The following is a 68,894-nucleotide window of genomic DNA, read 5'->3' on the forward strand; positions in this document are numbered from 1 at the left end:
TCATGTTGCTGATTTCAAATTCATTGAAAAAACATATTTTGTTACCAATAAATATTTTTAACAAGTACATTGTAAAGAAAATTCAAAATTCAAATAGAACAAAATTTAGTTACAAAATTGGTTCTCAATAAAATAAATATTATTATATATTTTGAAAATCTAATCGTTGAATTGAATGTTGTTTACGCTCTTAATACAAATGTCAAATTTGATGTCAATCATATATTTTTTGCTATATGACTTATAAACTTCTATTTTATGCATAATTTTAAACTATAAAAGTTTGCAATTTAAACAATTTGTTGATGACATAGTTATAAATCTTTATTTTTCTAGAAATTTTGTAAGCATATATAGAGGATATAAAAAGATGTAATCCAATGGTGAATTTTCAAAATTCACTTTCAATAAAAAGATATTGAGTAAAGTTGTAATCTTAAACTATAATCAATATTGTAGCTAAATTTTGCATTTTCAAATACACATACAAAAAATATATATACACTTTCATGCATCGAGTGAATTTGCGACTAGTATATAGTAAACACTAGGATTCATTTTTTTTTTTTTTCACGACTTTACAAATTTATGCTAATTATTAATAAGTAAATAATAAAATGATTTTCGTTTGAGTAATTAATATGTCATGAACTTATTCACATTTCTATTATTTGCTCAGGTTCTTAGTTGGTGAGGTTTTTCAAAAGTTTTTAAGGCATTAAGTAATGCCTGAAATTCTTTCTATATTTGATTTGGAATCACTTGATAATTGCAGTTAGTAAAGGGTTCGAAGAAATTTCGCATTGTGACAAAATGAACCAATTTATTTTTTTTGTTAGTTTACGTAGCCCTCTGCCTGTGTTAATACCTCCCTTTTTATGAATCATGCTATTGATTTTTGGAATTGGGATCTCCAAGCCGGGTTTTTATGCCTGATATACATAAAGCTAATTCAAGGCCTCTTTCTCAGCAAAGTTTATTCCGGAAAAATGAAGATTGTTTGTTCTTAAAGGTTTTTACGAATTCCAGCGACATGTTCTTAAGCAGGGAAAATTCTTATATGAGATGGTCTCATAAGACCTATGTCTCATACAATACTTACAAAATTTCGGCTAAATAAACCCAGTTTTTGAATTCTTGTTTTTTAAAATAGCTTTTTGAAAATATATAACCTAGCACATTTTAACCTAGAAAAGAGTTTAAGAGGACAAAGCCGCTAGCACAACTGCAAGAAACCTAGAGGCTAAAACATCCTATAGGGGAAAGGGGGATCCTTTCCTTTCCCGAAAATCGCAAAGGACAAAGCCACCGGGGCTTTGATAGTTTGATACTATTTTTTTTTTTTTGATGAAAGTTTGATACTAATTTATAACATGTGTACCATATTAAATATTTGAAGAGTAGCCCCCCATACGGGCCAGACCACAGTTCCTATGGACTATTGTACAACAGGAGATTCCAAATATAAATTAACAAAACTATTACTACTTTACTAAAAAGAAAAAAAATTAAAATGTTAATAAATCAAATAAATTGGATTTTAAATTAAACCCTACCATATACACATGTTAAATAAATCAATTGTGCCAACTGCCAAAAGCTTAACCTATTTAGATATGGTAAATTTAATTAATTAACTACATATTTTTAACAATACTTAATTGATTTATTTTTTTTAAATAAATTTTTTTTATTACATACTGTATACATGTTTCTAAAATTGTGAAATTACATTTTTAAAATATGATTTCAGTTTAGTGATAGTGTATGTACGGAATGTGTGAGTATTTCATTACTTAAGAAACTTAAAAAAAAAAAAAAAAAAATCTTGCAGGCCAAGCACAAATTGGAAATAGAACAAAAAAAGAAAAAAGAAATCAACATATATTTTTTCTATCGTTTGTCTCAAAAAAAAAAAAAAAAAAAAAGGTGATTGGCAAAGGTATATAGAGAGGGAAAACACAAAAAGATTTTTATGACAAAATAGATAGATAGATGATAGAATCATTTAAGAAACGGAGAGCAACGTTACTCCGTTAAGTCTCCAATGCAATGCCCGCCTCCAAGGCCAAAAACCTAAGCTCACTATTCCGCACTGCCGTCAAAACCACCACCACCACTACCGCCGCCGCCACCGCCACCGCCACCGCCACTTCTTCTTCTTCTTTTTCTACACCCGCCCAAGACGCTACTCTGAAACACTTCGTCTCATCGCTCGACACCTCGTCGTCTCCCACCGCCTCCATTTCCAACTTCATCAAACGACGCTACGCCAAAGTCAAGTCCCCCAAATCCTCCTCCTCTCTCTCAACCAATACCTCCTTCTCCTCCTCTCTTCCCATCCTCAACCTTGACCCTCTCTCTGATTCTGGTACTTTTAAAAAAAAAAAAAAATCTTTTGTAATTATGTTTACCGTTACTTTTTGTTTGGTTACTGAGAATTACGAAATGGGAAGTGAAAAGAAATTTCGTGATTTGCTGTCTGAGTTTTTATGTTTGTTGTCGTGTTTGAATGCAGAGGACTCGGAGAAGCAGTTGTCCAGGGAGATATCTTCTATATTGTCCGGTATGTGTTTGTGAAATTTACTCTCAGAGTTTTAAATTGTTTAAAGTTTTAAAATTTTTGGGGGTCCTTGATTTTGAGATAACGGATTACTTTGAAAGTGGAAGTTTGAATTTTTATAAGGATTTCGTGACCTGGGTAGTTGTACACTTGTACTCTGTTGTAGCTATGCTATTTTATTTGAGAAATTCACTTACTCAGCTATGGCTCAAATAGTCAAATGATACTTCTTTCGTTTAAATAAGTTGTGGGTTTAAGACCCATTGGGTGTCTGTGTAACTTAAAAGTGTTAGTAAGAATGTCCATTTTCTAGGGAAACAAGGTGAGCTTATTATGAATTCTCTTTTGGGTACTAGTTTCATTAGGTTGACAACGTGAAAGAATGTAGGAGAGTTAATTTTTTTCCATGTGATTGTGATATATTTCTAAATTACTTCCCTGAAAATTACGGGAGCTAGAAGAAGATAAGAATTTGGTAATTTTGTTATGACTGCCATCCTATTTGGGTGGATTGGCTGCATTTAATGTTTTCCTTTAGATGTCGTCATCTGCTCGGGTGTTACATGTCAGTAAAACATCTTGACGATTGTATTGCATTTATTGAAATTGTGAATAGTCTTACATTCATATTCAGCTTTTCTTTGACTTGGATTTTGATTGTTAATGGCTGGGGACACCTTTTTCTTTTTGTGTAATTTGCTTTTGCAGGTGGTGAATCGGTAAGTTCACCTGATTTGCAGGGAGCTGATGATGGAGAAGATATTGTGGAAAAAGTGCTGAATATACCATGGTTTTCTAACCTGTCTCACAATCATATATCACTACATCGGAAAGAAGTATCTCGTGAACGGAAACAAAAATGGGTTTACAAAAGTTCCCAGGGGAATCGTTTTAACCGTTTAATTTCAATGTGTGGGCAGAAACTGGGAACAGAGACTACCATACAGGTATTTGGTAAATTGGGACGAGAAACTGGTGTCAAAGAATATAATGCATTAATAGGACTATGCGTACAGAGGGTCAGGAGAAGCGATGATGAAGATGCTGCATTAGAACAGATACACATGGCTTTTCGACTTTTTGAATCAATGAGAGAACAAGGTTTCCAAATAGAAGAGGATACTTATGGCCAATTTCTTCTGTATTTAATTGAGATGGGTATGGAACAAGAATTTCATTTTTTCTGTGGAGTTATTGGAAAAGATAATCCACGTTCGCTTCCAAGATTAGGCTACTATGAGATGCTGCTGTGGATCAGAGTCAACAATGAAGAAAAGATTCAAGAGCTTTGTAAATACATTGCAGTTGATAATGGGGGAGACAATTCCACTTTACGAGGTATAGGGTCCCACGTGACAACCCATTTTTAAGCTTAACTCTCATTAAAAAATGAGGGTTATACTAAGGCCTTTTCTTATTTTACCATTCTAACTCTTAGATAATTGCTAGGAAATATGAAAGAAGTAATTTGAAAGTTATTGTTTCATTGCACCATGGCGTTCTTGCAAAGTAAGAACTTTCGTGATTGCCATTATATTTATTACAGGTGGAATAGATTCACCTTTTTTATTTTTTATTACAATATAAAAATTCTATTCTAGCCTAATCTAAGTATATATGCATGTGAAGTTCCCTGGAAACTTGATCCCTAGCCTTTGCCCCCCCACCCACGAATCCCACGAGGACTTTGTACTTGTGGTGTGACCATCATGCCAAAGGTGTGCGGCGGTAACAGATTCACCTTTTATATGGTCTTTGATGCTGTATCTTGGCCATGTAGAATCCTTTTTGCATACAACCATGTTAAGTTTACTATCCAAATGATGTCTATGGACTTGAATGGTGTCTTTTTTAATTATGGTGCACCCACCTTTTGAAATCCTAGGATGTTACATTGTTTGGACAGGGTTAAGAGAGGTAAAAGTTACTAAACAGTGCAGATAACTTTACAAGTTTTGAAATTGCTAATTATGTTTACCTCTGTAGCCCACATCAAATTTGGCCTCTGTAATCTTGGTGGGAATTCACGTTTGACGTCTATGGATGACACATTTGAAACACAAAGTTAGATTCTGTGTAGAATGCTGTGTCTGGCTTTGGTTGTTAAAAACAGTGCATATGTTAGTATAATAAACGGATCTTTTGTGCAGTTTAACTTAAGATCCTTTTATGACAAAGTAACTTCTTTCTGTTGGTATTATTCAACCTCATCAGCTTCAACTCATGTTGCAGAGAATTATTTGTTAGCTCTTTGTGAAAGTGACCGGAAGAAGGAGCTTTTGCAGCTGCTGGAAATTGTTGACATGATGAAACTTTCACCACCAAATTCTGCAAATATATTTAGATCATTAGGAAGGCTATCATTGGAGTCTTCCGCTGAGAACTTCCTTATGGCATTCAAAAACTGCAGTACGTTCATTAAACATTGTTATTATTTTTCTAGGGACTCTGATATTAGTTTTGTTATTCAAGGGCTTTTTGGATGGGATAACAAATAGAAACTGAGTATTCTTAAGGGAGACAAGCCAAGTTATTCATATATTGTATTTTTGCAAATATTTTTCATGTTTAAAAGTAAGTTTTTATTTATTTATTTACAAATTAGAGTTTCTAGGATTTGGCAATATATCTATAAAACCTGATGTGGTTATCTTAATAAATGCAGATTATGAAGCAGAAAATATCTCAAACTTCATCTCTAGTTATGTTGTTAGCATTCCAAATTTAGCGGTGAGGAACTTCTCATGAATGCTACTGGTAATGTCCTTGTGGCCATAATTTCTGAGGCAATTTCTGCTTCACATGCAGTGTGCTTCTTTGTAAAAAATTCATTTTGTTCTTGCTAATGCGTTACTTGAAACTTGACCAGCATTATTTTCTTTTAAATATTAAATTAGTGTAAGAACATATCTTTGTACTTTGAATACACAAGAGCTTGTTTAGACCTCAAATTTAAAAATTACGGTTAGATTGCTTTTACTCTAACTTATCTAAGTGCGGAACAAAATTAAATGAAACACAATAAACCGAAAACTACTCTACTGTAAGCCATATTCATCAAATAATAACAACATAATGAAAGCTAAAAGAGTAGGGAAGAAGGATGCAAATACAAGATAATACCGAGACGTGTTATCGAAGAGGAAACCGAAAAACCTCTTCGCTACCCTCCAAGCGGTAAATCGACTCACTAGACAATTAGTCGGGATATATGAATATCAAGAGATCCTCCAAGCCTAATCTACCCAATGCACCTAAGCTTTCCAAGCTTCTACTCCAACAAGGCTTCTTGGAACCGTGTCTTGTCTAGTTTTTCCAGATTCTGCAATTTAGCCCGATTGCATCCGCCAATGCTTGATTTCTTCTAATACTTTCTAGTAGCACCAAAACCTCACTTTACACTCTGATTGGGTGTGGTAAGTGTTTGAGCTATCAACCTCTCAAGGATATGGATATGAATATAGAGAGGTAAGAGTAGAGGAAAACCACAAAGGATTGTGTAGAGGATTGTGGGTATGACAATCTTTAACTCTCAAGGATAATTTCTAGGGTTATTTATTTATTTTTTTTCTAAAAAACACTACTTACAATATATGGGTAATGAGGGTATAAATAGTGTGTGAAAACATGGTGGGGCAGATATGCCAAAATAGCAAAACAGAATGTTTTGTGGGTATTTCGCGAGAAGGCTTTACCCGCAAATTACTCACGAAAACCAGTTTTCATGACTCTTCGCATTCCAGTCATGTGCTCTGCACGTGGCTCACTTCGCGGGATAGCTTCTTGCGAATCTTCTCGCGAAATCCACTTGGTCTTCAATAAGAACTTGAGTTTTCACACTCTTTCTCACACACAACCTTTACAATAAAATCCCACCTAAAATACACGGTAAACATGATTGAACATAATTACAATTAAATTTGATACGGAATTAAAGCCAACACAAAATAGTTGTAAATAACAACTTTACAGTACACAATGGTAATTAATAGGAAAATGGGAGAAGATTGAAGAAAGGTTTTCTTTAAAACTATATTTGGGAGTTTGGAGGGAGAGGATAGAAAAGGATACAAGGATGAGCAAAAGGAGAAGAGAGGAGAGGATATAAGTTAATTCTTCTTCTTCTTTTTTGGATGCTTTATTGATATTCCTACCCTTGTTTGGTTGTAGAATGTAAAGCAAAGGAAGGCTTAAATATCAAGTAAACTGACAATAGAGAGAGATAAATGATAAGCATTAGTATCTATAAAAAAAAAAAAATTATAAGCATTGGCAGGGTCCAACTGTGGAAGAGGTAGTACAAATTTTTGAACCTGATATTCACCTTGTTCAAATTCCTCTAAATTGAAAGAATTAAAGCAAACAGGTATTTCATATCCTCTCTTCCTGCCCCCAAAAATACATCCAAACTGCGGGAAGAGGAACCACCCTCCTATTCCCTTGTGGTCTTCTCCGTGGACAAGAGGATGGATATCTTGACTACTTCTCAAAATTGGTTGATGGTGAATTCAGTATAACTTTTAATCATGGAAAGTTTGTACCTCAGGCACAAGGTGAGATGAAAATCCTATTTGGGGTTGGTAGTAACCTGATTGCATATTATTAAAAATAAATAAATAAAAAATGAGCAAGAGTGATGTGGCCCTTTATAGTATTGGTGGTCTCTTCATTCCTTTGTTCCCTTTTTTTGTTGGTACAGACTTTAGAAATGGCATTTTACTCAACTTCACAGGACCTGTTGTAGTTCAGGAGCTCATGTAAAAATTAAAATTATTCTTTTGTTTACATCAGGGGTGGAAGGCATACATGCTCACAAGTCATGTACAAAATAAACTTCTTTTGTTTACATCTGGAATGGAAGGCAGACACACTGACAACTTATGTAAAAAACAGACAAATTCTTTTGTTGGCATGCTAGAAATTTATGTAGGTTTATTAGTAACTTTGCTTCTTGATTCTCTTTGAGGCAATGCTTTGACCACTAAACTACACTAAGGGATGACCCTAAAATCATTGCAGTGTTTCTTAAGTGAGGTACCTACTAGGCCTTAAAATATTAGTTAAATCTAATGACTTACATGGTTACATTTGCTTAATTATTGACCAACAGCATTGGAGATGATCTTTCTAAAGTATTATTATCAATATTTTTTATTCTTCTTCCTCCTTAGACCATAATGAATAGTTAAGTGTGTGCTGGACAAGAATGGTTGGATGGTTGTAGAGGCTTTCTAACTACTGACTTCTCAGTTCTCACCATGATCTTTTGAAGCTATGATGCTGGTTTGGGCAAAGTTACCTGGATAATAATTTGTTTTGCTAAACAAGTAGGTGAATGAGAATATGATTTTAGGTAGGACAGAATGGTGGAAAGGAAAAAACAAAAACATGATGCCTTGATTTGTTGAAAATGGATCTATGGAGCCTCCCCCAATTTAATTAAGATGAAGGTTTAGTTGAGATGAAGCTTATACAAAGACTGAAGAGTATGCCTTCCATGTCAATGAAGTTAGGATGTCTAATCCCTTTAAAGTTGTTGCAAGCTAATGTCTATAATCCACATTAGAACCCTAACTCCGATATGCTTTATAGGAGAAAATGTAGACAAAGGTTTTCCATGGCTCATTGCTTTTTGTTTGAAGCATAACAAGGACCAAACAACCCATTAGCATACCTGTACCCTGTATGTTTTCAAAAAATAGGGATTTGGAATTGTAAATTCAACAGATTAATGGTACGTAATTCTTTCCTTCCTCTTTAAAATTGGAAACTTTATTTAAAAATAATCCTAATGAGAAAAGGGTGGTCTGTCTACTCATTGTCTTTCTGCATGTGATGCCCTGGCAAAGGGATAATTTGTGATTTCTGAAACTGAGCATAGCCTCTGGACAGAGCTGAATGGGTAAAAGGATTCTTGTAGCCAAAACTATACAGTTGGAATTAGGCTTTATTTAGCTGAAGATGAACCTCAAGGAAATACATCTTTAATTGTCTTCTCTTTAATGAATAATGCTGACTCCTTTTTTGTATGGATCTATGGAAGTTGTAGCTGGTTGACAATGAAGATAAAGAAAAAATGAAAACATAAAAACTTAAGAGAATTGGTGATTTCAATGAAGTGTTTATATCTTGCCATATTGTTATAAAACAAAATATATGCCTTGCTAGGTGTCAGATTTCCTTGATCCCCACATCACTTGAACTACACATGAAAGCCAAAATAATGTGCATTCTGTTGAAATATCTTTTGGCCTATTTTCAAACATATAATTGCTTTATGACTCCAATCAGCTTCTATTTTTCTATTAAAATTTTCAACTAAATGAGCACTTTCTTCCATATTGTTATGCATAATCATTATTTCCAATAAATCTCAATTGTTTATCATTGTTTCTCATTTTGACTTTTGTTTTCTCACTTGTTTGATTGAATATTGAAGGTTGAGGATGTCATTTCAAAATTTAAAAACTTCCATGCAAAATTGGAAGTGACACCTTCGTCCTCATCCTATGCAGAGCTCATTGCATATTGTTGTGATTCACTGAAGGTATGATTGGTCTGTTGACTAAAAGGAGAAAAAATAAGTTGAACTCCTAATTTGTTTCTTGTCCATATACTATCTTTTTCTATGAGTCCTCTTGTTTTCAGGTTGGTATACTTCACTAGATAATTTTGTGTTTTTTAGACCATTTTTTGTTTGGACTATGTTTGAAATTTGGTATATGTTTATTTATTACAATTTTTCAGGTGCATGCTGCTCTTGATTTAGTTGACGAAATGTGTGAAGTGGGGTTGACCTTATCAATTGAGGTGTTACACTCCATTTTACATGCTACCGAAGAGAGCTGTGAGTTTAATTTGGTATGTTTTATCATTTCATTTATCTCCCCCATTTCATATGGTATTTGTTGTGCTTTCTTCTCAACTTGCTGATACTAACAATTTAAACTTAGAATTTATATTAATTTGATGAGTCAATTTTAACTTAAAATTTATTACTTTTATGAATGGTGAAGAGATTTCTTAATCCAAACTGGCTGAATAAAAACAAAATTTAATGCTGGCATTATGTTGTGCCTGCCTCTTTGTAATTGTTGAACCTTTTGACATCTATTATCCAAGGACTGGGGGAAGTTAAGTTTGCAAGTAGTTAATTAGGATATGTGTTGCATCTCCCAGATAAAATGAATGTTTGATTCCATTCTAAACATATGTAGAATACATAATGGTGACATTAATTATAATTTCTTTACCAGGAAGAGGGCCAAAAAATAACTTTATTACTAATAGTGATAATTATGGACAAGAATCATAAGATGAACATAGACTTAAAACTATTTTCTCTTGAAATTTTCTGTTTCTACTTTATACTTCATTGTCATCTATTGCACCTATAATTTTTGGGTGTTCTATGTTATTTGGATTTATGTCTTTTTAGCATTAAGATTTAGATTATGAAGTTTCAAAGATTTCTTTCCTCTTTTGATTTGTTTTGCATGTCAATCACGTTAGAAGTTTAATATTTTCCTTTCTAGTGATTATCAGATGTTGATTATATGTTCAGAAAGATCTTTTATGTTATCATCTATTAACGTGCTTTTGCTATTAACCTTCACTGTTGTTTTGACTCTGTTTTACTGTATGTCAGTACTAATATGTTTTCTGTTTTTCTCTTCCGCCTGGCAAATTACATCAATCTCAAGGTTCGTCGAATCTATTCAGTGATTTGTCGCCAGGATATGACGCCAAACAATGAAACCTTCAGGAGTATGATAAGTTTATGCGTGAGAATGAAAGATGTAAGTTTTTGCTTGGTTTTTTTTTTTGTTTGTTTGTTTGTTTTTATTTATTGTGCATGCACACTGATGCATTGATTTTCCCTTTGTTGCATTTTTCCAAACTAATGTTTATACTTGGATATGTTACATAGTTTGATGGTAGTATCACACCACAAATTTCTGTTATTTTTTCTTTCCAATGCAGTTTGAGGGTGCATATGGCATGCTTGAGGACTTGGAGAAAATGAATTTGACACCTACAGCCAACATGTACAATGCTATAATGGCTGGATATTTTCGAGAGGTAAGTTTCTTAGTTTAATGAGATGCTCTTGGTTTTTTTTTTTTTTTTTTTTTTTTTTTCAAAATTTTTTTTAATGATATTTTGATTTCCAAAACATCATTGGGGTTCTCTATTATAAGTCAGTATGGTTTCTGCTTATTAGTTTCTCTTCTGTTGGTAAATTTTGATTAGTTGAAAATTATTGCCAAGTATGCATTTGTAGAACCTCTAGCAAGTAACTGTTTGAACAATCAGTGCACACACAATTGACGTATGCACATACATTAGTACATATGCAAGGAATAGAGAGGCAAAGCTTGGACATTTTCGGTGTCCTTGAGCTAAGCTTGGACATTTTTACAAATACCATCTTTGATCTTGTTCTTTCCAGTTGTTTTTTTTTCAAAAGAATTTTTTGACTGTGAAATTAGTGAGGTAGGTTATGGAAGGCTAATGGAGGTTACCTCAGGTATAAAAAAAAAGTGTCAACTTTTGAACCATGGGTAAACAAGGTTAAAATGAGCGTAAGGTTATCTGTAATTACCTTTTTTTAAAAACTATATGTAAAAAATTTACTTTAAATTAGAGTTTCCATTAGGGCAAGGTAGACAGCAAGTGAAATTGCAAGTTGAACACCCAATTTGGCATTAGTGTGAAACAGTGGGTCTATGATTTCACATTAACATGAAATCATGGGTGGAACCCATGATGTCAAGACAACATGGGGTGGCCGTGCCCCTTTGCGCCTTCAATAGTAAATTTATTTGTTAAAAAAAGGAAAAAAGGATGGCCATGCCAGCTAAAGATGATATGGGATGATGGCAATTCCAACATTTGAATGAGGACACCCAAATTCATCAATTTGAGCCACCAGTGTCATTTTTGCCAAGGTATCGTTAAGTGGCGTTGCTAGTGTGCATGTCATGGTGCAAGATGGTTTGGTCACCAAGGGATGTCATTCTGTTCTTAAGGAGAGAGAAGTGGTTCAAGCTAGGAAGCACGGACAAGGACTCAGGTACGGGTATAGACATGGTGACATGAGTAATTTTTGAAAAATTATAACATAAAACGGCTGGTATGACATCGATATGACACAAGTATGACATGGGTGCGACACCCTAAATGAAGTGTCCGTGCTTCCTAGGATTCAAGCATGGCTTACATGAGGTACTCCATCGACCAACCCCACTTGGTCCTTACTCCTTACTGTCTTCAAGGACCGACCATCGCAGCAATGGTAGGATTAAGAGATTCTGGCCTAATTCTGAGCTTTGATGGTCCGATTAGCACTGTTTTCTGAGGGATGTTGATGTTGGCAGGACCATGAGGCAAGGACTAAAATCCTTGTCTGATTTCACTGATAGTGACTGATTCCAATCAGTCAATTGTTGTTATAGGGAGAGTGAGAGACACGAGGGGACTAAAGCAATGAATCAGTCAACATTGACTGTGATTGAACTGACCAAAATCGTGGGATCTATTTAACATATGCATAATGCATTGGCTTTACAATTTATTGTTGGGTGGGGTTGTTCAGGGTTTTTTGCTATAATTATTTATAAAAATATAAAAAAAGGTTTTTTTTGTTGTCATTGTTTTTTTTTTTTTTTTCTTTATATTGGTAATGGCTTTGCAAAATTTTCTGTTGTCCTTTGAAAATTGCCTTTTTCTCTCTGAGTTATTTGTAGAAACTCAAAAGGTACACTTTATTTAAGATAATGGGTAATCTCAATTATAGTTTTAACAGATGATATGTGTAATTTTACAATCTTTAATTATTGCATTCTCTGGGTATGGCTGCAGATCATGATAATGATGTTATATGCATCAATGACTTTTCAAGCTTTATATTAATATGGTTTCTGCATTCAAGATTTCTTGGTCTTACTTTTTTGCTAAACACTTCGCAGAAGAACACGTATGGAGCATTGATGGTTCTCAGGAAAATGGAACTTGCAGATGTAAAACCTGATTCACAGACGTTCAGTTATCTGATAAGCAACTGTGACTGTGAAGAAGATATTATCAAGGTAGTTTGAAATTTATGTTTTGATCAAGGTTTCATGTTTACGTTGCTGCTAGATAACATACGGACCTCCCCATTCCATTGTATTAAATTTTATGGGCTTTAATGCAATCCTCTTGAGCATGAGTATAAACTACTTAGCCTGTCGGGGGTAAAAAGCCCTTGAATTACTCGGTAACTGGTTCTGGTAGGTGGGGTCAGTTGCCCATAGGAGTTTGATTAACAGTGAGGATTGTTGTACAGTATGCTCTGCGACGTGCAACTAATCTGAGTGAAGTTCTCTTATGTCATAAAAAAAAAAAAAATGCAATATTCATATCCAAAAGTTTACTGTGAGTCTGCAGCCCACAAAAATCTGCCTTTCCTTTTGTTTATTATTAAAACATGAGTAGTATTGACTAATAATACACACATGCACACAAAAAACACAAACTAAATCATATTTATGTTTTCTTTTTTTATATGTTTCCATATAATGTTACTTTTTGGTTGATTAACATGTGTAGATAATGTTATTGGGTGCAGTTTTATGGTGCTTTATGCCACCAACATTTTATGAACCATCTCATATTTTTGGATGCTTCTGTTGGTAGTCCCTTCACTACAGTTATTTATGAACAATTCTTGCATAGCTAAAATACTTTTTTTTGTGCATGTCAGCATATTTGTGTGTGCCTATTTTTTCCTTTTGGGTTTCTTTTTTATTTTTGGGGGGGTTGGGGGGAGGGGGGGGGGGGAGGGGGGGGAGGAGGGGGAGGGGGTTGATGGGTTATGTAAATGATACTTTGCTGTTTTTAAAAATTTCTGAAAGCTAAACATTCTGTGGTCAATTTATTTGCTTGTAGTATTATGAAGAACTGAAGCATTTTGGAGTTCAAGTCACGAGGCAGATTTTCATGGCACTTATAAATGCATATGCAAATTGTGGACAGTTTGAGAAGGCAAAACAGGTATTTGTAGATGTGGCAAGTTGCTTGTAATGTAGTTTATCAGTCCATTAGTAAAAGAGAAACGCTATGTCCACAACACTTTTACAACAAATTATAAGTGGCAAGTTATTATTGGTTGTTATAGGTAGGTAAAAAAGTAATTTAAGTTATGGATTCAAATCAGAACCACTAACAACTTACCATCTATGGTTTGCTGTGAAAATATTGTGGATGTAACATTTCTCTTAGTAAAAAAGACTTAATATGTAATGTGGAATGTACCTTAAAAAGTGAGAAATTCATTACATATATTAGTTATCTGCATTATATTGATTCCAACTCTATTCATCAGAGTGAAGATGATCATGATAGTCATAAACTTAGACAAGAAGGAGCTAAGCTTGAATATGTTTTCATTGGGCAATTGTAGCTGGCTCTTAGGCACCCTAAGTATGGGAATTTTTTACTCTGCAATTCCTAAAAAAGTTGAAATCTTATTTTAATTTAATTTTCAATTTTTTGAGGCAAACATTGAAAAATGATATGCCCTTATAATTTAATCACATACTTTTTTCCCCTTTTAAGCATTACAGAAGCATTCTAATTCTCTCCCCTCACCCCCCCCCCCCCCCCCCAACCCCCTCTTTTTTCTCCTTTGAAATTTTCCAAGTGTAATATATGTGGATGATATTTGTAAATGTTTTGATTGCTGATGTTTTATTTCTTGATGCTCCAATGTTGCAGGTAGTCTCAAATAAAGGAATTCCAGTTAAAAGCCTAAATGAAATCAAGAGTGTCCTTGTGTCAGCTCTTGCATCACATGGGCAAATGTCTGATGCCCTTGATATATATCAAGAAATCAAGCAATCTGGATCCAATTTGGAACCAAAGGCTGTTATAAGTCTTATGGTAAGTTCTTCAACCAATGATTGTATTCCTTCTCTTGTACAAACAATGACTGGTTTTTACTTATCCCATAGGAGCATCTTCAATCTGATGGAGAGTTGAGTAGATTGTTTCAGCTACTTGAGGAATTAAAAGATGTAGACTACTGGGTGGATGGTTGCTGCAGACTTATTTTATATTGTGTGCGATATAAGCATTTAAGGTCTGCTGAAACCGTACCTTTTATTTTGTTGGAAGATTCTTAACATACATGTTTCAGGTTGCTTATATTCATTCTTTCTTTGATTCAGTTCTGCTGTTGATTTGCTCAAGCAACTGAAGGATAATTTCTGTAATGATGATATGGCCATGGAAGTTCTTTTTGATGAGGTTTGCTCCCCTTACTTCCATTACACTGTATGCGCGATATGCATCTATCTATTTCAAGTCACTTTCAGTATATCTTTTGCCTTGAGAGTCTCAGATTTGATTGTTAGAGTAGCTGTGCTTGTGATACTCTTTCAGACATCTGATATGTGAAAGATGGTAGTCTTCATTATGATGTTAACACGGACGGATGGCATGGACCTTAATTTTGTTGTTGTTTTGCTGTCATAAATGTGTAGGTATTTTCCCAAGTTGGAGAGTCAGAGTTTACGCATTTGCAGATTGGACTGGACTTGCTTCAAGTCATCAAGGATGAACTTTGCCTCTCTCCTTCCCGTAAATGTCTTGATTTTCTTCTCAATGCTTGTGTCAATGCCAAAGATTTGCAGAGTTCTCTTCTGATTTGGAAAGAATATCAAGCTGCTGGACTTCCTTATAACGTCCTCTGTTTTCTAAGGTGAGTACTGATATGCTTATTTCTTCTACATTACATGGTTGCTTTAGGTGGACCTCTACCTTCAGTGCCTTGATTTCTGGGAGTAGTTCCTAATGATTTTTGGACTAAATAGCATATTCTAAAACCTGGGTGTGTTAGTTGCCTACTGAAAAAAATAAAAAGGAATTGAGTCTGATTGCCTAAATATTTAATGTATCCATTATTGGAATGCTTGCAGAATGTATCAAGTTCTTTTAGCTACAGGGGAGCATAAGGCTGCAAAGATTCTGCTTAATAAAATCCCAAAAGATGATATTCATGTTCGTTGTGTGATCAAAGCTTGTCAAACAAGTTATATAAGGCCCAAGTCTACAAAGGGTAAGAAGAAAAATAAGGTAAAGAGGAAGGGATGAACTGCACTTCAAAATAAAGAAAATGAAATAATCTTTACTAACAAGCAATTTTGTTCACTCGAAAGACATTGATAATCTGGCCTTTTATACGGAAGTTATATTAATTATATTGAGTTATATAATGAGGAAGTGGGCTTCTTTCGCATATTCACCTTGCTTCTGTGACTCTATTATCTGCAATTTACAAGATCCAGTCTTCTTTCTTCCCCTCCCGTTACTCGGTCTCCCAGATGAACTTGCTGAGTTCTTAAGGGCAAATAAGTGTTAAAGACATTTGAATAGGCTTCGGCTGCGTGAGTATGAGGTGTTGTGTTCTGTTCAGGCACAAAGGTTTATCAATTATATTGCCCACAGGAGTGATTACAAATTAGCATAAATTTTATTTATTTATTTTTTGGTTAAAAGAGGATATATCAGTTTTAGTGCTTATAATCCGATAAAAAAAGGTACATTGGCTTATCATTACAAAGGAGTAATTTAATCCTCTGGAGGGTTATCACAAAATCTAATTCTTCAACTTGAGAACAACCCTGCTTGGCAATTGCTTCAGTGTAGTTGATCTCCCTGCAGACGTGATTTATATGAAAACATTTTGCAAAGACTAATTTGACAAACAGTTTAAACGCCGAGTTCCGATTGTAGGCAAGTGATTCCTAGGTCAACAACTCATCTCTAAAATTTAGTACATTCTAGTTATTTTCCATTCTCCTCTCATCTACTGTTGAACTCAAGTGAACAAACTCGAGTGACAGTTTGTTCGAAAAGGCCATTTCTTTGTAATGAAGCAAGGGCTCTTGAAGTTAAATTTGAAGAAGAAAGAGAGTGAGGAGGATGAAAGTGAATGAGCTGAACTAGTTGGAGTTCCGATGAAAGTGAATTGGCTTAGAGTTGTTTGTGTGATCTGAAGCGGAGATGGGCTTAGAGATTTGAAAAAGATGTTAGTAAATTCGGAAATGGCAATCGTGGTGGTCATTAAAATTCCTTGTTTGATTTGGGTTTTGATTACTCAGATCATATTTTGATTTGTGAAGAAGCAAGGTTTAGTTATTGGTAATTGCAAGAATGAACATATATGATAAAGGGGAGATGGATCATTGTGGCCGTATTTTCCTGGTGTTTTTTATGAATCAACCAACAGGAAACAACAGGTGTTTTTAGTGCTTCTTCGAAACACAAGGAATTTTTCAAAGAGACATTCTCTATGAACCTTGAAACAAATGGAACCTAATACTGTTCCCTCCACGTCCACCCTCTATGAGTAGTCCTTTACCTGTTGTCCTTAATAATTCCTTAACATGAGACAATATTTTGATAGAAAATGAACGCTGGCAACAAAATTCGACATGATATGAGACCATATTCATTTTATGATTACTGTCTTCTTTTTTAATTATCGGACTACCATAAACGTTTATAAGGAGAAATAAAATTAAACATGTTCAGTGTCAATTACAATATATATATATATATATATATATATACTATTTTTAAAAACTTTGCATTGGAGTTACATTAATATTATAAAAGATTCTAATACTAACATAACTCAAAATTTAAGCAAAATCCAAACCCAATAGAAAATAAAATCTTTTTTTTTTTTTGTTTTTTTGGTATACCAATGATTCAGGGAAAATACCATAGAACAAGCAACAGTTCATACCAAAACAACACAATTGCGTAACTGGTCAAGGATGAAGGAACAGCCCAGGCAAAAACAACAATGCCACAACTATACAAAAGTCCCAGTTACGTCCTATTGGATTGAATTGGATCTTCATCCTCCTGAATTAAATAGAAAGAAAATATATTCAAATTCCAAACCAAGTACGAAAATAAATAAATAGATATATTTGCCTCTTCACATGCACTATACACATATTCATAGGCTTTTCTCATTTTTTTTCTTTTCCTTCTCTTTTTTCGAGAAACCTTTTCTTTTCCTTCTTAGTAGACAGTATAATATTCATATTTATGTAACCTAAAGTAGTTTTAAGTATAAAATGTATTCTAATTTTATTTAATTTCAATTCTAAATTTCTTAAATTTATTTTCTAACCCTTAATATATCTTATTGTTAAATCATTTTTGAATACATAATAAGGAAATTAAGGCTATTAAGGTAAATTAAGAAATAATTTCATCAATGGTTTTCCTTTTATTTTTAATTTCCTTAAGAACTAAAAAGAATGAATAATAGAGATAAATAGATAGTTCAAATTGAAACAATATCATTAGAACTTTAATGAAAAAAAAATTAGAAGTTCATTTGAAGGAGGGCATAAACTTTGGGTCTTTTATGTGATTTCTCTAAATTTTTTTTTTTTGGTGAAAAGTGTTGCTATCTAGAAATTCGTGGATAATTAAGGAGATGATAACTGTAGGGCCAGAGAAATTGTGGCCCCGGTCCACTTTACATTAGGACCCAAAGCCTGAGCCGAGGAGAACTATCGTCGAGGACGCATAATGAAAGTCCAAAAAAGGGCTGAGGATATGGTCGAGGACAATCTTATGCTCGACACCCCATAGAGCCCCTACAGGAAAGGACGAGCTCACTGCATGAGCAGGCCAAGTGAAAAAGCTGCCAATACTGCAATAAAGAACTCTGCGTTTGACAGGTCCATGCTCTTCACCAAGCTATTCAACTTTTACAACTACCCCCAACCACTCTAGGTATGGGCGGATAGGACAAGTTTCAATCCCAGAAAGTGGAGCTTACATGTGGACACCGGAGGGAGGGTAAATGTTAGTATAAAAGGGAAAAAGAACCAATGGAAAGGGGGGCGGGAGGACCATGAAGTCTTAGAAAAGGAGAATAATAACACTAAGCTCCTCGGACGAGGTCTAAAGACTGGAACCACTCATGTCGCCATCAGAAGAAGGTCTCGTTAAACACGTCAGGTTCATCTTCATGCAAATTTCCATAGAAACCATGGCTAATCGCTGTTCGGTGACCCAGGCCTAACCTTTCAAGCCCACGCTCTACAAATAATATTGTTCGGGCTCTTAAATGTACGAACCCAATATCTTTTTTGGGTCGCTACAAATTGTGTCCCTACAATAACCATTAATATTTGTCTTATCTTAATTTTATAATCTTAATTTTCCATCTAGGATTTTTTGTGAAATTTTTGTAAAAAATTGTTATTAACATAGCATTTCTCTTTATTTAAACATTAAATTAAAATTTTTTATTATTTAATTCTCAAAGTCTTAATTTTTTTTTATTTAAACCTTATTGTATCACAATATTTTTCCCTTGTACATTAAACATTACATGACCAACTAATTTAGAGAAAAAAAAAAGTAAAATGATGAAAAAAATATTTAATGGTAAAGAAATAAAATACAAAAGAAAATGTTACCTTCAAAAGTTTAAAGGTTCAAAATTTTAATTTAATAGTTTACTATTCCCATAAAAATGAGTGATTTTTAAATGGTTTTAGTAATACATAAACCCCACAATTAGATTTATTTTTTCAATTGTTCTCCAAAACTTTATAAACACAAATTATAACTATATGATTCTAAAATATTAATAATAATTTATACCTTTATAAGTTTTAAAAAAATGAAGATAAATTTTTTTTTACGCATAATTTTAGACTACAAAAACTTAAAATATAATATTTGATTGACGACATACTTATTGGACTTTTATCTTTTGAAAAAATTTCAAACATGGAAGATATAAAAAAAAAAAAAAAAAAAAAAAAAGTAATTGAATGGTAAATTTGTTGTCAAACTTTTTCCTTATATTTATATAATGTGAATGTGTTATATACATGCATAATATTATATCTGTGTGTTTACTGTTGTTCGTGGGTATCAAATCTTAGCTCTATCACTGACTATAGCACAAATCCATTATTGGTACTAAAACATTGACACTTTTACTTAAATTTGGTCATGCTTTCCATATTAAAAACGGTAGAGAAGTGGATCTTGAGCCCAAATAACATTGGGCCTTAGATAAAGATATATAAGCCCAATTCAAATCAGCCCATTCTAAAAAGAAACCTCACTGAAAGAGCCAAACCTCAGACCACGAACCAAGGTTATGCTGCCTTGGTTGTAAACACCAAGAATCTTATTCGAGGACCGTATTTGAGGATGAGATGCTTATCTGAGGAAGCTTTTTGAAGCTTCCTGATAAATATATAGTCACTTCCGCATTAATTAGACTCACCTGCCTGGTATTGTTGCATTTATTAATGAATGACATGTCTAAATAGTGCAGAAAACCCCAAAAGTCTCCATTCATCATTAAAGTAAGAAAGGAAGAGCCTGATGGGACAGAAAGATGTCCAACTATGTAGGGACAACACATCCTAGAGAAGAAAATATGGCAAATATAAGGGAAGATAAGGGCAGAGGGATGGACACAGAAAAAATCACTAAGAGACTTAGAGTGAGAATTGTAGAGAGAAAAACAGATTCTAAAAGCACCTTCAAGAGCTTGTTACTTGAGAGGGAAATTGTAGTATATTTTATATACTTGAATAACATAACCTTTTTACATGGTTTTTACGTAGATGCATGTTCTTGTTCAAATTTCCTACTTTGGATCGTCATTAGTCTATAATACAAATTAGTTGTGTCCTTAACTAGGTTGTTTAAACACTTTTTGACCCGCACAAAAACAAAAAATAACAACTCATTAAATTAACAAAACGCCTTCTCTCCATCTTCCATTTTATGACATTTATGGTCTGTTTGAGATTCACTTATTGCTGAAACTGAAAACTTTTGGCTGAAAGTATTGTAGATAAAGGTAAAAATTAGATGAAATAGTACAGTGAAACTCATGAATAGAATTAAAAAGTACAGTAGGTTATAAATAGTAGCAAAACTAAACTGAATAGTAAAATAAGCTGACTTTTTAATTTTGCCAAACACACACTTACTCCACTTAATTCCTAAAAAAATTGGTTGCTTAGAAATTTCGTTCTTTTGTTAGCTTTATTACTGTTTATATATATATATATATATATATTTTTAATTCTTATTGTAGGACAATATAAATTGAAAGTTCAGGTTTACTCATAAATTTTGATGTGTGAATTTTAGTAAGCTGTGTTTGGGTTATTATATTAGAGTTGCATAGAATGTTTTGATTAAATGTTGATATTTTCATTATGTTCTTTTTATTTTTTGTGATGAACCTCAGTTTTTAATTTAACGAAAATAATACATTGATGAGTTTTGAATTTCACATAATTAGATTTAGTCTAAAGCTTAGAATAGTAAAAATAAATAACAGAGATGGGCTTGAATTGAAAAAGTTTCATTGAGACTTTGTAGGGAATTAACCCGAAATTCTCAACCTATGGATACAAAAATAGAGAAAACACACGACAAAGAAAAAAAAAATAATCACACGCACAAGACAATATTTACGTAGTTCGGCAATTTGCCTACATCCACAGAGTTGCAGGGATTTCACTATTATCAGGGAAAAAATAAAAGTGCGGCAGTACAGTTTTTCTCTTTCTCAAAAACTACAACAACAAACCCTAATCACCAAACTGCGTTTTTTTACATCCTGCGCACAGGATTCAACAATAGGCTACAAAACGGGCCAAAAAATCTTCTATTAAAAATCACGCAACATTATTTGGGTCGGGTTAGGTTGTCAACCAGATCAAACACAACTAAGTTCCACAAAAGCCCAACAGACTTAATTTATATATTACTAAAAGCTGAAGTGTAACATTTAATGTTACTACACTCAGGTTGAGCCACATCAGTAGCCATGTCATTACCATTTTTTTTTTCTTGAATTTGTCATATAATTTAAAAATAGTTTTTCTAAATTTAAAAATCCTAATAAAAAGAAAATAATTCTCAACCCTATCTCTTTCATGGTTACAATTTCAGACGGTAATCTTTTGTGTTCCACGGTTACAATTTCAAACAACAACCCTTTGTATTCCACGGTTACAATCTCAAACTGCAATCCCTCAGCTTCCTAACACTAAATTTTGGCTGTCTAACTGCTTCATTTCTTCATCTTCTCACACTATATCAATACTAAAAATCTATATCTATCTATATATTTATAATATAAAACACCACTCCTTATTGTTTGCAGTTCAATATTGTTGCTCAAATCCAATATCACTTTTCTTCTAATGCATGCATAAGTTTAGTTTCCATATATAATATATTTTAGACTGTGTTTGGCAGGGAATGATGAAAAATTAGTTGTTTGCAAGGGTTGTGGAGCTAATGTTTGCATCAATTACAAGATGGAGGATTTTGTTAAAAGGGTGAAGGAAGAAACTGGGGGAAAAGGTATTTTCTCTAATATTAAAACCTCACTTTTCTTCAACTATGGATTAGTGAAACTAAAAATATATGATTATTATTTTGTTAAGTGGACATTTTCATAGGGAGGTCTTTGTTATTGTTTGTTATTGTCAAGGAAGTTAATAAGTTATTTCCTTTTTCAAGGCATATAAGCTGCACTTTTGGGAGTATCTAGGATACCATGGAAAAGAAAGAACACTACTAAGGGCCTAAAAACAAATTTTTGTTGCTCCTTGGGGCCATGTTTAACTTTGCCTTGAGATGAAAATGAGACTACATCATACAAAAATACAATCCCTCTGCAGAATGTACAACAATATAGAGATACGACTGTATACAATAATGAAGATTTCCATCCGTGAGAATTGGAAGCATACAAGCATAAACAAATTATTTTCATATTTATTTGTATGTGAGTTTTTGTTGTTATATTATTGCAATTTTAACGTGGAAATTGTCATATGAACCTATGAAATAACCGTCAAGTTTCCATTAACCTTGATTTATTTGTTCATATATACTCTAGAGATAACATATATAATATTATATCATGTTAATATGAAATTAATTGACATTTTTTGATTTATTAGTACTTAATAAAGAAAAAAAATATGTATAATATATTAAAATAAAATTGCCAAACTTTCTCGTGTATAACACGGGTTAGCGACTAGTCTATATATTACTAAAAGCTGAAGCATAGCGTTTAATGCTGCTGCTCTCACGTTACGTCACATTAACTGCCACGTCATTTTTTTTCTTTTTTAAAATATAATTCGTCCTACAATTTTAAAATGGTTTTTACAATTTTCAGCCCTATAAATGTAGTCCACTACTTATTTATTTATTTCTACTATCACCCTATAATAAATCCAGCATACTACTTATTTATTTACTTCCACTATCTCCCTATAATAAATTTGTATAATTAATCCAGCCAACCTCTTAAGGTTTCTTATAATTGTTTTTAACATTTATTTTTTTTAATATTTACACTTCTCCAACCTTTCTTTCTTCCTTACCATTTCATCTCCCCACTACTTCTTCAATCTTTCTCCTTCCCTTACCTTTTTATCTTTCCACTACCCTTTACATTAATATCTTCCTGCTCTTTCCCTTCATCTTCCTTTATTTTTGTCTCTTCTTATTCACACCCTCTTACTATAAATTTGTCACTATCTTTTCTAATCTATGCATAGTTTTCCCTCAAAAAAAAAAAAAAAAAAAGAAAAGGTTCCCTCTCTCTCTCTCTAAATTTTTTTGTGGATTTTTTTTTTTTTTTTCTTGCATCTCTACTTTAGGTTGATAATTTTTTATATTCTTTAAAACTCTATTTTGGGTTAATGCGATTTAATTTTGTTTTTCAAATTGTTGTTGTTGTTATTGTTGTTTTATTTATTTATTTATTTATTTTATTCTCTTTGATTATTAAATGTTATCCTATTGCGTTCTAAAGAATTAAATATAACATATAAAAATATAATATTATTCTATTACATAGCATGATTTAGATAATTTGGTATTTATTCTGTTACATAACTTGATTTTTTATAATGCTCAATTTAGATGTTAAACTATGAGATTACTAATTTTTGTTTATTTTCTAATCCTTTGTGGTAGACAAAGTACACTTAATAGTTGTATTAGAAGTACTCTATAAAGCCATTTATTTAAAAAAAAAAAACAAAGGTTAGTCAAACGAAAATAATCGAATAAGTGACAAAATTTAACTTTTGCAATTTTATTATTATTATTTTATAACAATGCATGTATAGAAATTTAATTCTTAGATTTTGTTAATAATTGTTTATTTGATAATATGTTTTGGGCGGCCGACATTATAATTTTTACAAAAAAAAAAAAAAGCCTTAATAGATTATCAAAAACAAAATTTTATCATAATATTGGTTCAATTAATCATTGTTAAGTTTTATTTATTTATTTTTAGTTTACGTTTTTTTCGTGTTTTGGATTGTTCCTATATTACATTTATGATTGTTTCTAGAATAAATAAAAATATAATTATGAAATATATTACTCATTATTAGATTAGTTTAAATTGTAAAAAAAAATTTAATAAAACCACCATAAAAATAATTATCATGCGCAACGCGCGGGTTCGTGGCTAGTATAATATAAAGCTTGTGACCATTTCTAAAATAGAAAAGCTTGAGTTCCAATTTGAACAAGCTATGAACATTGAACTTTTTATGTATCTTTCTAAAAAAACAAAAAATAACTTTTTATGTAAATTTTCTTAACATTAAAATTTTTTTATGCGTTTGGAAATTCATGATCAATTAAGGAGATAATAACCTTGAAATAAAAAAATTAAAAAAAAAAGTTAATAAAAAAGAAGAAGATAGAGAGATGATATCATTAAATATTTGATGCATCTGGATGCATCACATTATCAGGATTCACAACTCTCTTTTTCTTTCAACTAATCTTCCTGGAATTACTCCCTCTTTCTTTCTTATCAATAATTTATACTTCTCTTTACTAAATTAAAAGTTGTTTAATATAAAATAATAATAATAATAATAATAATAATTAAATGTTGTCTTTTTTCCTTGCATGTTTACTTCTAATATTGTCAATATTCAAAGCCTAAACCTCACACCCGCTTTCCCACCGTGTTTATGCTACACTCTAACCCCTCAACATGCCACTTCAATTTGTCGAATGAATCATATTATTGGCCAACAATACTAACTCTTTTGGGTATTCTATTGTGGCTCAATTGGAGTCCCTCTATCTTGAACAAATTGATCAATTTATCGATGATGACAAGTCTCTACGAAAAATTTGTTTCATTTCGGGCTCAATTTAAAGGACCAATAATAAGGAAAAAGCTTAATGGAAATATATGTAGTTGTACAATCCTTATAGGATCTTACATCATTTGATCTTGGATTGTGATCTTAACAACCATGGCTACTAGTACAAAAAACTATTACAATGAACAATATCTTATTTCTAATTGAAGATATTAGAAATTATCAATTTTTATAAAATGGGGGTTTTGGTTTCCTCTAATGTCTCAAAAAAATTATAACTATATTATCAACTACTTCACCCACAATACTTTACCCTTAATGTTTTTCCCGTATTTCATTTGGCCCATTCTATGAATGTCATCTTGTACTTTAAACATTCAAACGTACTTTACAAAATAGTTAACAACCCTAATTAAAATAAACTCTAATTCAATTAATATTCTAATTCTAAACTTGCTTAAAATTTTGAATAAACTCACAATTATATGGCGTTACAGTCACCTTTAAGTAAGAAAATTTTCAGAGGGCTATCCCCATAAAATTCTTTTATAGTCTCTAGTGATACAAATATCATGAGTTGAAGGTGTTGTTTCATCCTTATTTCATATTCCTCATATAGTTAGCAAGTTAAACAAGAATAAGCTATATTACAATGATAGGCATGCATTATAGAAACAACAACAATCAACTGTTCTAAAAATATATATAGAACAAAATGAGTATAAACAAATTATTTTTTTCTTTTTTCTTTTTAACTTTTCCAATCGAATTAAGAGTTGGATGATTTAAAATATTATATATAAACATAGTATTTGAAAGACTGGTTAGAGTTGAGACGTCTTTTATTATTAAAATGGTGTAATCATCCGTAATCAATTGGAGTCAATTAACTAATAATGTACTCAATATCACCATATAAAAAGTAAAGTAATCAACACAACATATGGTGATGAAGTAGAAAATTAATGGACACATCCAAAGGAAAAACCACTACAGGGAATCCCTAGCCCTAAGAAAGAATTTACTAACAGAATTGAAGCTTTACAATCTGAGACATACCCATGACTCTAAACTCTACTCAATAGATAACTTATTAACTTAATCCCACAATCAGCTCTAAGCCGCCTAGACTCTTCTATTTTGAAATCCTTCCATGAACCACATTCGTAACTCCAAGGAACACCTTGAAGGTTTTGAATGCTATAATGCCACAATGGGTTGATTTATTTTGTGATTTCGAGCTTTGATCACAAGTATGAGAACATACACCGATAAAAATAAACTCTTTTGTACTCACATGTTAACCAAGATGGAGGCTTGGATTTTATCTCTAAATAGTTTTGAGTTTTTTTGCCTCTCTTGGCCTCCCAAAAGTCATGTTTATGTGGTTTTATAAAGACTTATGAAGAGTTTAAAATAGATGACCAAAAATTGATATGATACATTTTGCTTAAAAAAAGGTCCCTGATTCTTGATCGAATAAGAGTGAGTCAAAATTTAGTGTTTCTCATGTTCAACATTTCTATATCAACTTCAATTGGTCATAACTCCCTTGTCTCCAATCTAAATTGACTCATATTTGTGTCAATTTTGAAGCTCCAGATATCTTCTTTCAAATGAAATAAGTTTCACTCATAAATTTATTTTAGTGCAAAATATATGGGTAAAAGAACTCAACTACTCATTTTGAGCATATCAAAACTTTTCCATTTTTGAGTAATTTCTAACCCAAACTTAACCCACTTTTATTATGAATAAATTACATCAATAAACTTATTAAAATTATATAAGCAAATGTGAGAGAATGAGCCAACATTAAAAGCCTAACAATATTTTCATTTTTAAAACTAATTCTATTTGATTAATTAAATCAAAGTTAATGAATCATCGAGAATATAAATAAAGAAATAAATAAAAGAAAACTCAATTTCAAGGCATCAATCAGATGCAAAACCAATAAGCTCAAATTGAGTAAAAGCCATCAACAATCATGACATTTACTTTTACATCACATTATAGAAATTCTCAAAATAAGTTAATTTGTTGTGTCTAGGCAAGTTTAAACGAACAGAAATCCAAAATTTGGTTTTCTTTCCTAATGTGAACTTTTCTAGTCCATAGCTACTACGTGCACTTGAGCGAAACTAAGCTTTAGACTAAATCTTTTTTTTTTTTTTGAGGATCCGCTTTAGACTAAATCTAATTATGTGAAATTCATCAACGTATCAGTTTTGTTAAATTCAAAACTGAGGTTCATCATAAAAAAATAAAAGTGCACTATGAAAATCATCAACACTTAATCAAAACATCCAATGCAACTCTAATATGATAACCTAAACGCAACCTACTAAAATTCATATGCCAAAATTTATGATTAAACTTGAATTTTCAATTTATTTTCTTCTACAACAGGAATGAATATATATATTCTTGGGTTTAAAAAAACCATCACAATGGAACACTTTCATGGAATGAGTTGTTATTTTTAGTTTTAAAATGAAAAGTATGACCAAATTTAAGTAGAACTGTCAATGTTTCAATACTAGTAATGAGTTTGTGTTGTAGTTAGTGATAAAACCAAAATTTGATACTTACGAAAAATAATAAACACATATTATATATATACACATTCACATTACATAAATATAATATTTAAGACAAATTTGAAATTTTGAACACAAAAAGGTGACTAATAAATATGAATCGGTATTTTAATATTAAAAAGCCGAGAAAAGAAAGAAGAAGATATTTATCATATTGTAAGATAATTAACCGTTTGGAAAGTTTAAGGGTGGAAAAATAAAATTTTAATTTGATAATTTTGAAGACCAAAATAATATATTTTTTTAAATAATAATAATATAAAAATATTGTAAGAGAATAATTGCACCGTACACTCCAAATCCGAGAAGAATTCGGACTTTCGAATACCGAGTGAGTTTCGGAACATAACTTTAATTTCCTTTCTTTCTAGTCCGCGCCGACCTCGGTAATTTACCGATGGAGGCGTTGGATTTACCCTATAAATACAACAATGGACATCGTTGGATACATCACTTTCTTTCACAATTCTCTGTTTCTTTCTTTGGTTGTCTTTTGTTTCTTGCTTTATTCCCAAATGGCTACTTCTAATATTACTAGCCTAAACCTCGTCGGCAACAAACTGTACTGCAACCACCACCACCCTCCTGTCCCTCCCATGGCCACTCTCCAAGTTTTATACTCCGAGCGGTACCAGAAATTACGTTCTGACTCCTTAGTTCTACTTGAAGATCATGTGACTACTTTTCCCACCCCCGTCTTGTTGTTGCAGATTCCACACCAATTCCTCTTACACCCACCTTCTCACCATGCTTACCTTGCTGCTGCACTCTCATCCCTCAACCTGCCTCCTCAGTTTGTCCCAATAATCATATCCTTGGCACTCAACTTGGCTACCAATGCCAACTCTTTAGAGTTTTATTCAATTGTTGCTGGATTAGAGTATCTTCGCATTGAACAAATTGATCAAACAAACGACTTTGATGAGATTCTTCGTGCCGAATTCAGGGACATGGTGGATGCTGGGATGACACCGAGTGATGATATTGATTATTTAGTTACAAATTTTATGAACTTGTTGGACGGTTTCGGTTGGGAGTCGGCACCATCAACTGAAGAGGGTGCATCAACAAGCGCAATTGACAAGTTGGTCAAAAAGGGTAGCTTTGTTGCGAGCAGTAGTCAAGAAGGGCAAGGATTTGATGTGGGTTTTACTTGCAGTGTATGTTTGGAGGAACCACAGGCAGGGGATAAGCTCATACGCATGAACTGCTCTCATGTATATCACCAATCTTGTCTACTTCCATGGCTCCAGAAGCGTAACACCTGTCCTAATTGCCGTTGTAAACTAGATGAACAATGATCATATTGCAATTTTTTTCCTTTGTAGTGTTAGAAATTGTTTATAGTTGTATTTGGATTCTTTGGAATTAATGAAAGTTCTTTGTTTGGGTCTCTTTTCTTTTTCTTTTTTTCCCAAAGGAGGATTTGAAATTAAGAATTTTTAGATCTATTATTTGGATGCTCTCATTGATATCATATAAATTATTATTTAGACACATTAATACTTTCATCGTTAACGCTATGCAGACAGGAACGCTTGAGGCTTATCAGTATCTGAGATATGCCAATAAAAAAGGGGTTGTGTCATTCAACTGTTAAATAATAAATTACCATTAAATTAATCTGTTACTAAATTGCAGTTGTATCTTTTAATTTCATAATTGTACCTTCTCCGTGATGGAAACCAAAATTGCTACATTCATTAATTTCTATCCCTATGTGAACAGCAACATGAGAGGAACCAATATAGTTGATGGACTTTCTAGATATTTGTTACTAATTAAGATATGTTTTGGTGGTCATGAGATTTGTCAAGAAAAGTGCCTCTTACATGGACTACCAGGTTTACCAATTACCATCTTAAATTAAGGAAGGATGCTATACAGAAATAAGTTCCTCGTGACATAATGTTTGCTTGAATATACAGAAATAAGTTGAAAATCAATTTACTATTTTAGTTATTATCACCTTTTCCATGTCTTATTAACTCCTATACGAAGGCTTATGGTGGTAGTACCTTGTCAATTTGTCATTATATCACTCAAAAAGCTTCTTCTTTTTTTGAGAAAGATATCACTTAAAATGCTGGAAGTATATATGGAAGTGCTTTTACTTTCAAATATTTTCTGCTAGGATAAATTTCTCTATGTGGTGTTGATCTTCATTCTCAGCAGGCAGAACAAAATTAAAAATATAAACTTCAAAACAATTTGATAACTTTCCTTTATGAATAATTTAAGTTCATAATAAGCATAAGTGGATTGATGTTGCTAATGCAGCTTGTATGCTAAGCGTGATTTTTGAGTTTTTGGCTTAAAGCAAATCAATTGAGTCTAATTTAGAATTCACAAGAACTCAGTTCTTATTTAAATCTATATCTCCCAATGAAGAAGTCCATATGAATGTGGCTTGTGGTCCTTTATATGATACTCTAGAGTGAACAGATAATCTATATATATATAGTAAAAAAAGAAATAAATCAATTATTCAAATATTCAACATATGAGCTTTTCAAAAGGAGAGAGCTACAAGTATAGCTTGTCTGCAGCGTGCCTTGGCCTGCTCTAGCCTTTCACCCAATGTCTCTTCCTTCACTGCAGCCTTTACCATAGCCAAATCCATCTCCATTAGTCTCAACACTCTAAACAACTCAGTCATCATCCTCTCCTCCACTTCTCCTTTATCACTCAACACTTGTGCTTCCTCTCTAGCTCTTTCAGCCACAATTTCTCCAGCCTTTGCTAGCAGCTCCGTGGAGCCAAATTCTTTCCCCATTAGTTCCTCCAACTTCTCTAGAAAGTCAGCTATGACATACCCTTTTGGCTTATCCAATTTGATCTCTTTGCTTCTCTTCCAACCAATCTCAAAGTTTGGTGGCTCAGGTTGTACTAGCCCAGTTCTAGACTCCCTGTCATGGATTATCTCAGACTTTCTTCGCCTTTCAATAGGGAAAGTCTCTGCTTTGTTGCTGGTATCAGAAGTTGGAGTTGGGAATGGGAAGTCAGGGTCAGGCAGAGGGGTAGAGTTAGACTCAGAAGTGCATTTGATGAAGAAGTGCTTTCTGTGTGGGATATTATAGATGAGTACTGACTGTGATGAGTTTGTGGAGGCTTGGGGGTTTAGGCTTGGGACAAGGTGGTTTGAATGAAAATGGTTTGGAATTGGACGAGATAGGAAGTGTAGGACTGTGGAAGCCATGCTTCATGCCACTGATGCCAGTGTGGAAGCAAATGGAACCTAAGTTAAGAAACCAGATAAGGCAATTTGGCTTCACATATAAAAAAAAGGTTTTAAACATTAAACTCAACAAGAGAGTTATCAGAAATTCAGTGTTAAGGACAAAGGTCAATTGTAATCACACACAAACTCTTGATTATGGGAATGATGAGACAAAATTTGGTGGGTTGGTTTTCAGAACTATCATAGAATGGGTTGGGTTAAGTTGAAAAAAACCCAAATCTAACACAGCCCGGCCCATAGCCCAAAATAATGTTAAATATATGGCTATAGAAAATGTAATTTTGGGGTTTTTGACATTAATCTACATTCCTTAAATTCTCACTACACCGACTAACACTGCGTGGGATTTTGTTGAAGAAATTTGGTTAATTAGGAGAGGTGAGCGAGTTATGTCAGGAAAGTTCACTTTTGGGAGCGAGCCAGTGATTGGGTTGCTGACCCCATCAAAGAAACGAGACTACAGAGTCACCAACAGACTCCAAGAAGGCAAGCGCCCCTTATACGCTGTCGTTTTCAACTTCATCGACTCTCGCTACTTCAACGTCTTCGCCACTGTTGGAGGCAATCGGGTCCGTCTGTCCCTTTTTCACTTCTGGGTTTTTGTTATATTGACTTTTTGTGTAACATGTAATTGCAGTTTCTTTTTGTTCTTTGTATTAGTGTGCATAGTTTATGTGCTCTTTAAAATGTCAGAGCATTGTCTAAGTTACAATTTTGACCAAAATGGTAGAGACCCATTTGTTATGAAGGACTTAATTTTTGGTGGAATCTATAAAAGTTACAAAGTTTATTTATTTTGTTGTAATTGCTGATGTTTCTCCACAGGTGACTGTATACCAATGCCTTGAAGGGGGAGTCATTGCTGTCTTGCAGTCTTATGTTGATGAAGATGTATGTGAAGACATTTGCCCATTGATGAAGACATAGTTTTTATTTATTTATTTATTATTTATGGCTGTGTTTGATTCTTCTTTTATAATGAATGATTGTTCATATGTAAAAAAAACCAATATGAATTTAATGTGTTTTGTAGATCAGAAGGATGAGTCTTTCTACACTGTGACCTGGGCATGCCATGTTGATGGAACGCCTTTTGTAGTGGCAGGAGGACTCAATGGCATACTCCGTGTCATTGATGCTGGCAGCGAGAAAATACACAAGGTTTCTTGATTACCCAGTTTGATATTTTTTGTTTTGTTTTGGGTAGTAGTTGTAGAACAAAAGCAGTGTTAGAAATAGTTGTCGCTGTTACAGTCTGTTGCCAAGAGATGACTTAAGTTGGCCTTTTTATTGTCATACCCTATCTAGGGTGCACACATCTGCCTCTCACATTACCATTTTTCATATACAAATAAAATATATACCTAGTTTTAAATTTGGTGGAAACTCATTAAATACTATTTTATTATACCTTATAGATGGTATAAATGTGTAATGCTGATACATACTATTTATAAATATTTCTTGTTTTTCCCTGTGACATGCTTGTGTTCCACAGAGTTTTGTTGGCCATGGGGATTCTATAAATGAAATCAGGACTCAGCCACTGAAACCATCACTGGTGGTATCCGCAAGCAAAGTATGCACCATAAAATTCTCTCTCTCTCTCTCTCTCTCTCTCTCTCTCTCTCTCTCTCTCTTTTTTTTTTTTTTTTTTTTTTTTTTTTTTGTTTTATAAATATCACTAATATTCAAGGGTGACCAGGATGAATCAGTTCGTCTATGGAATGTTCATACTGGAATATGCATTTTGATATTTGCTGGAGCTGGGGGTCATCGTAATGAAGTCTTGAGTGTGGTGAGTGAAGAGTGAAGAGCGACCAGCCTTCACCCTAAGAAGTTGTTATAGGGGGAAAACCCTTGAGTTATTTAATCACTATTCGATTTATAGCTCATGTTGCAAATAAGGACTTTAACGGATTATACAACACTATTTTTGGCTATGCAGGACTTCCATCCTTCGGACATGTATCGCATTGCAAGTTGTGGCATGGACAATACAGTAAAGATATGGTCAATGAAAGGTAGGGCATTACTGTTGTTTTTCTTGCAATTTATTTTAAAAGAAACATTTCTCGAACAAAATTGGAAAATTGGACTGCTTAGATGATTGTTTTGGGCACAGTTTGACGCTACAATGGATGGGTTGAAACAAAAAACAATATATGTATCACAGATAAAGGATGTTAAAAATTATAAACAATGATCACTAATTATCTTAACACTAATCATATTGAGTTGACAATCAATATAAGACATCTTTTGGTGAGCCATTAGTGCTGCTCTGTGATGTAATGGGGGCAATAATTATATCCTTAATGAAATGGGTTAAGTATCCTGTACGTAGTTTGAAAGTGTTAAAATTCATGGGTTATTCCAAAATTGTTGGATTCTAGGAAAATGAATTCAAAATTTTGGACAAAACTTGTTAAGAAGACGATCAGTATAGAACACTTATCATTGCACTAAAATTTCTCTGTTGGCTGTCTATGGATTTTATGCCTGAAGAGTTTATTGGAGCATTTTTCTTTCTTCGTATTATTCAATCTGTTCAAATGTTCCAAGTCAAATGGTTGGAATTTTTTAAATGGTGTGTTGTTAGGTTGTCATTTGTGAGTTGGCCTGCTTGATTGAATGCGCGGGCAGGTCAGCTTGTTATAATTAATCTTAGCAAGTTAACATCATTATAACTTCTAAAATCTTTTGTCTTATTATAACCCTGCTTCAGAATTCTGGACATACGTAGAGAAATCGTTCACATGGACAGATCTCCCTTCTAAGTTCCCCACAAAATATGTTCAGTTTCCTGTGAGTAGCAGCCACCTTTTGTGTTACAGATGAGTATTTGTGCTCATTTTATCTTAGTCCACCTTACTCTTTTCAGGTGTTCATAGCTTCAATTCATTCAAACTACGTTGACTGTAATAGGTGGCTTGGCGATTTTATTCTTTCGAAGGTAAATTATTGCTTGATCCACTGATTTTGTGTTTGCTATTTGCTTCTTGAGATACTATTTGCTCAAGGTTTTAAACTGTGTTTCATTTTTGTTGTATTATATTGACCTCTAGTATCTGAAGTTGCGCTTGGAACAACTTCAAGAAATATTTAGTTTTGATGGCTGTTGGAATGACTTAACAATACGTGTATTCAAATTAAAAGATAAGTCTAGAAAAAGTAGCATGTCAAATTCTTAATCTGCTGTCAGTTAGCTTAACTGGAAATTGTCCAGCAAATATACCAGTAGAAAGTACTAGAAATCATAATAAATTGGAGTTGCTTCTATATGCCTTCTTGCAGATGTCATCTGTGTTCATACTAACATTCTTGTTCTGCCATTTCCAGAGCGTTGACAATGAAATTGTTTTATGGGAACCTAAATTGAAGGACCAGTCTCCTGGGGAGGTTAGAATTCCTCATCATTCCTGCACTTATGAATTGTCTTTCCTGAATATCTATCGTCTACATTGGTTTATTTTATGCATTTTTTTGTTGACATTACTTGAATATGTGAAATCCCAGTTCAGCTTTTTGCTGCAATAGGAAGTTGTTAACTGTTTTCTGTTTAGGGTTCAGTTGACATCCTTCAGAAATACCCTGTTCCAGACTGCGATATTTGGTTCATCAAGTTTTCCTGTGATTTTCATTATAATGCAGCTGCAATAGGTAATGCAATGCTAAGTGGATCGTTATTGTTATTATTTTTTTAAAGTATATCTATATAAACACATATAGACACAATGCTAAGTGGGTCCTTTAAGTATATCTTTAGAAACACGTATAGACAAATGAGATTTATTGACCAAGATATTGCTGATACAATTCCTTGTAATTGCATCCACTTCAAGCAATGTCTTCAAGCTTTTACATTACAATATGCGGAGTTCTTATCCAATATGGTCTTATCTACCAGGGAATAGAGAAGGAAAGATTTTTGTTTGGGAATTGCAATCCAGCCCCCCTGTTCTTATTGCAAGGTTGGTTGGTTGGTTTTGCTTGTCTTGGTTGAAGTTTGTGTTAAAGAAAGTTGCAACTTCTGTACGATATGAATGAGGTTTTCTTACTCTTTAACCTCTTCCAGGCTGACACATGCTCAATCAAAATCTCCAATTAGACAAACTGCCATGTCATTCGAAGGAAGGTGAAGCCCACATATATTACTTATAGCCTTTGATTATGTCACTATTATTTATGATCTTGACAACTATTGTGACTGTCAAAACATGCAATCTCCCTTTCTTGATGTTGCAGCACAATTCTCAGCTGCTGTGAGGACGGGACTATTTGGCGCTGGGATGCTGTGGCAATGTCTTGAGCCTATCTAGGTGGGTTTATTGGCTCGGTTACAAGATGCATCTTTTGGCTGCCCAGTTTGGGTTGGGTATGGTTTATTATTGTAGCACATTTTATGGGGGTTCAGAGGAACCAAAATTAACTTGAATAGAGTAACTCAGACTAGAAACTAGTAACCTTTGTTTCAGCTGAGTTGTCAAACCACCCCCCACCCACCCCACACCACACCCCCCCCCCCCCCCCCCTCCTCCGGTGTGAAACACAGTCACTGCCATCAGTAATGGAAGGGGCAATGTAGGATATACTTGGGAGTTTTTTTTTTTTTTTTTTTGATCGGTAATTAGAGTTTTAAAAAGAAAAGCTTGCTCATTTAGTGCTGTTGCTCCTGTGTAATACCTTGTTTTGATTATTGGATACTCGGAGCCAAAAAGAAAAAAAAAATTAAAAAAGAATTGCCATATTGCTGGTGGTCGTAAGTGAAAATATTGGCTGGCTCATTAGACACTGAATTTTGCACATCCAATTGGAATAATAAATCTAACCCCAAAAATAAGCTCCACATTTGGTTTTTTCTCCAACCCATCGACACCCTCACTGGGAGTCTCAACTGTTTGTTTGTTTTGTTTTGTTTTTTTCTTTAAACGAAAAATCCCAACAACGATCGTCTTTTTGCGTCGACTCCATTCTAAGGGTACGTTTGGTACACTGAATGTAGATTACATTAGGAATAGTAATCTTTATTACTTGGAATAGAAGACATTGTAATGGAATAACTATTACTATTTATAAGTTTGGTTGTTACATATGGAAAACTTGTAAAAGATGATGTATAAGGAAATTTTATATTTTTGAAAATATATTAATTTAAAAACATATTATATATACTAAGGAATAGTTATTACATCCATATTAAAGATGAATAGTTATTCTTCAATTTAAAGAATAGTCACTTCAATGTAATAACTAATTCATGTAATAAAGATGCAACTAAATGACCAAATTGTTATTACATATGAATAACTATTTCATTAGAGCATCAGTATTGAAGAATGCTACTCTATCCTATTTTACCATCCCAAAAAGTTACTTTATCAATTATACCATACCATTTTACAATATATCCTACATCCAAAAACTCTATTATTTTACTTTTTCATTAAAATATTATTTTTTAATCTTTCTTTATTATTTCTTTCACATCATCACTTTTTTTCAGCCAAGGGGTGGAATAAAATATATATATATATATATATATATTTTTAGCATAGTGCTATAGTACAATTCTAAGTTTAGAATTGTACTGTAACACTATTGCAAAAATTTTTGCAATAGTGAGGTGTACCATTTTTTGATGCAAATGTTTTTTAGCTATGAAATGCCAAAAAGGCCTTAGATATGGCATTAGCATTTTTCAATGCTAATGCTCTTACAAGAGCTATTATAGCATACTAAACGTACCCTAATTTCCAAAGACAAGGTTCTTGCCGGCGGTTCATAAGCAAGTGATTAAATCATTAATGGCAATACTTTCTCCCGTTTTTAAGTTCAATTAGTCCAGACTAGGAAATTAACCTTGTTTTAAATTGTTTCTAAAAAAAGGGCAACAAATTAAATGTTTTGTATTGTTAAAATGATAATGACAAGTTAGAACATTTTTGCATCAATGTTGATGACTAGCATTAAAGTTTACCTCCAAATTGGTTTGTTCTTCCGACTCATGGCAATTGAAAAGACATCAACTTGTATTTTTAATCACATGAAATTTTTAATAGTCATGTAGACTCACTTAAATAATACCTATATGTTCTAATAAATTGCCACATAAGTGTCGGAGGAGATTCCTAGCCTTGTCCACAATATTACTAGAAAGCCTTGTCCACTAGAGCTAAAATCTTATTTCGAAAACACAATATTACTTGAAATACTGCTTCTAGACTAGGTTTTCTGGCATGATATCATGAATTTAAAGGGACAATCATAAAAAATTGTCATTCTTAACAAGGAAATTAAAACACAAGCATTTTAGGTGATTCCATTGATATCAAATTTGTTATATATGTATGCCACTCATTGCAATTTTTTTTTTATTGATTACTATTGTTGTGCCTTTGTGAATCTCATCATATTCGTCAAAATCTTAAATTGATATAAATGAAAGTCATCCTTGGATACAAAATTTCTCATTACACATATGAACAGCTTTCTATTCAGCCTGACTGGCACATATACTCAACATGCATTTGTATTTTATAATCTATATACAAAAAAGAATGGGGGAACTATATGATTGGGACCCCTTTTTATCCCAGAACATAACAGCCCAAAGTAACCCTCATTAAATTTGACTCCGTAATCGCATCATCAAACTTTGCATACTTTCAAGTTTCTGACTGAGTTGTTTAATAGTTTCAAGATGTTGTATGGAAGATTCTGAACTACCTGCATCAGTAATAAGAGCAGCGCACTTGGCCCGTGAATCTGTAACCGCATCCTCCAGTGAGGCCACTGTCCCTTCCAAGGACGATGGAAGGGACAGTGGAGAGAGCCCAATACTGCCAGCACTACTACCCCTGCTGTGCTTTGGGGAGAAAATCTTGTCAATGCCATCACTTCCTGCAATTCCTCATTTTATCAAATTGACCATTAGTCAAGAAAGATGGAACATGCAGAAACTACTAGGATAATTCACAAGCCCAAAAAAGAACATGCATAGAAGTAGCAAAGCTTGAACACTAACATTTAAAAGTGAAATAATATCATTACATTCAACAAAAAGTGAAATAATTCCAAACACATCAATGGGTTTGAACCCACGATCTTATCCTCCACCCTTATTATGGGAGAGGAGGTGCCGTTTGAGTAGAGCTCATTGGCTAAAGCATTTTGGAAAAATCAGCAGAACAGAGATAGCATTTAAGAATGTCTTGGGTTATCTCAGTGCCCAGTTTATTTTTAGTTGCTTCTACTACTCACGGATAACTTGATATAGTATAGCTCTACAATGGTTCCCATGAATTTATTTCAAGTGTGCAGAAATTATATTCTTTAATTAATTCTTTCTATATTCTTCTCTTTTTGACATTTATCAAACTATAATAACTTTGTAAGATCAAATGGGTAACTCATTGGTGTGCTTGATTTATTTCTAAACACTCATTTTGCTTCCAGATGCCTTTTGCTTCAAGTCGAAATGCATTCTCTTGGCATACCAAATGTTAAATTTCAATAATTTTCCACTCAATTTTTACCGCCCTCGCTAATCAAAATCTAGAATCCTTATTCTGATGACCTCCATCTTGTACCCATTTGCAGTTTTCTTACAACAAAACCATGAGCCCTCATGGCTTCGTCTAGTGCTTCAGTCTAAGACTTGGAAGATCATAAGATTAAATTATAATAACAAAAATAGATATTTGTTAAATACTAACAATAGTTTTTAACATACCAAGGTTGCTTAGTTGATCGATTGCTGCCTGGCCAATAGAACCTTCTAGCTTAAGTACCCGCAAAATTCCAGCAGTTATTCGACCCATTGAGTCAACTTCAGACTTGCACAAAAAAGCAAAGTGTTGCAACTCATCCTTTGTAACAATTGCCTCAATCTGTAAAATAAAAAACATTGTAAGGACCTTCCTAAAATTAGAGGCAGCATGGATACACTTCTAGAGTAAAAAATTTTAATACCGGCTGCTCAACAGAGAATTTCAAGTTTTCCACCACCCACTTGGCTGGTTCATCATAGATGGGGTCCTCAGCTATCACCATGCGAAGTTCAAGATTTATCCCTCCAGATGTCTCCGCATTTTCTTTAATACCATTTGCAGGTAAGATAGATGCATGGATGCTTTTGTGGGCCTGAGGCTTTAAAGTCTGCAAGCCTTCCACACCAACCTGCAACATCTCGATATGTGAGATCATGAGTAGAATATTTCTAAAACTAAAGAGAGGGAGAAATTAGATGGTTCACAAAATCAAAATCAATTACAGGAACAGTTGAATATGTTTGAGTTGGGTTATAATCAGAAAAAAGTAATACCATATCTAGTGTCTACAGCATCAGCACAGGAACTAACATGGCCAGGTGTACCATAGGCATGCTGAATATGCTCATCTCACTGTACAAAAAGGTTTACAAATCCAGTGTAGTTTTTTGCGCATTTAATTCTAGACATCCCCATCCCAACCATTCCCACAATGGTAGTGCAGCGAAAAACCAAGTTATGGTTAAGGGTTGGTTAAAACTGACTTATAGTTAAAGGGTTCGTTAAATTGAAGTGCCTCAATTTATATCAATGACGTTGTGTCTCATCTACAAAGTACTCCAAATTGAACATGTGGTTAAGAAAGCTCCCCTGATGCTCCTATAACCACACACATACAATGACCCAACTTCAAAACAGGCATATCATCTGAGCAATGCACCTTAAGAATAATCCAAAATACCAACACAATCATTTTTCATCCTCCTCAAAAACTCAAACAAAACTGCATAAATGATGTTATTGCATTCATCTTAAGGCTAAATTTACCCTCAAAAAAACAAGCAACATTTATTCATGTTCCATTAAAAGTTCTTTTACCATATTCTAAAACTAATAAAACACCAATGAACTCTAATTCAAATGGCACTTCCTTCTCTCATAAGAATAGGAGCATGAGGTTGTGGGTTCTAAACCAACTGGGTGCTTAAATAATCAATTTTTTTTTTAACCTGATTTTGAAAATTAAATTAAAGAAGAAAATAAATAAGAATCAAATTCTTACTGTGACCAATTCCACAGGATATTTCTGCATTTCTTGTGACTTTCCTTTGCCATTCAGTTCATGCTTTGGACTACTTTTTGCTTTCACCTGCAGACTCTGGAAAGTTGTATGCCAACACCTCTCTTCTCTACCCACATCTTCATGATTGTGAAACCACCACCTTTCTGCCATCTCTTGTTCTCCTTCAAGAGCAAACAACCAGTCCTTCAATTCAATACTAACATCAATGTCATCTGACTTTCCAAGCTGCAAAAAGCTGCTTTCTTTTCCATCCTCTGAATTTCCATCTGATTAAAAAGGAAAGTTAAAAGAAATTCAGCTAAATAGAAGAAAAAGGACTATGAGAAAAATAGTGTGCATCTGTAGGTATGCAGATGCAACCAGCTATGGAATATTGTGCAATATATTATGGTCCATACCCTCTTCCAGATTGTCAGCAATGAGAGGTGTTGTTTTAAATAGTTTTGAAAGTGGCCCTGCTCGTAAGTTGTCTAACCCTTTAGAAAGCTCCTTCCCAGGACCACCATCAGGCCCAAGTATTCCAAACCGATGCAGTAAGGCTTCAGTATAATTCATTCCTCCACCAAGGCGAACACCAGAAATACATGCTGAAGCATTCAAACTATGGCACTCAATATCTTGTTCGTCTAATGGAATCACATGCACGATGCTAATGTCCAGAAACGGCACTGCAAAAGCATTGCCACTTGAACAGTTTTTCTTCTGTACCCAAAAAACAGCTCTTAGTTGAGGGTATCCATTCCCACAAATCAGAGGACCATCTTCAATATTACTTGACACTGTGCCATTTTGATGTGCCAATTTTCCCTCAGTGTCTACACAGTCCACCTGAACACTCTCCCAACGTAAAGTGGATGAAACAGCGACTGCACCACCAAGCGTTCTGTGAGTAACTCTGACAAACAGATTATCCCCAAGAAACTGGACAAGAGGCATTTCGTGAACATTCATTTCAGAAGACTCCAGAAACTTAAGCTGAAGATCCTTCACTGCTAAACTTACTGCAGTATCACCAGGGACCTTATCAATAAGCCTTCCACCAAACGAATTATTATTTCTCTTCAGTTTATTATTTTTTCCGACAATGGCTATCTTCTCACTCACTCTGCCAAAGTATGCATAGAGATCAAGGATAAATAATAGCTGTTCAACTGAAGCATTGGACAAATATTGTTGACAAGCAACCCCTACCCTGACAATACCACCTGGAGGAGGAACATCTGTTAAAGGGCTTCCATCAGCAGTTGCCATGGCTACTTCAATGCAAACATCTTCCAGCTCAACACTTCTCCACAAGCCTGAACCCCAGTCAAGAGAATTCTGAAGCCTACTTAAGTCACTACTCGTTTCTAAAGACAAACTAAGTTGTGATGCTTTAGTGGTCCATTTCTTCTGGCTAGCATCAATTGTTTGACCTTCCCAGAGACAAAAGCAAGCAGGATCCTTCTCCAGGTTCAGCATCCTTAGTTTTATTGAAGGGGATTCTGAAAATAACAAGTTCTTAATATGAAGCCTTGCTCCGGAAAATGAACTGTGGATATTACTGTCCTTGTTACTAGCACCATTATTCAATTTTCCCACGTCCAAAGGAATAGTAAAAACTAATTCCTTGAGAGTGAAAACCAAGGAATTTACTGAAAAATCTGGTAAAACAGCACCACGATTGACGACGACTCCATCAGTTAGGAAGGAAAATATCCTCAAACAGGATTCTTCCTGAAGATAAATCTGAGCAAAGAATGGGAAGGTATTCCTTAGAAGTTTAAAAAAAATTATATTAGGATCGTTCATTAAAAATAAAAAATAAAATGATGCAATACCATAAGAGGTTGACAGTCTACAACTGTTTGTGAAGCAAAAGATGGCGGAACTGGACAGGGTTTGATCTGAAGAGAATGGAGACATACTAGAGGAACACCATCAATCAATTGCCACTGCTGTTCTCCCAGAGGATATATTGGAGGACAAAAGTTCTTTGCTGGCCAAACAGACAGGAACAATGTCATCTAAATCACTCATATACTCAAATCCTAACCAAATATACATTGAGCTGAAAATTACGTTCTTAAAATTATAAAATAAATTTAACTGATACCAAATTCAGGAATATGTAGAAGATCTTTTGTCACACTTTGCATTGATGGTTGCACTAAGGTGCATGGAGGGCGTGAAAAAGTATCCCTGCATTCACCAGCGAGGTAACATATATCTCAGTTACAAGATAAAAATGACAAATAAATAAAAAATAATCCTCATCACAAATGAGGACCAGCAAAGATATCCAATAAGACATGTTTCTGCTCCAGCACCAAAAAAAAAAAAAAAAATTCATATTCAAATTAATCGATTAAAGATGCTGAAGAAATTCAGAAGGAGTAGATCATATCCACATCTAGTAAATAAAAAACATTCCTCAAGGTGATCAACAAACTTTCAATTTCTAAATATAGAGCCTTTGACTGTACTTCTAATCCTTTTGTAGATTTTATAGGTTTCTTGAATGTTGTTAAATTACTGATTGTTCGAAAAGCTTAAGCTATTAGAAAATAGTGAATTTAATCACTTCACCATAATTCTAACAAATGTTATTGACGCAAGACAACTAGAACAAAATTGAAACAACAATAAAATAAAGGGATATGACCTAGGAGTCAGCACCTAGGCCTTGCTTGGAGTTAGCACCAAGAGGGGAAACCACTAGGAGTCAGCACCAGACCAAAAAAAGACCAAACGGCCATTTTTTTCATTCATCAAAATATCAATTATCTCCTCAAGGAGTACAATAGGTTGCTTATAAAGGATTGCTAAACCCTAGTTCTAATTGGCTAGGAAACCCTAATTGCCTTATTACAAAAATAACCTTGCTTCCCAAATTAAAATACTAATAGCCCAATAAACTACTAGGACCTAAAACATAAAAATACAATTGACTTGCGAACATAAATAATATTAAATAATAATTTTCTTGCATCTCCCGCATCAGCTATATTGTAATTCTGGTAAATAAAAAACACTCTTCAAGGTGATCAACAAACTTTCAAGTTCTAAATATAGAGCCTTATACTGTACTTCTAATCCTTTAGTAGATTTTATAGGTTTCTTGAATGCTATATTGTAATTTTTTTTTCATAAGTATTTATCAAAAAAATTTATTTTTTTCATAAGTAAAAATTAATTTTTTTAGAAAACAGTCAAATCTCATGTACGCAGGTTGTGTAAACAAAGCTCTCCTAAAACCTTACAATATTCAACAATTGCATTCAAAAGAAAGGGAATCTATAAACTCTACAACAGAACACGTGTCAGTGAGTGTCACCCATTGTATACTTCTTTAGCCGTGGGTTTCTTCCCTTTATATCAATGACAAAATCAAATTTGATAAAGTTGAGTGGAATTTGTATTTGAGGAAAAGGAGGTGAAATAAAACTACATGCAAAAATGCTAAAATCTTCTAACAGCAACAAACAAAAAAGAAGCTCAAAGAATATTGACGAGAAAGAATATTCACAGCTACATGCTGAGAAAAATAAATGTGGAAAAGCAGAAATAAAATGAGGCTCACCTTAAGAATAGTCCACCAACCATGACCCTAGATAAGTTATTGTCATTTTCTCCATCAGAGACACTGGCCTGTGAGAAAAGTACATCTCCAATAAGGTCTTAAAACACTAAAAGCATGGAACTGCACAAAAAACTACTGGATACGTGTGGAATAATTCAAGGGATCTTAAAGCTTCCGAGCAGAAGGATCAAAACTATAGGATGGGTTATCCAACAGTCCAAACAACTTAAAGAAGGCACCAGTAGAACTCCTCTTTAGAAAATTATCAAACTAGTCAAGGAGCATCTAAGTCCTAACATGAAAATCATCTTTGAACAAAATTATCTCAAAGAAACAATGAAACTATAAAATCTTACGAAAGAACTTTCTAAGGACACAGTACACAATCTGAAACTGATGTCACTTTTTGTTTTCCCTATTTTTTCATTGGTAATTATACATGCAGTCAATGTACCTTGAACCCATGACCTCACCCTCCACCTTGCTCTTACAAGGAAAGGAGGTGCCATTTGAGCTAGAGCTCATTGGCTCTTTTTCTATGTTTTTCAAGCACTGATTATCTTAGTTATAACATTATATAAAACAGAGTATGTGAAACACATAACACAGAAAACAAATTCAGCATTGCTCACAATATCTGTTTTGTTTTAGGTAAGATGGGATTGATTTTTAGCCAAAAAAAACTTGGATAAAACAGTAAGATGATGTCACCAAGAAGTTGAGTAAGTCATTAAAAAATACCCGTGAAAATAAGAGTGACTGCATCAAAAGTTCAAGCTGGAACTCTGCAAGTTGAAACAGAAGAAGAATTTTTTTCAGTAAAAATAGAAGGTATTGAGAGAGAGAGAGAGAGAGAGAGAGATCAAACTAATAGTTCAAATATTTAGGTTATTGAAGTGTATAGAATAACAAATTAAAAGCTACAGCCGTTTTTTGGGAAGGGAGGGGTGGGAGGGACTAACCAGCATCTTTAATGCAGAGAAATATGTGGTCCACAACAATAGAGACTAGAGAACGTCCTGCTGCTTCAGTAGATCGCTGCCAGGATCCATGAGAGCGAGATTGTTATATAACAGGTTAGCAAGATAAGACTTATCGGAAGAATAGCAACTAAGTCAAGATAGAACCTGCTGGGCCTTTGAATCAACATCTCCTCTATTTAAACAGACATATAATCCAGTCAAGAATCGTAGAAGAGCACGTAGTCCTGCTTGCATGATGCTACATTAGCCCCCTGTTATATATTACAATAGTGAACAAGAAAATCTAAACAACATTACCTGGCTCACTTAATGCAGGACAAACAGCTTCTGTAATATGTAACTGGACCTCAAGCCCAAGTGGACAGTTTAGTTCAGTCCTTTGCACTGTGATCTGATCATCACAAAGTCAGGATACAGTAAGTAATGTGGACCCCACAAGAATCTAGATGTTCTAGTATTACATGGCTGAGTTCAATATAAAAATCAACTTGAAATATCAGATTCATTACATAAGCTTGTCCCGATATTCCTTCAAGAAAGCGCTCTCCGCCAAAAAAAACTCGCTTTGCACCATCATCATCTCTCTGGCTTCCTCTCTCTTGAGAAAAATTTGCATCCATAAACATATCAGGATGAGGCAGGAGATCAATAGACAAAGATTCCCATTCAAGTTTCTGTGAAGAAAGAATTTAGTATTGTTAGATACTCATGTAAACATGAGCAACCTGCAAGATCAGGACAGAACAACCTTATCATAGAAAATAAGTTTACAACACAGAAGAGCAATTCAAACAAAGGCAGTGGGAGCCCTCACCAACTCCAAACCACCCCCCCCCCCCCCCCTCAACCCCAACCCACAAATAAAAATGCCGAACACACAAAGTGACATATACATCAATATAGATATTAAAGAAAATCATTATATTACTTTGAACACATAGATGTACTTTTCATTATTGGAGAAGTCCCGCGCCTCTTTAAGATTTACAACCTGTTAGGAAAGGTTGTTAGTAGTTGCACAAAAGAAAGTAGTCAATAAACCATCGCATAAGCTTAATCAGTAAATTACCTGCCAATTTTCATTTGTAGTATACAGCAAAAGGTTGCGTATAGTGATAGATGCCAAAGGTGATGCCCTGGGGATGGTTTAACATATATACATATATGAGAAAAAAGGTGTGTATATAGGCATTGAGCAATACAGCTTCATAGCATAACTCAACCTAAGCCTCAACACAAATTTATAGGGGTCATTGTTAGAGAAATCAAATAAGTTATTGATCAGAATTAACATATTATAAGTATATGAATTCATTATGAGTTATGTCACTAATAGCAATATCTACCATATGCATTAAACATTCCACACAAATCAAGATTGGAAGATGAATCCGGTGGGAGAAAAGAAAACCAAACCTATATTTGGGTCTAAACATTGACAATTTGACACATAATTTGAATTGCAAATAGCATCATGACACATTAAGTGTACAGACAGATGGTACTATTTGAATGTGACCAAATTATCCTTGTAGCTATAATGAGCATGTGCAGAAACAATGAAAAACCCACTCTCTGTTATTGCTAAAAACCATTGAAAAATTATACCTCTGTAAATTTCTAGTATCATCACAAATAAGTAGTCACAGATATCACAAACTTTGAAGCATAGTTAAAAATTACATACAGAGCAAAGCAACAGAGTGGATCCTCCACTAGTATACGTTAGAGCTGAAATTGTTAGATAAATTACAGTTATTACAAATCTTTTTTCACGTGTCAAAGCATACATATAAGCATCATCAGCATGAAGTGAGGTCATAATTCAGAAGTGAAGCTATTCCTATTAAATTTGAAATACATTTACCATTGAGGCAAGGTGATATAATTTATGACATTAAGCAAGTAAATCATACTTTAAAAATGAAGTTACAGCCAATTCATGGACCACATGCAAATGTTGCATGCCTAATTTACAAGTACAGATATTAAACACAAAAATAGATGAAGGCAACAAGATCCTACCAAGTTGCTCCTCCTTGACCTTGGGCACCTCCACGAGTTTCAAGTAGAAGATTGACAGTGTGAATCTCTACAGTCATTCCATCTGCAATCTGATAATCATATAAGGTGAATTTTTTTTCATATTTTCTTTTTAAATAGGAAGTTTCTTTCAAATTCAATGCCTGCATTTGTGTGGATGTGAGCAGTTACAAAACAACAAAAGGGAGAGTTGTATCAAGCTGGAAACTGGCATAAAACCTTTACCAGTATCCTAAAGGACATGAATCCTTCAATCAAGTTCTGTGTGCTAATTACCTTATGGCTGAAGCACAGTAAGCCAAAAAAAAAAAAAAAAGTCAAAAGTACCAGGAAAGCTACACAAAAGGAACATGGATAGAAGACGTAAAGGAAGATCTAAGATCTCTCAGGTTTAAAGTGGAAAATGAATATATGCGAGCTGAAAATTTGAAGTAGGTTAAGTCATCCAGGGCAATGAAAGAAAACGAACATAACAAATTAAATTTCCCTCCTAACTTGCCACAAATGATAAAGCTCTAGGACGGGCTGAGCATAGGTCTTAGACTCTTAATTTTGTTAATTTATAACTGGGTTCCATTACACAGATTGAAATCACTAAACCCAAAGTAGCAAATAAATAAATTTAAATTTAGCCAAGGTAGAGACGCACCTTATCAGCGAATCCATAACCGCTTCCCTTCACGGGCCCAGCAGATGTTGGGGTACTGCAAGCCATGAAAGCAAAACCAAACATTATTAACTAACAACACAAACATCACTCTACTAAAAACTAACAAATCTCACTCACACCATAACACTAAGGCTAAGCAAGATAGCACATAATTAACAACACAATACTTTCCAAGAGCCTTGTAGCTCAATGGCATTGGCTGGTCTCCTTTATGGGGGTTCAAACACACCCCCCCCCCCCCCCCCTCTCCCACCTATTGCAATAAATAAAAAAATGCAGATAACATACAATACCTGGCCTGACTTGTAGATTCATCCAAGTTAGAGTTCTCCTCTAGAACCAAATCAAGTTTATCGATTTGCACCACAATTGGCTCCACTTGTACATTACCAAGCGATGATGGCAACTACAAAAGCACACAAATCAAGTCCAATCAGAAACAACATAAACTTGAAAAATCTAAAGACATTAAAACAAATAAACAGAATCAAATCCAGTTCAATCACTGAAATTTAGTCGAAAGCTTAAGTGCCAATATAATCACCAGCGGATTTGATTTAAAAATTTTCAATTTTTTCTATTGATGATTGAAAATTCAACTGAATCAAACGTTACACACTAAGTTAGCCGGGTTGATATTGAAATTCAAATGCTTGCAATCTTCATGCTAATAAACAGTGGACACTAATAAATTAGTGACTGAAGAAACTCATTTTTCCAACCATTTCCTTAGTGATTCTTAGCAACCAAACAGAGAATTATAGTAAATAAATTTATAATAAAATAAAAAATAAATAAATAAATGAGAGGCATGAATGAGTGACGAACAATAATCTCCAATTTTCCGACTTTGGCAGTGGTGACATTGAGCGCCGGCGGCAATCCGACGCTGGAATGCAAAGCGTCGCCGTTAATATCTGCCGCCAAAATTCAAACACAAAAAAAGCTCCGGCAATTAACCCTAATGAAAATCAAATAGAAACTGATCCAAAATTTGAGCATTAAATCAATCACAGTGATAATTACCTAAATTGGAAAGCTGTGCGGTCCGACCCTGCAACTTGAACTGATCTCTAGAGAAGGATTTGAGCCAGTACTTGAGCGTGTACTCCAACGCTCGCGCCAGTATCGACTCCATTTTATTTTTATTTATTCCTCGAAGCTTCGAGAAACAGAGAGAGTTTTGGTGGTGGAGGATGCGATCGGAGAAATGCGGGGCGGCGGAGGCGATGGTCGGGTTCGGGTTCGGGTCCGAGAGAGCATTGAGAAATGAGAGAAGTGTTTGTTTTTTTTGTATGAGCGGAAATTTCAGGTGTGTGTGGGGGTGTGGGGAATCTGAGAACAGTGGGGCGGAGGTGGTGAGTTGGCACGTGTAGAGGTGTGGCACGTGCGAATGTTTGTGAAGCGCGTTGGATCTCTCGCGGGCGGCAGTGTCAGAGTGCAGAGGGTGGATTTGTCGGTGTTGTAGCTTCGTCTTTAGGAAAAGTTGGGTTTTTTAAGGTTATTGTCACTTTGGAATTAGAATTGGAATTGGAATTGGAATTGGGAGGTACGATTGATACACCTTCCTTTTTCTTTTTTCTCTTTATTCCTAATTCTATGATTCTTCTCTCTCTCTCTCTCTTTTTTTCTTTTTTTTTTGATAGGTTCTCTCTCTATTGGTTGCTTATGAATCATGGCAAATTTTTTCATTTCTTATAATTTAGGAAAAAAATAAAAGTTCATTTATTATAGTGGGAGAACATGGAATTGACACTTTTTTTATTTAAAAAAAGAAAAAGAAAAAGAAAACATGGAATGGGCATGGGAAGTAGTGTCCATAATATAAATGCCAAATGATTCTGATTTGGGTAGCACATGCAACATGCAGAGAAAAGTGTCACATTTTCCTTTCCCTTCTTTGTTTTCTTTTCAAAACTCGCATATCCGATCAGGCAGCTTTATTTTATATTTGGAGGAGGGGAAGGGGAGTAAGTTCACCCATCTCCTTCAACTCCAATTCATTGTTCTTTTTGTTTCAAGATGTGTCAATACTTATTCATTTTGAAGACTTCAATAATGATAATTTTAATAATTCTTTTTATATGTATGTTGACACAAAACTAATATATTTTATGTTACGATAACGTTCTTTTGCACACAACAAATTAAAGTACACATATCTGTATATTGCATATTGAAAATCATGTGTTCATAATTTAACTGAAGTTGTATTTTCAATGTGTATTAATTTGCGCTCTTTATGTTATACATTAATTGTAAGAAGTTAAATTAAGAATGATAATATTTAAAACTCTATATTTTTTTAAGGATGTTATATTAATTTTTTTGTAAAAAAAAGAAAAAAAAAATTTAGTAGATGGGAAAATAAAATGGAATAGTGGAATATGTTGGAGTAAAATTTGTACACTACTAGCCAATAGTGTAACAAAAACCCAATTTGTTTTATGGATTCCTAAATGATCTAAACCCATCAAACAATTAGGAAAATTTGTTCAAGAATTTTCGAAGGGTGTAACTGTCACTAACTAATAACTTTAGGGCCTGTTTGGATTAAGGATGAAGGGAGGGGGAGTGGAGGAAAGGGAAGTAGAATAGGATTGGCTAAAAATATATCTAACATATTTTTAACCAACTCTACTCTGTTTTCTCTCAATTTAAATGGATTAATTTCACTAGACACACTTATCGAGTTTTGGATTAAATCAGACACAACAATGTGAGTTAAAAAATTCCGCAACTTATTCTTGCAATCCACAATTTTGTAATAAAGGAGGTGGTCCAGAACGCACTCCACGCATTAGGTGTAGAAAATGTGTACCTATCATTAGGCTTATTACAACACATGACAGTGCTAGTATACCAATTTCAGCCCCAATCTCTCATTAAAAGTACCGTCCCTTCAAAGGCTTCAACCAAAAAAGGTGGCAATTTCATCAAAATCACTTTGGGAGTAGCGATCGAGGAGGTACCGAGTGAAGCCCACAATTTTAGCCAAGTATAGTGGTGTGTATGAGTTGTTTTGTGCAAATGGTCAAAAACGTGTATCAGCAAAAAGAAGGGGGTGGAAGAAAGCGATAGCTTTGGGATTTGTGTGTCCAAAGATAGAAGATTTGTTTAAATGGAGTAGAATAGTGGAATCAGCATGCTTACTCAAAGACTTTTTTTTTTTTTTTATAACATGCTTACTCAAGGAGCCTAAATTCTCTCTCTGCTTTTGAAAGGTAAGGGGTGTCAATTCGGATTAACGTGTCGGGTTCGTGTCGTGTTCGTGTCGTGTCGAGGTAGGGGTATTCGACTAAATAGCTCAACCCTAACCCGACCTATTTTATAATCATGTCATAATCTTTCAACCCTAACCCGACCTATTAATAAGGCGGGTTTACCTGACCCAACCCATTTGACATGCTTAATAAATGAGTCGTGTTGGGTTGAGATGAATGTAACACAACCCATTTTAACCTACATAATATTAAATATAACATCCATCTATAAATAATTTTTTTTACATCCCAAAAGCAGTGCATACAGTTTAAGTCTTCAACCCACATTCAAAATAATATATTTCAACAAAAATATAACATTCATCTAGAAATAATTTCTTTACACTCCAAAAGAAATGCATACATTTCAACCCAAATTCAAAATAACATAGTTTAACAAAAATAAAATAACATAGTTCAACAAAAATATAATATCCTTAGAACTTGCCAAAAACTAAGTATCAATATTGAAAGAATTGGAGCAAACAGTAGACTAAAGTTTATATAACAAAAAAATTATGTAGAAAAAATTACTACAGAATTTTGGAACACCAAAAAAACGGTTTTCTTTAATTCTAAAACTCACTAAACACATGAGAGAGAGAGAGAGAGAGCAATAACTAGTTTGAAACTTTGAGTTTGAGAATTGGGCGTGAGACTATAAGATAGTAAAGTGAGTAGTATGACTAAAATAAAAAAATAAAATTAAATATTTATAAGAAGGTTTAGAGATTTAGGATTTGTAAAGTTTCAATTTCCAATTATATCCCTTGTAAGTTTTTGTAATTACTCACTTTTCTTTTTAAATTTAAAATATATGTTGGATATAAAAGGTATTTGACAAATTTAAAATAAAATGAATATTTATTTGTTATACGAGTTAAACTGGTTGTGTTAAGTGGGTCATTTCGGGTTGACACAAATAAATTGGCGTGTCAAATGTGTCTATTGCGGGTTACATGGGTTGACCCACTTATTACACGTTTCTTTTCGAGTCACTTTCAGGTCGACCTGTTTATGACCCAAACCCATTAAAGCCCAACCCTAACCCGCAAAAACCTGTGTTAGGTTCGTGTCGTGTTCGGGTTGGGTCGAACGTTGACACCCCTATTAAAGGTGCGAGTTGGGTTGTCTTAACTCTTATACGTTGCTTTACAAAGGAGTTCACGTTATTCAACTTTTGATAGCTCAATGGGCCAGTCTTTGCTACATTAATTCGAGATGACCAACCCAAATGAATTGTAGATGGGTTTCATACTGGAGCCCAAATAGAAATAGCTGGGCCTTTGTAGGCTTCAGGGATAATTATCTCATTCTCATAGTCATATGGCACTAAAGATTATGAAAATTGGTGTTATTGAAAATGGTAAAACGAATTTTCCAGCCACTCCTGAAAAGTGGATGAAAATAAAAATCCCATCTAGAGAGGAGATCTCAAAAGCAAGGTATAAGCTGTGCCCAAGTTTGAACTACCTTTTTCATCCATAAAAACAACTGCATCTATACATTTATTATAACATAATTAATATAGGTTTAAGGTTTACATCATAAGATGTTGTGAGTGAGAGATATAAATAATGAAATATCCAATGAGTTTAGTCATGAAACTATCCAGTGAGACATGGGACTATGTATATTTGGAACAGCAGAAACTTAATTAATTTCTCTCAAACACCTGCAGGGAAGAGAAGAGAAGCTATGCACCATTTTAGACAATCTCATGAGGAATCCTGTTGGTGTACAGAATAATTTATTAAGAAGTACTTAACACACTCCTAGCATGCTCATAGGCTCATTATAGTAATCTCCTTAACCTTATATTCTACACTCAACGTGAGTTTGAGGTAGAACATATTAATAGTTAATACCAAGTCTTCTTTCCAATCTCTTTCAAAAAAAATTTAAAACAAAAAAAGTCTTCTCTCCACTCCATAGATACTAGATCTAATATCATTAGCAGTCTGCTATGTTAGACCTCATTGATCACCATTATCAAAGGAATGGATTCTAACCATGAAGAGCTTAATTCCTTTGATCATTTACCAGACAATCTCCTGCTCTTAATCTTCGACAAAATCTTAGACCTAGAGGCCAAAGCTTTAGTGAGTTGCTTTCTAGTTTCCAAGCGCTTTGCTTCCCTCATCCCTCAAACCAACACCAACACTGTTTTGATTGAAATGGAAGCCCCTGCCAATATTCCTCAATCCAAAAAAAGCCGCGGTACCTCACGAAGTTTATTCAAGAACATCTTAAGCAAACTCAGCAGCAAGTCCAAGCCGAGGTACCTAGTGCAGCGGGAGATAAGAGGCTCTGACGTGTTAAAGATCTTTCGAGAGATCAAATGTCTGAAAATCCAAAGTCACTCCGCTGGAGTGAAAAACCCTTTTGTTGCGGGCTTCCTCATGTGGAAGGCATTTTTTGGGGCTAAATTTCGTTATTGCCTCTTTCTTTTTGCACCATTCGTCCACAAAGAAAACGATGATGACCCTTTAAAGAATACAATAGTGCATAGCAATGACAAAGAGGGTGAAGAAGTTTTTCAATTTCTTTGGACTTTTGGCGGATTTCATTTGCAAGAAGCATTACAAAGGCATCGCTATGTTAAAGATACAATTTCGGATAATCACTGCATTCTTAAGAGAGTCGTGGTTTGTGACTCGGAGAATCGAGGAAAGGTGTGTATGGGAGAAGAAGATATTGCGGAGTGTAGGAGGAGTTGGCATGTTGATAATGATACTAAGGATACAACAACAACATTTTACTATAATTGCAAGATGTGGTATGTGCCTGTTTTGGATTTGCCAATGCACGGATGCACAATGAAGGGGGCCACACTTCTTTGGGTCTATCCTGCTAGTGTGACAATGAGCAAAGAGAAGGATGTCTTGAAAGGATTTGAAGATGATGAAGAGGAGCAGTGGGGGATTTTCAATGAAGCTGTAAGGGAGATTGTGCACAACAACAATATCGATAAGAGAATGTTTCATACAACTTCGTTTTCATGATAAAATCTTTTGATTTGTAGGACTACTATTAATGATCATTTTCATTCAGTATATAAGACAGTCATTGGAGATGCTTTTCGTGATGCTCAATTTGTTTCTTTAATTTCTTGGCAATGTTTATTTCACGTCGATATTTGCATACAACCGTACACACACAATCATCTCGATTTCAATGCAATAGGGGTACAATTGTGTGCAATAAACTTTGCAATCTGCATACGTAGGACAAAAAGACTGAGAAGCTCTAGAGCTGCGCAGAACGAAATGGTGCCAACTTGTGTCACCAAAAATGCTATAGTGATTTGAGCTACACATACAATTAAGCATCTAAAATTTTAAAGTGTACTGAAATGTGTCTTACTTTTATTACTTTTAATAGATTTGTTATGATAGATCCAAATAAACTCATTTAGAATTTGATGAATCATGATTAGTTTTATTGATAGATTATGTGAAGTTAGTTTTGATTTTGATTTTTTGGTTTTATATTCTAGTTTTGAATTTGTCACATGTGAGGGAACAAAAGGCTGAATGGAATCCCATAAATAAAAAAGGCTGCATGGAAGAGGAATGAAAGTGGATAGTGAACGCCGACAACACATAAATCATGGTCAATAAATTCTTAGTTCAATTTACTGTTTAAGTTTTTAGGACAACCGTTAATTTATCATAATATCAAAATCAACATTATTGGCCTCTAGTAAAATCTGTCTTCTTATCAAACTCATCCAAGTCCCACCAAATAAGTTTTTAAAAAAAATGTCAAATCATGGCCATGCCATCCTTGCACCACTGGACGCATTGTCCTTGCCGGCCTGTGTGATCCAACCCGAAGAACCACCATTGCCGACCCAAATTGGATCATCATTCCTCCTCCGTGGCCACCATAGTCTTGAGTTTTAATTTGGTTTCTTTTGGTTGTTTTTTATCTTAGGGATTGAAATCGGCTAGTAAGGTTTTTCAGCTTTGTGGGATTTAGGAGTTGTTTAATTTTGATCTGGATCTGTTCCTAATATTTTTTGAGTGCTTAATTTTTTTTTTTTTTTCTACTTTGGCTAATTCTATACTCTTGGTCCTCACCATCGTGACAAATATGGTTTTTCATCATCAAAATCTCATTTTCCTTTTACTATTTTTGCTTGTAGGCTAAATTAAACCTTTTACTTCCATTGACACACTAGACAGAATTAACTTGCCAAATGTTATCACTTTTGGGTAAAATTTTACTTTAAATTTAAATTTTCCTTATAGGAAGAAGTCAATTTGGGATCAAATTCTCTTTCGACGTGTAACTATTCTATAAAATATAGCAGGGAGGTACCGAGGTAGGCATAGTGATAGCGCAAAATTTTCGCAAAGTATAATGAAGTACATAAGTTGTTTTGTGCAAATGGTCAAAAACGTGTAGCAGCAAATAGGGGATGGCAAATGACCTCATTCACATTCTCATATAAGATTAATTCTCCCGCCTCTCACACCGCTACAGTAGGTGGATTCTAGTTTCTACATTCCTTCATATATTTGAGACTCTCATTACAGACTCACATGTGACAAGCTTTATGCATATAATTGGACTTTAAGGTGAACGAAATTGATTATGCATAGAGGGGGAAAAGGTTTGTTTATGTTTTATTTAGAAAACTAATAGAGGACTCCGCGCGTTGTGCGTGATAATATTTTTAGAGTGGTCTCATTAATATATATATATTTCAATTTTAACTAATTTAATAAATAATAATGTAATTCATAATCATAATTTCATTTATTATAGCGACAATCACAAATGTAATATACATAATTTATATCGTACCAAAAGCAAAACAATACAATTTTTCTCAAGAATTCAAAAGGTAAGTTAGTGAAAATATTTATTTTTAAATAAAATTTCTTTATATTTGTGGGGTCCAATAATTTATGGGTCCGGCCCACACGCTTATGGGAAGCCCACCGGTCTTAAACTGAAGGAGGCCAGGGCCCAAGCTCGAAACTAGGAAACATAAAAATAGCCCGAAGACATAGCCGAGGACGGTTTCGTCCTCGGCAGGCCCAAAACCTCAGGGATAGGAATGGAACACGAGTAAGCTAGAAAGATCAGAAAATATCCTGGGGAAGTTGTCTTTAATGCCCTTCCCTGACATGACACTGCCCCTAACAGAGCCGGGATCTTAGGCTTTATGGATCATCTACAGTAATTTTGGGATTAGATTGATGGGACAGATATCTGTCCCGGAAAGATCGACCCTACACGTGGACGAGGGACAACAAACGTAGGCTAGTATAAAAGGAAAGGTAAACTAATAAGGAGGGGGGTCTCCCATCTAGCTTCTGAAAAAGACTTGATGAAAGAGAATGCCTGGAGAATATACGCCGGACACCACCTAAAAACCCGCCGACGGGTAACCGAGGACAACACCATCGCTCCTCGGACATGATCCGAGGAGCCAAATCCTCCTAGACACAAGATTGAAGGGCCTGAATATCCAGCCCAAAGCTTTATCTCATGTTGGTTCACCTAAAGTCCGGCCCGAAATGTCCCCCTGTGATCCAACGCTGGCCTTTTAATCCCACTCTCTACAAATATTATTGTGAGGGACTTTCCGTGTGCGAGCCCAACATCGTTGTTGGGCCGTTAAAGATTTTGTGTCCTTACAATATTATTTTGTGTATCATCAAAAAGTATATAAAATTTAATTATTATTTTAGTTTTAAATAAACTTTCTCAAACCCAATGTTTCTACCATACAATCAAAAATGCTGAGAAATGTAACTAAAAAAAATTAATAAAACTTATTAAAACTACAATTTAAAATAAAAAAGAAAGGGAAAAATAAAAGATTGTAACCATTTTTCCTTTAAAAAAAAAAACAAAGAATACGTTCCAAAGGGGAAAAAAGTAGAGAATTTTTTTTTGAAAAAAGAAGAAGTATTGTATTAATGTTGTCATAATCTAATCTAACTTCTAATCCAATATGTGAAAAATAAATAGATAAATAAATAATTTTAAATATAAAATTGAATTTGTTTTCTTAAAAATCTCAAAGAATACACTAGTAAGATAAAGAAGATGAAGAATAACATAAAATATTTGTAAACACTTAAAACAATTACCCAAGCATCTAAGAACATCATATAAAAAATACATAACAATTTACTACTAATTTGTTAAACAAAATATTTTTAAATAGTGAAAGGAAATTGCACAAAGACTATTGTCTTCAACTGAACTAACTGTTCTTTATCAGCTTGTTCAAACTATCTTATAGTTTTCCAAATAAGCTAAAACCTGACAACAACACAAAATATAACATATTATAATATGAATTTTTTTTCCAAATTAGATCAACAACAAACACCATTAATTAAAAGTAGTATTTAGTGTTGTAAATAAAATGATAAAAAAAAAATATTTGCATTAAGAAACACATATGAATTAGTCAAAATAGGACAATGAGGGTACAAACCTCTAGTTGGAGATCCTCCTATGGGCAGCTATCAAGTTGTATCTTTTTTACCATCAATGATTAAGCAAGATTTGTGAATACATTTTTTATAGACAATTTTTTAAAAATATTTTTTATTCTTCATTAATTTCATTTTTCAGTTATAAGCAATCAAAAGTAGAATTCTAAAAAACACAAACATTCATCAATCTAAGGTAGAAATGCAAGAAAAATAATAATAATAATCCAACAAAAAATGAAAAAAAAAATTTGAGAGAGAGAGAGAGAGAGAGAAAGCCTTTTTTGTATAGGAAAAATATGCATAGAATGAAAGAGATCAAGTGGCAAATTTATAATAAGATGATGAGAATAAGAAGAGCCAAAATAAGGAAGATAAAAGGATAAAATAATATTTAAATTTAAAACCACCTAAGAGAAATATATGTAGACAACACTTTTGTTTTGATTTTCCATTGATTTATTATTTAGTTATAACATCAAAATTAAAGTAAATGAATATGTAAAGTTAAAACCACCTAAAATGAATTTATAAAGCTAAAACCGCCTAAAAGGAATTTGTAAAGTCAATATATTTATATAGTTAATATTGTAAAAAAAATTAAATTTAAAAAATAAATATGAAAAAGACTAATAATGTAGCGGATGAGGTGGCTCAACAAAAACGTAGCAACAATAATTGCTGCGTTTCAGTTTTTTTTTTTTTTTTTTTTGAGAAAACAATCAACAATATATTATTAAGGGTGGCTATTCAAATCAGCCTAGATGACAGATAAAAGGTCAGGTGGAACATCTTCCATCCAGACGGACAAAGGGGAGAATGAGATTGCTTTTCTAGCTAGTAAATGAGCAACCTTATTACAATGTCTTCGAACGTGTGTAGCTCTAAAGCAAGTGAAGCGTGAAGCAAGAAACCTAATATCATTGATAATGTGACCAAAGGGCGCCAAAGACCTGCTGCAACTGTTCAAGAGCTTGATCAAGACGTCGGAGTCTCCTTCAAGGACGATGTTTTCAAATCCCAGTTCCAGTGCAAACTCCACAGCTCTGCGTGCTACCAAAGTTTCCACTTCAATGATTGTGGCCGGCAGTGGAACAACTTCAGACAGCGAGGCCATCACTAAGCCATCATGGTTCCGTATGACTACTCCCAGACCAGCTCTGTTTTAACGTTCAAAAAGTGCACCATCAAAGTTAACCTTGTAGGCGTGGAAAGGTGGAGGTGTCCACGCTGTCATTGGCTGTTTCGGCGTTGCTGTTACCGTTGTAGGATCGGGTAAGCAGCCCAACTTGAGATCACGAGCTTTGTTCAGCACTTGCTCCAGCGGGACAGAGGGTTTCCCAAGCCTGATATTGTTCCTTCTATTCCACAAAGTCCAAGCCACTGATAAGAACAGCTCTGGGTCCCTGCCATCTGCACAAACAACAAACATTATATCTAAAAAACTGCTGCATTGCTTGATGGTGCTATGACACCATAAGGAGGTACTCTGCCAAAGATTCTCCAGTTTTGGGCAGTGATATAAGACATGGGCTGAGTCTTCAGTGTGCAGATTACACAGCTCACACACAGCACTAGTAACCACTTGGCGTTTAAGCAAATTCGTCTTGGTGGGCAGCGCATTCTTGCACGCATGCCATACCAAGTGTTTAACCTTCCCAGGAACTTTTAACCCCCAAATCTTCTTCTAAAGGGGTTGTAGTTTGGTACCATCTGAGGATCCAGCTTCACTAGCCGTGTAATGTTGCTGCAGAAACTTATAGCATGTTTGAACCATATACTCTCCGTCCGGGCTAAAAGGCCATATCAATACATCCTCTTGAGTAGAACGGCAAAGAGGTATGTTCTTGATGATATTAGCTTCCCACTCAAAGAAATAGGAGTCAATGAGTTCCCCTTTCCATTCTTGACTAGTCTGATCAATCAAGGAGCTAACTGTGTCATTATTATTTGCTACAATAGCAGGGGAGATGATTTTATTATTGACCGCCCCTGGCAGCCACCTATCATTCCATATGTGAACTGAATTGCCATTCCCAATCCGCCAGATAGCCCCTATTTTAATTACATCTTGACCCCTAAGGATACTCCTCCACACAAACGAAGCGTTACTAGATTCTTTTGCTTCCATTGTAACGACCCAAGGAAAAACGCTAGCCACATCTACGCTGTACCTCAATTTGATTAATTGTGATGCCCCAATTTGATTAATTGTGTGATGTGTGTGGGTGTGTGATGAGTCCCACATCAGGTATTTACTGGGTTGAATTGGGCTTTATTAACAACTACAAGGAGTCTCAATTGCGACTAGTCCTTTTGAGGTATAGCGCAGATGTGGCTAGCGCTTTTCCTTGGGTCGTTACATCCATAATACTACAATCCGGGAAAAATCTTGCCTTGAAGACCCAAAAAAATAAGGAGTGATGATCATGGAGGAGTCGCCAAGTGTGTTTGGCCAAGAGAGCATCATTAAACCGGGAGAGGTCCTTAAAGCCCAAACCACCTTGTGACTTTGGTTTGCACAACTCTTGCCACTTTACCCAATGTATCTTCCTAGCATCTCCACGTTGCCCCCAATAGAATTTCTGGATCAAAGCTTCAATCTCATGACAAAGAGTGATTGGTAGCTTGAAACAAGACATCGTATAGGTAGGGAGTGCTTGTGCAACCGCTTTGAGTAAAATTTCTCGCCCCGCCTGTGATAGTAGTTTAGCTTCCCATCCTTGCAATTTCTTCCAAATTCTTTGCTTTAGATTGGCAAAACTCTCATTTTTCTTTCTACCCACAAAAGAAGGTAAACCCAAATACTTTTCATATTGTTGAACCACCTGTACCCCAAGAGCCTCTTTGATCACCTCTTGCACATCATATGAGGTTGATTTACTGAAAAAGAGAGTTGTTTTAGCCCTATTAATTTGCTGCCCCGAGGCTCTCTCATAGGTCGCCAAAATCTCAAGCAACTTTAAGCATTCATCTTCCTTAGCCCTGCAAAAAATTAGGCTATCATCTGCAAAGAGGAGATGTGTTAGTTTAGGGCCATTACGGCATAAAGAAACACCCTTAATATCTCCAATGCTTGCTGCCTTTTTTTTTAGCCCATGAAGTCCCTCGGTACACATAAGGAAGAGGTATGGAGAGAGAGGGTCGCCTTGTCGAAGACCCCTACTTGCCTTGATATTTCCATGAGGCTCACCGTTAATAAGAATAGAGTAGGAGGTTGTAGTAATACATTCCATCATTAGATCCACCCATCGATTATTAAAACCCATCTTTCTCATCACTTTCTCCATAAACTCCCACTCCACTCTATCATAGGTCTTACTCATGTTAAGTTTTAGAGCCATGTACCCAGTCTTACCTGCACAGTGATTTCTCATGTAGTGCAAAGTTTCAAACGCTACCATGATATTATCTGTAATCAAACGATCAGAGAGGAAAGCACTTTGATGCTCTGAGATAAGCTGTGGCATTATTTTCTTCAGCCTGTTTGCCAAGACTTTAGAAAACACCCTGTATAGAACATTACTCAGACTGATAGGCCTAAATTGTGACACTGACTCCGGATTTTTCACTTTAGGAATTAAAGTAACAAAAGAATGACCAAGGGTAGCAAGTAAAGAACCTGAATTCAAAAAGTGCAAAACAGATTGTGTAACATCATTACCAAGTAGAGGCCAATAGCTTTGATAGAACAAAGGGGGCATACCGTCAGGGCCGGGGACCTTTAAGGGGGCCATTTGTTTCAATGCTACTTCCACCTCCAAAGCTATAAATTCAGAAGTTAAGTTGCATTCATCTCAGCAGTGACTACCTCAGGAATAACATCTATAACTTCTTCCAAGTGATCGGGTTTGTTTAAAGTGAACAAATTCGTGTAGAAGTCCACTATAGTATCCCAGATTTGTTGCTGATTTGTGCACCAATTACCGTTTGCATCATGGAGTCTAGTGATGTAATTTCTTCTTCGTCTTTGGGAAGGCTTACTGTGAAAAAACCTTGTGTTTTTGTCCCCATATTTTAACCACAAAATTCTGGATCTTTGCCGCCACATAATGGCTTCTTTATCAAGCAGCAAGTTTATCTCCTCTTGCAAAGTTTTCATAGGTCTTGGGTCTCCTCCACTGATTGCTCTTCTCTCTGCCTTAGATAATTCTTTTCTTTTCCTTTCAATCTCACGTTTAACATTTCCAAAAGCTTGCCTGCTCCAACGTGTAAGTGCCTTACCACAATGATCTATCTTGGTGACAATTTTTGTGTCCCACGGCTCCTCCGTATGTTTTCTCCAAACTGCTTCTATAGTATTTATGCATCCACTATCCGTCATCCACATTTGTTCAAAACGGAAGGGCTTTTGAAAACCACACTCCATCTTTTCAGGGACGATCCACAAAGCCTTATGGTTCGAGGTAGTGACATCCAAGTGATGAATTTTAGTCCCTGGGAACATTGAAAACCAGTCATTAGTAGCAACCGCTCGATCTAATCTCTCCCAAACTGTATAGTCTGCATAGTGCTTGTGCCATGTAAACGGTGCACCAACAAAACCCATATCCATGAACCCATAGTCATTAAGTACCTCTCTAAAAGGTTGCATTTGGTTATGCGGTCTGGTCCGTCCTCCTAACTTCTCGGACTGTCTTGTAATTTCGTTAAAGTCGCCGGCACAAATCCATGGCGAGTTGCTATAAGATTTTAAGGTACGGAGTTTTGCCCATGATTCATATCTAAATCTTGCATCTGGTTCCCCGTAGAAGGCTATAAATCTCCACTCATTGTCTTTACCCTTATTAATCGTGGAATCAATATGATTTGGAGAGAAAGTCTCCACTGATAAGTCAAAATCTTCCTTCCAAAAAATCACCAATCCTCTAGCCTTATTTCTATGTGGGACATAGAGCATATTCTTGAATTCTATCTATCTTTGAATTTGAATTAGCCTAGCTTTATTTGTCCATGTTTCGGCTAAAAACATGACAGAGGGATCTTTGGCCCACACTAATTCTGCAAGTTGATCTTCTGTACGTAGGTTCCCAAGCCCACGACAGTTCCATACTAGTAGACTCATTGCTCCTGGCAGGGCTGGGAACCAGCCTCCGCCAATATCAAGATGTTTTCATTATCAATTTGAGAAACCATATATTTCTTACTTGGTAACTCAGACTGATGTGCATGATGAGGTGCTGCTCGTTTCTGCCCCAGTGGTTCAGACTTAAATACAGCTTCTTGTGAGATAGGTCGTGGGATACGTTTCCATGTGGCCAAGGAAGGGGTGTTGCCATGTGCTCTGTTTTGCGAGGAAGAAACAGAGGAATTTTTGGTAGTATGGTGGGGTGGTGAAGTTGGCTTAGGGAGTTGTTGAGGTGTACTATGATGGTTAGGGAGTTGTGGAGGAGAGAGAGTACGTGTGATTATGGGGTGGGTATTTATATAGAGTACGTCTGGATTGGGAAAAGCAGGATTAGTTTTGGGAGACTTGGAATTTTTTGGGTGATGGTGGTGGGGTCATGTTATTCGTGGGATTTTTGGGTGTAGTGAGTGAAGGTGGGACCGGGTTGGGGTGTTGTTATGGTTCAACTGTGTAGTTAGAATTTTGGGAAGGGGAGGGAATAAATGACGGGCTAGGGGTGGATGTTGTTGTGTGTGGAGGGGTGTATTGCAGGGAAGTATTTCCGGGTTCTATACTCTACTCATGCTCATCATTCATGGGTAAGTCAAACTTACTTAATTCCCGGTCAATTTCCTCTATTTGCTTCTCCAACGTTTCCATGCTAACGTGTGAATGCACCAAATCCGGGATTGATTGATTTTGGCCAGCCCGACCGTTCTATGTAAGGAAAGAATTTATTGAATTTGAATTAATTGTTCCAGCCGTTTTAGCACTTTCTCGATTTGCCTAAAATTCACGTGCACATTTTGTCATGTCTTTCACCAGCGGCCGTTGTGATAAGCCATCCGGTTTACCTCTTGTTGGTGTGTCCTTATTTTTAAGGTAGAATCCTGGTACTATAATCACTGCCTTGCAAGAGCTCGCAAATGGAGAAGCTCGTATCCATGGACCGTATCGCTTATCTGTTTCCTCAAGAGTGCCTTCATTGTCTAACCACAACTCGCAGTCCCGGTCATTATGAGTAAGCCGTCCACACCAATAACAAAGATTAGGCAGCCATTCATATTTGAAGGAAACCCATAGTTCTTTTCCATCCTCAAGGCAAATAACTCTTCCACGACATAAGGGTTGAGATACATCAACAAGGACCCGCACTCTCATGAAACCTCCGCCATCTTCAATGGGCCTTTTTGGGTGGTTGATAACTTTCCCAACAGTTTCACAGAGTCCTGCCGCCACCGTTGGGTTCATATATCCTAAAGGAATACCATGGAACTACACCCAAAAATGAGTAAGATTAAAAGATAGTTCCTCCACAATTGAGTCCTTACCATAACGTTGTAGGACCATAAGATGCTTGTCGAAACTCCATGGCTCATTGGCCATAATCGTATCCACCTCTTCCTCATTGTCAAAGGTGAACAAAATAACATGGTTGCCAAGGTTTTTCACTTTGAAGCCGTTTTTGGATCTCCACAATGGCTTGAATGTTGCTGCAATTGCATCAGTGTTTAAAGGTCGCTTTGTCAAAAATTTTGCAGCAATAGAATATTCAGCAGAAGCTAAATCTGAATGTAGCCGGAACTTAGGCCCTTCCTTGTGCGATAGAGAGAGCCCATTCCATTGTAAAGTGAGATCTTCCATGGTGTAGTAGATGAGAAGTGTATTTTGAGCTCAAATATAATAATGTATTTTATCTTGTTTGAGCTCAAATATAATAATGTATTTTATTTAGTGGTAACAGTATACAAATAGTTTATTTTGTATTTATTAAACTTAGACTAGATGCTAACGTAGTCTAAGAGCTAGGTTGCTGGTATTGGTTGAACTAGTGGGTTAATGATTGAACAACAAGGTTGAATAAAAATAAAATAATTAAATACATTAAAAAAAAATTAAGTTTGAGAAATCATAGTATAAATATGTAAATTAGGTATACCCAAATTACTAATTAAAATTAAGTCTAAAAAACTAGTCACCTAATATATTGAACTCAAGTTTCACAATAAACAATACAAGAAAACACAAAAAAAAAAAAAAAAAAGTCATAAAATTGTAGTCGAATTGTGGTTAGATAAAATCCTATTACATTACAAGTATTAAAATTCTAGGAATAAAAATATATTTCTAACTCTAGAATCACATTCTATGCATATTGCATATCTCACTAGTTACTCTAATTCTTTTGATTACGATTTGAGCCACAACTTAAACCTTTATTTTTATTGAAAGGGTACGATTAAAGTATGCTTTATTAATCATCCATTTTTTGAAAGTTTTTATGGGGAATTGAAAAACCTATCAAAACAAGTTAATTACTTTTTCACTTTTTCATATTTTTATAAAAAGTTTCCTAAAATAGTTTACTAATATATGGTCTTATTGAAAAGTTCAACATTAACCTCACTATAAAATCCTTTGTTTGCATTATGCTCTAATTTTATAAAACAAGTACGACAACAAACCTATAAATGTAATGTTGTTGAAAATTACAAAATCAGTTGGGTGAAAAAAAAAAAAAAAATACTCATCATGGTTGCATGGGTTGCATAAGCGGTCCAATTAAATAACAGGTCGACTTAGGTAATGGTTCATCAAATTACTAGTTCAAGTAGCCGGGCTGATTTGGATTTAATAACTACACATATTAAGTAAATATATAAATATTTTCTATCAAATTTTTCTATACTAATGACTACTTATTAGTAATAGAATAAAATGCATGCTTTAAGTTACATTTTATTAATCTCTTTCATAGGATAATTAACTATAGGAATTAATCAATATCATGAATAAGATACCAGAAACTTCTTTTTTTATTACTGAGAGAGAAAGATAACAAAAATTAACTCTGCTCCCTAGTGGAGTGTAGATGAAATTAATTAATTTTAATTTTTTATATAATGACCAAAGAGTATTGTAGTATGCAGATCAATTCATAATCCTTGATATAATAACCAATATCCAATCTTCCATCCCTAACTATCCAAAAAAAAAAAAAATATTTCATGTAATGCCAACGAAAAATAAAAACTCTACTTAATATTAACCATTTGTTTGGTTTGAAAGGAAAATGAGGAAAATGAAGAGAAATTAAGTGTCTGTTTGAGATTTTCTTATTTTGCTAAAACTAAAAATTTTTTACTGAAAGTTTTGTAGATAAAGATAAAAGTTAACTGAAATAGTACAGTATGACCTATAAATAGTACCAAAAAGTGTAGCGAGACCCATGAATAGTAGCAAAAATAAGCTGAATAGTAAAATAAGTTGACAAAAATAAATTTTGCCAAACGCATACTAAGGTAGTGTTTGGATTCAAATTATTCTGCGTCTGCATTTAGTCATTTCACGTTTCCTTTTTTTTTTTTTTTTTTTCTTTTTCCTACATGCATTTTAGCTTTAGGGGACAAAGTCATTGTTCATGAGACCCACAACCACTTTATTAAAAAAAAATAATTAAAAATGGGTCCCACGGTACTATTTACACATTTAAAAATTATTTTGTTACAGTATTTTCAGTTTTTAGCAAAATAAGTTGTATACAAATGAACCCTAAATACCCGTTTGGATACTAATTATTGTAGGAGCGTCTGCGTTTCACGTTTTTTTTTTTTTTTAGAAGAGCGTTAACTGAGTTCCAGTAAGTCCCGTGCACTGTTCATGGGACCCACAAGCCTCTTTTTTCAAAAAAACTTTTATTAAAAATGAGTCTCATAGCACTATTTACACATTTAAAATTTATTTTACTACCGTGTTTTCAATTTTCAGCAAAATAAGCGATATCCAAACAGACCGTAAGTGTCCATTTGGGGACAATTTATTTAGCTGAAATTGAAAACTTTTTACTGAAAGTACTGTAACTAAAGGTAAAAGTTAGCTGAAATAATACAATATGCCTCATAAATAGTATAAAAAATAAACTGAATAGTAAAATAAGTTAACAAAAATAATTAATGTCAAACACATACTAAATCTTTTCCAATATTTGAATGGCATAATAAAAAAAGAAATGAATTAAATTTGCTAAGAAATCTATCATTTGACTCACATTTTTCTCTTCACCTAATTCATTTTCTATTCTTTCCCATTCTCTTCCTTCAAACCAAACATAGGGGAGAGGATGATTAGTTAGCACAAATCATTTGGGCAACGTGGGTAGGAAGGACCGGTAAAATTTTGGCTAAAAATATATGAGCTACTGACAAGTATATGAGTATGCACATTCATCTCCGACAACTTGCGTACGTTTGTGGTTTCCAAGAACTTAAACTGACGCAATCCAACAACAGCAGTTACAAGTTAAAATCATAAATAAAAAACGGCGTCGACTCGCGCTTTTCTGCTTGTTAAACACGCGCCACAAACTTCCTATTCCTAACGCAGTAGCGGCTCGGCTCGGCTCGGCTCGAGCATTATGTTTTTCGGTCCGGGCCATGATACTTTGGACAATTGAACATGTGAGAGCCCATTAATATCCTAAATAAATAATACATAACCACGTTTTCTTAATATTTTTATAACAAGTTTTAAGTGGCAAATTGTTATTAATTATTATTATTAGGACAAAAAAGTAATCTTAGTGTTAGATTCAAATTTGAACCAATAACAACTATTCACCTATGATTTGTTGTAAAAATGTTGTAGAGATAGCATCTTTCTTGTAAAAAATAGTCTTTTAAATATTTAAGCATGCATGTCATTTAAAAATTATTTTTCTTTTGTAAACTAAAATCAAATGACATATTATTATGAATATATTTTTGTGGGGCCCGACAATAGATGGACCAGATCCACCTGTTCACAGGAAGACTTAAGGCCCAAGCCGAAGAAGATAGTAGTCCAAGCCCAATAACGCAAAGCATCCATGTGCCAGAGAAGCCGCCGAGGAGGGTATAGCCCTCGGTTGGCCCGGAACTACACTAAGGAAAGGGGCAAAAGTGGCATAGGGATAATCTTGTAAGAAATCTGAAATATCTAGGAAAGGCTGCCCATACTACCTGTCCTAGACAGAGCTTTGCCTCTCACAGAGTCGTGTTCCTTTAGCCTACTTAACCACTCCCCAACAACTCAGGTCTAAAACTGATGGGACAAGTATCAGTCTTGAAAGGGTCGACCCTACACGTGGACGAAGGAAATTGAACGCATGCGAGTATAAAAGAAAAAATATGTAACCTAAACAAGGGGCCTCCAGTCCTACGGAAAAAGGGGAGGTGCTTCAAAGGAAAAGAAATTGGAACCATGCATAAATATCTTAAGAAATCCACAGCCGGGTAAACACGACCTAGCCTTTCGATCCCACTCTCTACAAATGATATTGTATGGGCCCGTTTACGTGCGAACCCAACCCAACTGCGGTTCCACGCAAATCGTGTGCTTACAATTGGCGCCGTCTGTGGGAATGGCTTGCGTGTTAGCTCGAGCGGTGGCGAGGTTGAGTTTCTGTCGAACAAGAGACTATGAGGATGCCCGTATCACCGGCGACGCATTGTTGTTATTCCCAACATAGGCTCCTGCTAGGGGCTACGTTCCGCGGTGTCAACGACACGGGCAAGCTTAGGGGCTTCAAACATCAGGCCGACTTCTTCCACTTTATTCGAGGAGCAAAACCTTCGGAAGAAGAATCATACAAGTTTTGGACAGAACCAAGGCCTTGCATGGTCCTCGGAACCAAGCCTCTGGGGAAACCAACTACTTAAAAAGAATCAGACAAGTTTTGGACAGAACCAAGGCCTTGCATGGTCCTCGGACCCAAGCCTCTGGGGAAACCAACTACTTAAAAAGAATCAGACAAGTTTTGGACAGAACCAAGGCCTTGCATGGTCCTCGGACCCAAGCCTCTGGGGAAACCAACTACTTAAAAAGAATCAGACAAGTTTTGGACAGAACCAAGGCCTTGCATGGTCCTCGGACCCAAGCCTCTGGGGAAACCAACTACTTAAAAAGAATCACACAAGTTTTGGACAGAACCAAGACCTTGCAAGGTCCTCGGACCCAAGCCTCTGGGGAAACCAACTACTTAAAAAGAATCACACAAGTTTTGGACAGAACCAAGACCTTGCATGGTCCTCGGACCTGAGCCTCTGGGGAAACCAACTACTTAAAAAGAATCATAGGGGGAAACCAACTACACAAAAGCGCCATTGGAGCTCCCTAACTCCCAGTCGACTGCTCGGATGGATTATTTATAAATCATCAGCCTTGGACGACATTCACGCGCTTATCACAGAATGTCCAACTGATATCCCGGTTAGTTTCTTAAGTTTGATTCATTACAAATTATCGGTATGATGCTTGATAGTGCTGACAGAAGAGATTCGATTAGATTATGCTTCAAAGTAGCTTTATCACAAATATTCTCAAAGCAACACATACATAGGGCACATTCGTTCACAAAGTCGTGTCGCCCATTAGATCAACGCTTAAAACATGTAAATCAATTTCCATTTTTATTACGATGAAGAAATAGTATAATGTACAAATGAAAAGCTGGAATCAGCCCACGTCAAAGCTTACTACATAAGCAAGAAAAGAAAATACAAGAAAGCTGGAGAAAGCCGAGGAGGTATGTCGGAGGAAAGGTTGGCTACAGCTCCGAGACCTTATTCTTCCCCCGCACCCTTACATGCCCATAACTCAGGCAGCCAAAGAGACCCAACTTGAACCTGACACCGTTGAAGAAAAGGTGCAGGGAGTTGAAGGTGATGGGGCTTTCTCTAAATATACACCTGCCGCAAAGCAGAGGCGCTGATGGAGGAAAACCCTTCTTCTGCCATACCAAAGTGTTGGCATGAACAGAGCCTGCTTCGGATTTTGGCTAAAAGAGGGAGAGACGCCGTTCTCCCTCGGTGGAGATGGAAAACTCTCCTGAACTTGTGCTTCCTATGCCCATACCTTACGGTTATAAGCCTCATGAAGACACGGCGCTTCTGCGGCGGAGACATTTCTTTCTTCCCAACCCTCACTTTCAACATGTTATGCCAAGAAGGGAGAACTCCGGATATGGAAGCTGTGATGTGGGAGAAAATCTGAAGGATTTGTGCGTATATAAAGCAACTTTCTCTCCTTCCCATTTATTGGAAAAGACAAGGTGATGG

General features: G+C 34.7%; 6 protein-coding genes across 8 annotated transcripts; 4 read left to right on the forward strand and 2 right to left on the reverse strand.

The window, feature by feature from the left end:
* The first annotated feature begins 1,972 nt into the window (after window positions 1–1,972).
* On the forward strand, window positions 1,973–15,847 carry LOC126694733 (pentatricopeptide repeat-containing protein At4g04790, mitochondrial-like). The gene is made up of 16 exons (XM_050391226.1): window positions 1,973–2,371; window positions 2,519–2,566; window positions 3,272–3,901; window positions 4,796–4,972; window positions 5,229–5,293; window positions 9,003–9,110; window positions 9,311–9,424; window positions 10,267–10,362; window positions 10,547–10,645; window positions 12,535–12,654; window positions 13,496–13,600; window positions 14,324–14,488; window positions 14,560–14,687; window positions 14,776–14,854; window positions 15,091–15,308; window positions 15,526–15,847. Exons 1-16 carry the CDS (start codon window positions 2,053–2,055, stop codon window positions 15,698–15,700), a joined length of 2,646 nt encoding a protein of 881 aa, XP_050247183.1. The 5' UTR covers window positions 1,973–2,052; the 3' UTR covers window positions 15,701–15,847.
* Window positions 15,848–27,907: 12,060 nt separating this feature from the next.
* Window positions 27,908–28,693, forward strand: LOC126695917 (E3 ubiquitin-protein ligase SGR9, amyloplastic-like). Its single transcript, XM_050392711.1, has one exon. The coding sequence runs from the start codon at window positions 27,908–27,910 to the stop codon at window positions 28,691–28,693; it is 786 nt and encodes a 261-aa protein (XP_050248668.1).
* Window positions 28,694–29,825: 1,132 nt separating this feature from the next.
* LOC126694735 (protein CHLORORESPIRATORY REDUCTION 41, chloroplastic-like) lies at window positions 29,826–30,687 on the reverse strand. Its single transcript, XM_050391229.1, has one exon. The coding sequence runs from the start codon at window positions 30,589–30,591 to the stop codon at window positions 29,905–29,907; it is 687 nt and encodes a 228-aa protein (XP_050247186.1). The 5' UTR covers window positions 30,592–30,687; the 3' UTR covers window positions 29,826–29,904.
* A 224-nt stretch (window positions 30,688–30,911) lies between these two features.
* LOC126694734 (polycomb group protein FIE1-like) lies at window positions 30,912–35,427 on the forward strand. Of its 3 annotated transcripts, none has more exons than XR_007645867.1 (13): window positions 30,914–31,202; window positions 31,459–31,524; window positions 31,672–31,794; window positions 32,132–32,212; window positions 32,339–32,431; window positions 32,582–32,657; window positions 33,362–33,441; window positions 33,518–33,589; window positions 33,976–34,035; window positions 34,207–34,296; window positions 34,544–34,607; window positions 34,712–34,771; window positions 34,882–34,956. XR_007645867.1 is itself a non-coding variant. In XM_050391227.1 (13 exons), exons 1-13 carry the CDS (start codon window positions 31,023–31,025, stop codon window positions 34,943–34,945), a joined length of 1,116 nt encoding a protein of 371 aa, XP_050247184.1. In that variant the 5' UTR covers window positions 30,915–31,022; the 3' UTR covers window positions 34,946–35,427. The 3 variants fall into 3 exon arrangements, 2 of the variants coding, with proteins under 2 accessions (XP_050247185.1, XP_050247184.1); XM_050391227.1 differs by having other exon boundaries at window positions 30,915–31,202; window positions 34,200–34,296; window positions 34,882–35,427; XM_050391228.1 differs by lacking the exons at window positions 33,976–34,035; window positions 34,207–34,296; window positions 34,544–34,607; window positions 34,712–34,771; window positions 34,882–34,956 and adding an exon at window positions 33,702–33,961 and having other exon boundaries at window positions 30,912–31,202.
* Window positions 35,428–37,048: 1,621 nt separating this feature from the next.
* LOC126694736 (uncharacterized) lies at window positions 37,049–48,555 on the reverse strand. Its single transcript, XM_050391230.1, has 20 exons — window positions 47,993–48,555; window positions 47,795–47,883; window positions 47,260–47,372; window positions 46,946–47,000; window positions 46,279–46,367; window positions 45,323–45,389; window positions 45,182–45,244; window positions 44,763–44,927; window positions 44,551–44,644; window positions 44,398–44,477; window positions 44,233–44,308; window positions 44,012–44,055; window positions 43,271–43,338; window positions 41,804–41,889; window positions 41,529–41,686; window positions 40,107–41,436; window positions 39,688–39,974; window positions 38,608–38,814; window positions 38,369–38,525; window positions 37,049–37,536 (listed from the first exon to the last, which is right to left on the reverse strand). The coding sequence occupies exons 1-20, from the start codon at window positions 48,102–48,104 to the stop codon at window positions 37,259–37,261; spliced, it is 3,618 nt and encodes a 1,205-aa protein (XP_050247187.1). The 5' UTR covers window positions 48,105–48,555; the 3' UTR covers window positions 37,049–37,258.
* Window positions 48,556–52,229: 3,674 nt separating this feature from the next.
* On the forward strand, window positions 52,230–53,234 carry LOC126695918 (F-box protein At1g30200-like). The gene has a single exon (XM_050392712.1). The coding sequence runs from the start codon at window positions 52,230–52,232 to the stop codon at window positions 53,232–53,234; it is 1,005 nt and encodes a 334-aa protein (XP_050248669.1).
* The last annotated feature ends 15,660 nt before the right edge of the window (window positions 53,235–68,894 follow it).

The sequence above is a fragment of the Quercus robur genome, chromosome 8, assembly GCF_932294415.1.
Source record: "Quercus robur chromosome 8, dhQueRobu3.1, whole genome shotgun sequence".
NCBI lineage: Eukaryota > Viridiplantae > Streptophyta > Magnoliopsida > Fagales > Fagaceae > Quercus > Quercus robur.

What these genes read in the sequence shown, in the direction of transcription:
- LOC126694733 (XM_050391226.1), top strand. Translation starts at nt 2,053, where the DNA reads ATGCCCGCCTCCAAGGCCAAAAACCTAAGCTCACTATTCCGCACTGCC. An exon ending in TGGCTGGATATTTTCGAGAG is followed by an intron (nt 10,646 to 12,534) that starts GTAAGTTTCTTA and finishes AACACTTCGCAG; the next exon opens with AAGAACACGTATGGAGCATT. An exon ending in AGGCTGTTATAAGTCTTATG is followed by an intron (nt 14,489 to 14,559) that starts GTAAGTTCTTCA and finishes CTTATCCCATAG; the next exon opens with GAGCATCTTCAATCTGATGG.
- LOC126695917 (XM_050392711.1), top strand. Translation starts at nt 27,908, where the DNA reads ATGGCTACTTCTAATATTACTAGCCTAAACCTCGTCGGCAACAAACTG.
- LOC126694735 (XM_050391229.1), bottom strand. Translation starts at nt 30,591, where the DNA reads ATGGCTTCCACAGTCCTACACTTCCTATCTCGTCCAATTCCAAACCAT.
- LOC126694734 (XM_050391227.1), top strand. Translation starts at nt 31,023, where the DNA reads ATGTCAGGAAAGTTCACTTTTGGGAGCGAGCCAGTGATTGGGTTGCTG. An exon ending in GTAATGAAGTCTTGAGTGTG is followed by an intron (nt 32,432 to 32,581) that starts GTGAGTGAAGAG and finishes TTGGCTATGCAG; the next exon opens with GACTTCCATCCTTCGGACAT. An exon ending in AAAGATATGGTCAATGAAAG is followed by an intron (nt 32,658 to 33,361) that starts GTAGGGCATTAC and finishes ACCCTGCTTCAG; the next exon opens with AATTCTGGACATACGTAGAG.
- LOC126694736 (XM_050391230.1), bottom strand. Translation starts at nt 48,104, where the DNA reads ATGGAGTCGATACTGGCGCGAGCGTTGGAGTACACGCTCAAGTACTGG. An exon ending in TCCTGCATTAAGTGAGCCAG is followed by an intron (nt 44,478 to 44,550) that starts GTAATGTTGTTT and finishes TCATGCAAGCAG; the next exon opens with GACTACGTGCTCTTCTACGA. An exon ending in GTTGGTGGACTATTCTTAAG is followed by an intron (nt 41,890 to 43,270) that starts GTGAGCCTCATT and finishes TGGTGAATGCAG; the next exon opens with GGATACTTTTTCACGCCCTC.
- LOC126695918 (XM_050392712.1), top strand. Translation starts at nt 52,230, where the DNA reads ATGGATTCTAACCATGAAGAGCTTAATTCCTTTGATCATTTACCAGAC.